Source organism: Bactrocera tryoni, unplaced genomic scaffold (assembly GCF_016617805.1).
Source record: "Bactrocera tryoni isolate S06 unplaced genomic scaffold, CSIRO_BtryS06_freeze2 scaffold_925, whole genome shotgun sequence".
Lineage (NCBI taxonomy): Eukaryota > Metazoa > Arthropoda > Insecta > Diptera > Tephritidae > Bactrocera > Bactrocera tryoni.
In genome coordinates this window covers 177,983-250,071 of record NW_024396572.1, presented here as the reverse complement: position 1 = coordinate 250,071, position 72,089 = coordinate 177,983, and the positions used below count along the sequence as shown (strand labels likewise).

The 72,089-nt window shown below is 38.0% G+C and overlaps 1 protein-coding gene, 1 non-coding gene and 1 pseudogene across 2 annotated transcripts; 1 reads left to right on the top strand and 2 right to left on the bottom strand.

The window, feature by feature from the left end:
- The first annotated feature begins 20,714 nt into the window (after positions 1-20,714).
- Positions 20,715-21,464, top strand: LOC120782062. Its single transcript, XM_040114219.1, has one exon. It carries the CDS (start codon positions 20,715-20,717, stop codon positions 21,462-21,464), a length of 750 nt encoding a protein of 249 aa, XP_039970153.1.
- Positions 21,465-47,106: 25,642 nt separating this feature from the next.
- LOC120782074 lies at positions 47,107-47,292 on the bottom strand (annotated as a pseudogene).
- Positions 47,293-63,358: 16,066 nt separating this feature from the next.
- Positions 63,359-63,562, bottom strand: LOC120782072. The gene has a single exon (XR_005706216.1). It is a non-coding gene; the product is annotated as a small nucleolar RNA U3 (small nucleolar RNA).
- Between the last annotated feature and the right edge of the window lie 8,527 nt (positions 63,563-72,089).

Sequence of the window (72,089 nt, the reverse complement as noted above, 5' to 3'; positions counted from 1 at the left end):
ATTCGTAGCCTATAGTCACAAACAGCTTGCATTTTAATAGCATATTGGCGTTTTCGTGAATGAAAAAGTTAATGTTTTTGGCTGGCGCTTCAGCCAACTTTAATTCGGATCCATCAATATATCCTATACAACCTGGCATCTCTTTCCGCTTTGCAGTAACAATTTCCAACCGTTCAGTTTCATTTGGCCAAAACAGAAACTTCTCTTTTAACCTCAATATTGCTTTAAATACGCGCTTAGTTATATTTGAATAGTGCCTCCATCACCCACGCTAAACAAAGAAGCAACCTTTCGTATAAATAATCCATCTCCGGAAGATCCCAACCTAAATAGCACTTTTTTTTTTAATTGTAAGTCTAAAGCAAGTTGTGCTGGAATTTGTGTTAAATACACTATCGTTCTTTATATAATCTAGTATGAGGCAAAATTCGTCAGGGCGAACATGAATCATTTCGTTGAAACGGCTGTTATCAAAGTTCCTAAGTACATTATCTCGCCATTGGGATGACTTTGGTATTCCGAGATGAACACTTCTACGAGTGTTTAATAAGCAAAGTAAACTCAATGAAAATTTTTGAAACATATCGTCATAATCTTCGTCGTCGACTGAAAAGTAATTTTTACGTAAATAAATATCAAGTTAGACTTGCTTATAATGGTAAAACTCACTTGAGTCAAGTATCATCAAGTTTAATGCCTGATTCTTGCACAGCGCATCCATTATTTTAAAATTCTCACTTCTCCTTGGCATTTTGAATGCGAAATACTTATTTCTGCAAATATTGTAATATATGTTTTTTCAATCAGCTGATTGATACTTTAAACTGCGCGCGTCGAAGGATTTGGAGAACTATTTTTTTTTTAGGTTGGTAGTACTGTCAGTCATATTTATGTCAAATTTCATGTCAAAATATTCATTAGTGTTTGAGATAAGTGTCGTTTTGTGAGCTGCTAAAAGTAGTTTTTCGTTTTTTGCGATGTCGAAATTCGTTGAGCAAAGAATTTGCATTAAATTTTGTTTACGGAATCAATTTTCTGCTGCGGATACGTTGAGGATGGTGCAAAAAGTCTTTGGTGATGAGCTTATGTCTAAAAAAAATGTTTACAAGTGGTATAGTGAGTTCCATGCCGGCCGTGAACGTGTCGAAGACGAAGAGCGTCCAGGGCGACCATCAACCTCAACCGACGAAGCTCACTTTCAACAAATCAAAGATTTGGTGTTGGAAAATCGTCGATTAACAATTAGAGACCTTGCTGATGAAGTTGGCATATCGAAAGGCTCAGCCAATACCATTTTGAAGGATGTTTCGGGCCTCAAGCGCGTCAAATCTCGACTGGTACCGAAAACATAGAATTTTCTGGAAAAAGGGCGTCGCGTGTGAAACGATGCTTTCCGACTACCAGGGTGTCATGAAACACATTAAAACTGGCGATGAGACTTGGATCTACCAAAAAAATCGCGCCAAAGTCGCTCAAAAACCAAGGTCATGTTGACTGTTTTCTTCGATTATCGTGGTGTCGTGCATTATGAATTCCTTCCAACCGGTCAAACAGTCAACAAGGAATATTATTTGAACGTTATGCGCCGTTTGCGTAACGCTATCCGCCTAATAAGGCCGGAGCTGTGGAAAGACAATTCTTGGTTTTTACACCATGATAATGCACCATCCCATACTGCCCTCGTAATTCGTGATCATTTCGCCAAAAACTCAACCCATATCGTTCCGCAACTACCGTATTCACCTGATCTGGCGCCGTGCGACTTCTGACTGTTCACCAAGCTCGAAAGACCGCTCGGGGACACCGTTTTTATACAATAGAGGAGATTCAAGCCATCCCGGAAAGTGACTACAACTAGTGTTGCGAAGATTGGAAAATCCGTTGGCATAAGTGCATTGCATCGGGAGGGGATTACTTTGAAGGAGATGAAATTAATTTGGAAGAATAAATTAAGAATTTTCAAAATAAATACAATGTCACCTTATTTTTTTAACATAGAGTAAGTTATTTACGACAACAAATTTATAACGACGCTAATTAAATAACAAAAGCTAATTAAATATCAAAATTAATCCAACTTTGTTTTTTCATTTGAGCTCTAGTGAAAGTGATGGGGATAAAAAAAATAGTGCGGAGATACCTAAGAGATCGTAACAATAGCGTAGGTATAAAAAAAAATTATGAATCCTCATTAACAAAATTTTCTTTGCAGATGTATCGTTGAACAAAGCATTAGAATCTTAAAAAGACGGTGGAGAATTTTAGGAAATTAGCAAGAGAGGAAGGTATCACCCCACAAAAGTGAAAGATTTGCTGACGTTTGTGAGGCTTTACATAACATCTGAATAAAATTTACTACAAGTTGCGACCCTCAAAATTGCGATTCTTATCACACACAAGAAATGGACACCGGGGTAGCGAACCGCTTCACCGCAATCGACCAAACGATAAAAGAACAATAAAGTGTTATTTAATAATTTTAATTCAAAAATGTATATGTCCTTAACCTTGTAAATAATTTTATTTTTATTGTCAACTAAAATACAAAAATTGTGTTCATATAAATAAATTTTTTTTTAATTTTTAATGAGATATTCCATTCATTGGTTTCTTGTTTATGTTCTTTATTGCTAAAAATTATAGAACACATTAAAAATTTAAAAAAAGTTTGCTCACATTTCCATAAATTTGTCTATTACGATTAGTAGTTCGCGTTCGAACGATGATTCGAAGGAACGGATACGTTTATATACTCGTTCACGTATGTCGTCGTGCCAGATTACGATAGAAGCGCTACGATCACGTATGTCATAATACGAAATTAAGGCTTTTACGTGACGAGTGATACGTTCACGGATGTAACGATTCGACCCCTGATTAGTCTGAATGAAGACGGCTGTGTTTAGTCTTTCCCAGGGTTATCTATCAAGATAATCTGCGACTTTTTCCATGAATTAGGACAGTATCCGAGATTAAGAATTGCATTGAAGAGCAAAGAGAGCACTTCTACGGCAAAATTTGGTAACTCAATTAGCATTCTTGGGGTAATATAATCATGTCCTGGTGATTTTTTTGGGTTAAGTTCTTTTATTATTGTAGTAACTTCAGAAGTAGAAGTCCTAATAGGAACAAGCGATTCGTTTGTGGTATTGGGCAAGGTTGGCAACTTAAAGTTGTTTTTTGGGCAATTGGGTTGAAATACCTTTTCTAAGTGATTTGCAAAGCAATTATCCTCATCACTACTTACCCAATTACCATTCAACTGTCTTAGAGGCATGTTGGAATCTATTGGTGGCTAGAAAGACTTTTGGGCATTCCAAAGGGAGTTTTGCTTGCTAGAATTTGGACACAGTTTCTTTATGTAATTTTCAATGTTGTGTTCTTCCTTGTGTTTAAGCGCTTTTTTTAACTTTCGTGCAGTACATTTCAGTTTAAGGGGAGCGATTTAACTCCCATTCACGCTTGGCTCGCCTTTTCTTATTTAGAAGTTTCTCTCTTTCATTATTGGTGATCTTTCTAAAACCAACTGGTTTGTTGTTTCTTTTTGGTGTTGCCAATACAGCTGCATTAGTTATTACGTCATTAAATTCTCTTATGTTGTCATCAATGTCTCTTCCTGTATTTATTTTGCAATCAATATTGATGTGGCAACTGATATATAGTACTTTCTATACTTCAACCAGTTAATTTTATGCGATGTTAGAGAAACTTTTGACTCAAATATCATGGGCTGTTCGTGTAACTTCATTAGTACAGGAGAATGATCAGATGATAAGTCTGTATATGTATCAGCTGTCATAAGCGATCTATCTATATTTTTGACTACAGCAAAATCGGCTTACCAGGAGATATTATATCCAGCTTATTATGCTTATTCATAATAGTGCAGTACAGCTGTCGTCATTTCGGATTAATAAGACGTGAGCCCCAGTACGTGTGTTTTGCGTTGTAATCTCCACCTGCTAGAAATCTTTGACCTAGTGTTCCAAAAAAGTCTTCAAATTCGCTTTCTGTAATTTTAAAACGAGGTGGACAGTGTATAGCCGTAAAGTTTTAGTCACAACCCTAATTTTTTAGTGACATTGTTGTAGCTTGTACCTGTGGAGTATTACAAGCTACAACAATGAGATTCTAGAACATAGTGGTTTAAACGATTTTTTATCAACACTGCCGAGCCACCATGCGCTTTTCCATCCGTGAGATTTGTGACAAAGAGTGTAAATCCCGGTATATTGAAATTATTTTTATTTGTTAAATGAGTTTCTGTTTTAAGCGTTACATCTATATTTTTTTCAGCCAGAAATCTAATGATCTCTAATTGAAGTTGGTTAACACCGTTAGCATTCCATATACAGATATTTAGTAAGCTCATTTTTACTTAATAAATTTTGCAGCATTTGAATTTGTGATCTTATTAAATCTTTCATCATGTTTTGCATGTTAGACATAAATTGTGTTATACCTGTGTAAGACTTATAATCATAGTTTCAAAACCTCCATTTGGAGGATTTTGCGGCAGTTGCATTTGCAGTGTTGCCTTTCACCACATTTGCATAGCTTCCGTGCATATTATTATTGATAGAAGTGATAGCAGTTGAACTTTTATCTGAAGTTGCTATAATTTCATTACGGGGTGTTTGTAACATTTGATTACGACGTGCTTGAATGCCCTGTGACAACTTCGATTTCAAATCTTTATATACAGGACAACCCCTGCAGTTAGCAGTGCGATTTCCTCCACAATTGCTGCATTTTTTATTTAATTCTTCTTTCTTAAGGGTGCATTTTGAAGTGGGACCACACAAACACTGCGTAGAGCGCAATATGATTTAGAACGCCCATATTCTTGGCAGTTAGTACATTGTACCAGACCGTTTCTTTTATGTGGTTCTTCAACAGTTACTCTACGATATAGCAAATATTTCAGATTATACATATATAGGATGGGTCTCATTTTTTTTAAGTTGATTCAATTCAATTTTAAACATTGGCTGTGGTACTTTGTTTCTATTAAATATAATTACAACAGTTTTAGTACCAAAACCGCATTCTTCCAATGCTTCTTCGACTTCACTATAGTCTATGGCGGACTCTATACCCTTAATTACAACCACTAGGCCCTTAGAGCTCTTCAGTCTGAACCATTGCTTAGTATGGAGAATCTGTTGCCATTTCAAACTTCCGTTTTATTTTTATTTGGTGTGCCGCTTTGAAACTTTTTAGGATTGACCGCTGACTTTGAAGGACTTAATTTCCTTTTTATATTAACGTAGCGGTCAATGCCAGTTTGTACAGACGGGCCTTTTTTTATTGGTATATTCTCACCTTGATCGTGATTTTCTTCGTTGCCTGCGCGCTTGCTGGTACCTGCAGACTGATTGTTGTTTTCTGCTGATTCTGCTGACTGCGTTCTTTGCTTCGTTTCCTTTTCAGCTGATCACCGCTATGACTCATCATCTCCGTTACACTTTTTATTGCCAGTAGTTGTTGGCTCGACAAAGCTGAAATAGGCATTTAAGGAATGCCCACGGCCTTGCTGGTGAGGCTGCGAAACACTCATTATTGTTTGTTTGATTTTTTGTTTACACTTGTTGATTCGTGTTATGTTTATTATTATAAATTTGTGTGCACTGTTCTTTATGTTTGTTTACAATTTATCAAATGTTTTTTTTTTTTACTTTTTGCTTGATTATTATTATTTATTTTGTTTTTTTGTAAAGATTGAATTCACGGTGCAAATTAAATAAACACGTCCGTACACTTTAAACTCTCTCTTTCCTTCTGTTCTGAACAATACATTAAATAAACACATATGTATATTTCTATGTTGTTTACTTGCAAGACCGTTATTTTGGGTAATTTTATATGCATCAATTTTCAAGAAATAGCTATGACACAACTACGCGTATTTGATCATTTGTTGCAATCATGTCAAAAAGAAAACACGCAGTGGAGTTATTTCTAAAAATTAAAATAAATAATAATAGGACATTATCTAAAAGGAAATTAGCAGAAAAATAAAAAGGCTTGTTTTAAAAATAATAAGTAAGAAAGGTTCGGGTGCAACGGAACATTTTATGCTTTTGCAATTTGCAAGAATCAACACCAGGAAATGACCTTAACATGTCGAACGTCAACCAGAGGATCGGCATCCAAAAAATTTTATATAAACATATACTAAATACAACTCATACACTGACCGACAAATTCGACATAAGATTTGTCAGAAAACTTATATAGTACATAGTATATGAGAGTTGGGGGTAGTATCGACCCAATTTTATCTAGTAATTGTTACCATGCCACATATGAAAAATCTTGATTTGAGTTTCATTAAGGTACCTCACATACCAATCACCAATCATAAAGAGCAAAGTCAGGCGGGTGTTTGAAAATCCGGCTAATGGTTATATGGGGGGTAGGTCAAGCTTCGAGCAATTGTATATATTTTGGGCATAATACACACAAAATATTATATTTCAATTTTTAATACAACATGGCAACACTATGTCAGCAAATTAGTTGCGCCTGGCTTACAAAGAACGCTGAAACGAAGAAGACACAAAACGGAAGAAGGAACACATAGTTAACAGTTAGGCAGGAGGACGCCCGCTGCTATTACTGTATAGGACTACACATCGTACGATCAATTCTAATCTCCTGTTGGCAGCCACCACGTGCGCAACGTACATTAACCACCACAACTGGTGACCCCGACAGGATCAATAGTTCTCCTGCGATTTGTTAATATAGTTTTAAAATTCGCTAACTATTTCAGCTACAGCGCACTTCGTTTTCTAATATAAATTACGCCAACACTTTTCGACTACAGTGCAATTTGTGTATTGGTTCTTGTGCACAACCGCGCACGTTGCAACTGAAGTATTTCCGCAGTGCTGATCATCACAGTTTTGAGAGCTGCATATAAAACTTTCCAAATGATTTTTTTTCGCTAAATCGCTATGCCAGATAGCACGAACGTGCAAGTGGCAGACAGTATAACGCCACTCCAACATGTTCCTATACGATGTATGTATTTCCGCAGTGCTGATCATCACAGTTTTGAGAGCTGCATATAAAACTTTCCAAATGATTTTTTTCGCTAAATCGCTATACCAGATAGCACGAACGTGCAAGTGGCAGACAGTATAACGCCACTCCAACATGTTCCTATACGATGTCCGAACGAGTCAACTATTATATAAATTTTACATGACGCTTCATTGTGGTGAACAAAACAAAACCTACTTGTATTATTGGCGCAGATTTTTTGGCTCATTTCGGCATCTTACTCGAACTCAAAAATAGCATCAAAAATTAAAGTACTGCCATCACACGGTGGATAGCAGTTCTTATAATATTTGCGTTCAGCAAATTTGTTTGTTATAGTTGTTTAGTAATTTAGGACATGTGTACGTTAAACTTATTAGAGGGCGAGACACGATCACTTTTTCAAAAGTTATTGCCCACATGCGCCCTTTGCTACTGCGATCCCCAGTATCAATTTACAGGTTTATATCTTAATTTTGTGCTTAGTTATTTTACTTTATAGGTTTTCGGTTAATGGCGATTTTAGAACTCGTAGTCTTATTTGTGGGAGGATGGAGTCATGTGTAGAAGTTCACGCAAGTGAGGAAAGTTCTCTGATCGCCATTCACTTGGGAGTGGCCAGAAACGATTCTTTTACACATGGCTCAAGCAGCTCACTACTTCCGGTCTTTGACCCCATCCTCTGGGTAGCCTAAGAACATCCGTTTGAAGGCGAGCTAAAGTGAGAAGGCGAAACATCATAGGGTTGTGCGCTGGGTTTGGGACCCGCCACGTAAAAAACATCCCCAGTGAATAAGTATAACCAGCCTCGAATGAGAGACCCCCCTTTTGATGACGACCATGGCAAACGAAATAAGGACTACGAATTGACGGCATGCACCTGGAATGTCCGGTCCCTTAATTGGGAAGGTGCCGCTGCCCAGCTGGTTGATGTCCTCGTAAAAACAAAGGCTGACATCACCGCCATCCAAGAGATGCGATGGACGGGACAAGGACAGAGACGAGTAGGTCCTTGTGACATTTACTACAGTGGCCATATAAAGGAGCGCAAGTTTGGTGTTGGATTCGGGGTGGGAGAGAGACTCCGTCGCCGAGTACTATGATTCCCTCCGGTGAATGAACGTCTAGCCACAATCCGCATCAAAGCGATGTTCTTCAACATATCGCTGATCTGCGCCCACGCCCCGACGGATGTGAAGGATGATGTGACCAAAGATGCCTTTTATGAGTGCTTGGCTGCCCCCGTCACGATGTCAAAATCGTGCTTGGCGACTTTAACGCCAGGGTGGGCAAAGAAGGTATCTTTGGCACTACGGTCGGTAAATTCAGCCTCCACGACGAAACATCCCCAAATGGGTTGAGGCTGATTGACTTCGCCGGAGGCCGAAATATGGTTATCTGTAGTACTAGATTCCAGCATAAAAAGATTCATCAAGCTACCTGGCTGTCTCCGGATCGAAAAACTACCAACCAGATCGATCATGTTGTGATAGACGGAAGACACGTCTCCAATGTTCTAGATATGCGTGCGCTCCGAGGTCCTAACATCGACTCGGATCACTACCTTGTTGCAGCTAAGATTCGCACCCGCCTCTGTGCAGCGAAAAACGCACGCCACCAAACACAACGAAGGTTCGACGTCGAGAAGCTGCAATCACAACAGATGGCCGAACGATTTTCTACTCGGCTTGCACTCCTGCTCTCTGAGAGCACACATCAACAACTCGGTATAAGGGAACTGTGGGACGGCATTTCAAACTGCTTACGTGCAGCTCCAACCGAAACCATTGGTTTTCGGAAAATGCAAAACAACAGCTTGTACGACGAGGAGTGCCGTGTCGCAGCGGAGAGAAAACAGACTGCCTATCTCGCAACGTTACGAGCGACCACTACACGTGCGGGATGGGATAGATACCGAGAGTTGAAGAGGGAAGCAAGACGCATTTGTAGACAGAAAAAGAAAGAGGCGGAAATGCGTGGGTACGAAGAGCTTGATAAGCTGGCCGACAGGGGTAATGCTCGAAAATTCTACGAAAAAATGCGGCGGCTTACAGAAGGTTTCAAGACCGGAGCATACTCTTGTAGAACCCCCAATGGTGATTTAGTCACTGATGCCCAGAGCATACTTAAATTATGGAGGGAACACTTCTCCAGCCTGCTGAATGACAGTGAACGCGCAACGCCAGGAGAAGGCGACCCGGTTCCCCAATCGATGACGATGGAGCCGACGTTCCATTGCTCGATCATGAAGAAGTTCGAATAGCAATTACCCGCCTGAAGAACAACAAAGCGGCGGGGGCCGACGGATTGCCGGCCGAGCTATTCAAACACGGCGGCGAAGAACTGATAAGGAGCATGTTTCAGCTTCTTTGCAAAATATGGTCGGACGAAAGCATGCCCAACGATTGGAATTTAAGTGTGCTATGCCTAATCCATAAAAAAGGAGACCCCACAATCTGCGCCAACTACCGTGCGATTAGCCTCCTCAACATCGCATATAAGGTTCTATCGAGCGTATTGTGTGAAAGATTAAAGCCCACCGTCAACAAACTGATTGGACCTTATCAGTGTGGCTTTAGACCTGGCAAATCAACAACCGACCAGATATTCACCATGCGCCAAATCTTGGAAAAGACACGTGAAAGGAGAATCGACACACACCACCTCTTCGTCGATTTCAAAGCTGCTTTCGTCAGCACGAAAAGGAGCTGCCTTTATGCCGCAAAACTAATACGGCTGTGTAAACTGACGTTGAGTATAGCGAAAAGCTCCGTCAGGATCGGGAAGGACCTCTCCGAGCCATTCGATACCAAACGAGGTTTCAGACAAGGCGATTCCCTATCGTGCGACTTTTTCAACCTGCTTCTGGAGAAAATAGTTCGAGCCGCAGAACTAAATAGAGAAGGTACCATCTTCTATAAGAGTGTACAGCTGCTGGCGTATGCCGATGATATTGATATCATCGGCCTCAACACCCGTGCCGTTAGTTCTGCTTTCTCCAGGCTGGACAAAGAAGCAAAAGAAATGGGTCTGGCAGTGAAGGAGGGCAAGACGAAATATCTCCTGTCATCAAACAAACAGTCGTCGCACTCGCGACTTGCCACTCACGTCGCTGTTGACAGTCATAACTTTGAAGTTGTAGATAATTTCGTCTATCTTGGAACCAGCGTAAACACCACCAACAACGTCAACCTAGAAATCCAACGCAGAATAACTCTTGCCAACAGGTGTTACTTCGGACTGAGTAGGCAATTGAGAAGCAAAGTCCTCTCTCGACAAACAAAATGCAAACTCTATAAGTCGCTCATGATTCCCGTCCTGCTGTATGGTGCAGAGTCTTGGACGATGTCAACAACGGATGAGTCGACGTTGCGAGTTTTCGAGAGAAAAGTTCTGCGAAAGATTTATGGTCCTTTGCGCGTTAACCACGGCGAATACTTCATTCGATGGAACGTTGAGCTGTATGAGATATACGACGACATCGACATAGTTCAGCGAATTAAAAGACAGCGGCTACGCTGGCTAGGTCATATTGTCCGGATGGACGAAAACACTCCAACTCTGAAAGTATTCGACGCAGTACCCGCCGGGGGAAGCAGAGGAAGAGGAAGACCTCCACTCCGTTGGAAGGACCAAGTGGAGAAGGACCTGGCTTCGCTTGGAATATCCAATTGGCGCCACGTTGCGAAAAGAAGAAACGACTGGCGCGCTGTTGTTAACTCGGCTATAATCGCGTAAGCGGTGTCTACGCCAATTAAGAAGAAGAAGAAATCTTTTTTGTACTAAGAAACCCAAATACCACGTTTCATCAAGATATCTTAATTTTAACTCAAGTTGCAGCTTGCACGGACGGACGGCCAGACAGCCAGTCACCCTGATTCCAACTTTTTTCGTCATCCTGATCATTTGTATGTATACTATATAAACCTATAATAGATATAGGGCTTAGTTGTAGGTGACACGTACAACCGTTAGGTGAACAAAACTATAATACTCTCTAGCAACAGGTTGCCAGAGTATAAAAACAATGGTTTAGTGTGGTTTGTGGGCTGGTGAAATCATCGGTCCATGGTTCTTCAAAAATGATGCAGGTGAGAATGTAACCGTGAATGGCGACCGTTATCGCGCCACTATTACCGACTATTTGATGCCTGAAATGGAAGCTCGTGATCTCGGCGACATTTGGTTTCGACAAGGCGGTGCCACTTCAAAACACATCGCGTCAATCAATGGATAATATATTGAGATAACACTTGGGTGAGCGGATAATTTCACGGCCGGTTGATTGGCCACCAAGATTGTGTGATATCCCACCGTTAGACTTTTTCTCGTGGGAATATGTCAAGTCTAAAGTCTGTGCGGACAATACCGCTGCAATTCGCCAGTTACCAGTCGAAATGCTCGAACGAGTCATCGAAAGTTAGACTCAAAGGACGGACTATCTGAGACGTTGCCACGGCCAACATTTGATAGATATTTATATCTTTATATTTTAAGTTTCTGTGTTGTTTGTTTAAAAAAGTAAGGAACCTCGAAATGGGTCACCCATTACAAACTCTGCTCTAAGAAATTATTGAAAATTTATACACAAAATATAGGTCAGAAATGATGGTTTCTCTGATAACACATACTGATGAATGCAACAATGCAAGTGAATTGTCGAAAAGAATTTCTGATTTGGATGTTATTTGATGTTTGGTTTCTTCCTAGGACAAATTAGACCCGTTTGTAATATGAAAATGATTTCAACACAAACACCGTGCAACTTATAAAGCCTGTAAGAAGACGGTGAACCATTACCTGTGTAGAAGAGTCTCGGTTAGAATTGTCAAACGAGCCTTAAGAAACTGATAGAAACTTTAACAGATATCTCTGAAAGCCCTTTTGCGTAATTAACCGATGGTAAGTGGGTTGCATGGATACTAGCCTCAAAAGCATATTTTTGTACTTGGGGTGGTAAGTACAAACAAATTTTAAAATAATCTACATGTTTGATTTGTAAGATCATACATTGAACTCAAAAAATAATCTTTGAATTCTTACCGCTGCTGCGGGAAAATTAAAGACCTTTCTTGAGCTGAGAATTTATTCATTGTAATTTTTACTTTGTATTTTCATTGCTCATATATTATTTTAGGAGTCTTATCTTATACGTGTGTGTTGTATTGCAGCATATTGTTTATGTGTTTTTGTTTAAGGTTATCTGATCTGCGTTTCTAAAGTACAAATTTGTGACTTGTGTTTACCCATTTAGTTTACAATTCCTATATGCATTTTCATTACCATTATTGTATGCGCATTGCATGTAAATGCATATTTCTATTTATGTACATATGTAAGTACATATGTATGGATACATCTATGTTCAATATATTTGAACATATGTACATATTTTTGTTTATTGGACTGTATGTGTTTTTAAATATTTATGTGTTTGATTTTGTACACATATTTATGTTTTATAGTATCTCGGCTTTGCTGACACTAAACAAATCGGTTTAGTTTAGTTCAGCGGTTTTCCAATATTTTAATAAGAATGAAGAACCATGGAAAAATAAAAATTCAAAGGAATTTCACAATACTCGTATATACTCATACACACACCTATAGACATTGGTCTGCTTACAGTGCATATAAACGCTTAAGACAATTTGCGGACAATTCAAAACATTGTAGCCACCTCTAAAACTAATTTTCGAACTAGAAAATACCATATTTAAAATGTATTTATTATGCATATAAAGAAAATGTTGACCTCAAATGAATGTTGACCAGATGAATCGTATTTAATTGGCTACGTGGACGACACGGCCGCAGTTATCATAGCTGAATCAGGTCATGATACGGACGCAAGCATGGCTCGACTCACACAACCTCCAGCTCGCTACGGAGAAAGCAGATATTCTACTGCTTACAAACAAGCACATACCCCTTGAGATAAGCATGCACACCACTAAAAATATTCTTAGAACACAAAGGAAGTAAACTACCAAGGAGTGAGATTGGACCCCAGACTAACCTTCTGTGTAAAAATCCAACACGCCGCAGAAAAGGCAGCGAATATCATCTCTCAACCTTGCACACTAATGGCCAACATAGCAGACCCCAGCCAAGAAAAAAGAAAGCTCCTAATTTCGACCACAATCATCGTCATATTATACGGAAGCGAAATGCCCCAATTGACCTTCTAGCGCAGTCTTTCCCAAAGTGGGCGATAACGCCCCCTTGTGGGCGCTGCAGGTGCGGTAAGAGACCGAGAAAGAAAATGGGGGCATTTTGTAGAGGCCTGGGGCGTGATTTGTAATTTTATTTAGCTAGGAGGCCTCTTAGACAACGACTGCATGAGCTCTCGACTCTCAACAACAACTTGTGAACATCAACTAATATGAATTAAAAGATTGCTCAAACTGGGTTCTATATATATATAATATATTTATATTATATAAGGTTGTTGTGGTATTCAAACTCAATGTTGTTTTGATAATTTGTTTGTAGCAAAACAATGTCGGAAATAAAAAAGATGAGACGGCAATACTGTGCGGAATATATTAAATTCGGATTCATTGAAAATCCCACAAACTCATCGTCGCCTTTGTGTCTTCTATGTCTAAAAACATTTTCGAATGAAGCAATGAACCCTTCAAGACTGTAAGATCATTTGAATAAAATGCATCCAGATAAGAAAGACAAGTATGTAACATATTTTCAAGACCTAGAGAAGAAGCATAATACTCAGCCAAGTGTAGCAAAACTATTTTCGGCAGCTGCTAAGCAAGCTTCGTACAATATCTCTTTGTTAACTGCTCAAAAAGGCAAACCGCATATCATCGAAGAAGAGTTAATATTGCCAGCAATAAATGAAGTAATAACTACCGTGCTTCATAAACCTGCCGCAGATATTATCCGAAAAATTCCTTTGAGTAATAATTCTGTGAAAAGACGAATTGATGAAATGGCTGAAAACATTGAAGAATCATTGTGCGATCACCTGAGGACAAGTCAATTCTCAATTCAGCTCGATGAGTCCACTCTACTAACTACTGAAGCATTGTTGTCTTACGTGAGTTTTATTAAAGATGAGAAAATATGTGAAGAACTATTATTTGCTAGAAATTTAGAGACCGATACAAAAGGCGAAACCATATTCAATATATTGGAAAAGTTTTGCGATGAGAAAGAAATTCCTTTGAAAAATATTATTTCAGTTGCTACGGATGTCCTTGGTGTACATTGCATTATTCATAGACAACATTTAGTTGCTAGAAACTTCAGTGAAAAACTATTTCAATCACTGCAATATGTCATCAAAGCAGTCAATAAAATCCGCAACAGCTCTTTGAATAATAGATTATTTCATCAGCTTTGTGTTACTAATGACGAGGATTTCAACCGTTTGTTGTTTTATATTGAAGTTCGTTGGCTATCAAGAGGCAATTGTCTGACTCGATTTTACAACCTGTTTGACTCTGTTATAGAGTTCTTGGAAACTAAAGATACAGAATTGCAAGACAAGCTCATAACATCAAATAATGATATAGCTTACATGACAGATCTGTATAAATTCTTCAATGACATGGATCTCCAACTGCAAGGCGATACACTAAATTTAATTAAAACAAAAAACGTCGTTGCTGCTTTCGCAGCCAAACTGCTTCTACACAAAAAAAATCTGGGCAGACGTGAGTCTCACAATTTTCCAAATTTATCAGTATCATGCAGTAACAACGAATTGATTGCCTACTGCCAACATTTGGAAAACCTCCACATTGACGTTACCGAACGATACCAGGACATTTTGAACATGGAAATACCAGACTGGGTGTTGGATCCGTTTTCAAATGTCAACACAGCAATGTCACCTTAGCTGAAAGAAGAACTTATAGAATTTACAACAAACGAGGAAATAAAAATCAAGATCAATAATGGTTACCATCGTCATATTTGTGTGAACGTAGATTTAGTGCTGTGACAACACTGCTTACTAAAACAAGTAAGGAAGGGCTAAGTTCGAACATTTTATACTCTGGCACGATAAAGTGATAATCGAGATTTCATTATCAGTCATTTACATATTTTTCAAATACCGTATTTGTGTAAAGTTTTATTCCGCTATCATCATTGGTTCCTAATGTATATACATTATTATACAGAGAAGGCATCAGATGGAATTCAAAATAGCGTTATATTGGAAGAAGGCGTGGTTGTAAACCGATTTCACCCATATTTTGTACATGTCATCAGGGTGTTAAGAAAATATTACATACCGAATTTCATTGAAATCGGTTTAGTAGTTCCCGAGATATGGTTTTTGGTCCATAAGTGGGCGACGCCACGCCCATTTTCAACTTGTAAAAAAAGCGTAGGTCCAGCTTCCTTTTGCCATTTCTTCCGTAAAATTTAGTGTTTGTGACGTTTTTTGTTAGTCGGTTAACGCACTTTTAGTGATTTTCAACATAACCTTTGTATGGGAGGTGGGCGAGGTTATTATCCGATTTCTTCCATTTTTGAACTGTATATGGAAATGCCTGAAGGAAATGACTCTATAGAATTTGGTTAACATAGCTATAATAGTTTTCGAGATATGTACAAAAAACTTAGTAGGGGGCCCCGCCCACTTTTCCAAAAAAATTACGTCCAAATATGTCCCTCCTTAATGCGATCCTTTGTGCCAAATTTCACTTTAATATCTTTATTTATGACTTAGTTATGAAACTTTATAGGTTTTCGGTTTTCCGGCCATTTTGTGGGCGTGGCAGTGGGCCGATTTTGCCCATCTTCGAACTTAACATTCTCATGGAGCCAGGAAATACGTGTACCAAGTTTCATCATGATATCTCAATTTTTACTCAAGTTACAGCTTGCACGGACAGACAGACGGACGGTCAGACGGACGGACGGACAGATAGACATCCGGATTTCAACTCTAATCGTCACCCTGATCACTTTGGTATATATAACCCCGTATCTGACTTTTTTAGTTTTAGGACTTACAAACAACCGTTATGTGAACAAAACTATGATACTCTCCTTAGCAACTTTGTTGCGAGAATATAAAGAGAAATCGTTTGCTTGTTACCGAACGTGGCGACTTGCGACTGTTCTTGAGTAAATTGGAACCTGATATTAACAAACTTATCATCATTACTTAGAGCATCAGATTCATCCTTCACATTAGTTTTTATATAAGGATCGATTATTTTAGTTTTATTTTTAATAAAAGATTCTCTGTTTTAACCCTGGTCGCGACCAACGGTCTGATACACTTAGTCGAGACCAATAGTGCTTGGCTAGGCCTAGGCTAGTTTACATACATTTGTATGGAAATACGTGTTGTATTTACGCTCATATATGTACAATATAGATACATTTTTGATATTTCTTACCTCTCTATTTGGTTGAAATCAAATTGACTGCCTTGTTCACGCTTGGCGTGGCAATAGCGTTCACAAAAAATATTATAATATTTTGAGAAAAATTACATTTTTCTTAACATTTTAAAACGCTCTAGAGGCTAAAGAATTTGACTTAGGTGGGTCAAATGAATTGCACCGGTTAGGTAATTTAAAGGGCTTTCAGGAAATGTATAATTCGGCCGGGGGCGTGGCATTAGCCGAAAATGGGTTTTCACATGTCTCCATTTTAGTTTCCCTACAGTTTGGAGGGACGGGGGGGGTATTTGAGGCCGGTGGAGATCTAAACCGTTTTGCAAGTTAGTTCACCCCTGGGACTTTCAGGAAAGCTCTCAACCTCCCCTCCATTTCTACCAGGGGCGTGGCAATAGCGTTCACAAAAAATGTAACATTTGAGAAAAATTACATTTTTCTTAATCTTTAAAACGCTCTAGAGGCTAAAGTATTTGACCTAGATAAACATACAAAACAATTTGGACATGTAGCGAACATGAAAACAGATAAATCAACCGTGCGAAGTGATAGAAACATACCAAAGTTCATATATTTTCATTCAAAATATATGGGGTCTAGCCAAGCCCCATTGGTGCACTGAGGTGTAATATTATAATATCCTTTTTTCGTCCTTTTCGATACGATATCCTTGAATTTTTTTCTGAATTCTATAGACAATAAAATTCCAGGAAGCTACCTGGAAGCGCAAGTCGTTTGCTACACTCTAAATATATTTAAATAACATTTAAAAACTAAATATGCCTGGCCAGACCCGAGGGTCTCGATAAGGGTTAATACTATAAAATTGCGTTTCAATAATCATTCTTATTGGCAGGTGGAGCCCGTAAGAGTTAACTTGAGACCTAAACGCCGTTGTATGTTACCTACTGCGCTCTGGTTTCAAGTTGCGGGTTATAGTAAAAGTTTCGTTTAGAATTCTCCGTTAATATACATATATAGGTCACAATAATTAATTAATTTAATTTGAAGTTATAGTGGTTTTTAAATAGGTGAAAAAATGGGGGCACTAAAAAAATATTTATTCTCAAAGTGGACAGTAGACAAAATAAGTTTGGGAACCACTGATATAGAGTAAAGTCAACCGGATGTTCGAAAATCCTGATATATAGGGGCTAGGCCAAGTTTTTTCTCAAATTTATCTATTTTAGGCACGAAGGTACACTGTTATGAGCAAAACATGCTCTCGTATTTTCATTGGGATAACTCACATATTGGCCGATATACATATGTCGTACAAAGGCACCCGGAAGTCCGAAAACTCTTATATTAGGTATATGGGGACTAAAGGAAGTATTTGTATGATTGAATCCATTTTTAACACACAGACATACCATTACAAGAGACGGATAATCCCTTTTTTTCAATTATATATCTCACACATTGACCGACATTTTCGATCAAAAGTCAGCTATAGGTACCGGTGTCCACCTATTCGGTAGCTAGGGGCTTGACCAGTTTTTGTTTGATTTAAACAATTTTCGGTCATACACTAAATTCATTATTCGTGCAAAGTTTTACCCCTTTATATTAATTCCTTATTGATTTGTGTACTGAAAACTGAACGAATTTAATTTAGTGGAATTTAAAATTGTGCTACGTGGGAAGTAAGGGTGGTTGTTGTCCGTTTTCACACTATGACATAAGAATGTAATAAGAATGTCACGTACTTAATTTTGTCGAAATCGATTGGTCGGGTCCTGAGATATGGAATTTCATCAAAAAGTGGGCGGAGCCACGCTCATCGTCCCATTTTCACACCAGCTCCCATAAAACTCTCCCGTACCATCTCTTGGTGGTAAAATTTAATGTCCCCGGCGTATTTAGTAGTTGATTTATCGCGCTTTTAGTAATTTTTAACAGTACCGTTATATGGGGAGTGAGCGAGATTATTCACCGATTTCACCCATTTCACCCATTTTCACACCGTGTTGAGAAGTTCTTATAAGATTTATACTCAGCAAATTTGGTTGTTGTAAGTAAGTGGCTTACGAGATATGTACATTAAAACTGTTATGGGCCGGGGCCACTCCCGCTTTTTAAAAAAATTTAGCCCACAAGTGCCTCTTGCTACTAGGATCCTCTTTACAGCTTTATATCTTAATTTAGTGCATAGTTATGGCACTTTATATGTTTTCGGTTAATGACGATTTGTGGGCGTAGCAGTGGTCCGATTACGCACATCTACGAACTCAAAATTTTTTTTTCTACTGAGGACCCTACATACCAAGCTTCATCTAGATATCTTAATTTTTACTCAAGTTATAGCTTACACGGACGGACGGACACACAGACAGTCAACCGGATTTCAACTTTTCTTGTCATCCTGATTATTTATATACAAATAACCCTATATCTATCTCGATTACTTTTAGGTGATACGTATAACAGTTAGGTGATCAAAACTACAATAGTATGTAGCAACTGGTTGCAAGAGTATAAAAATAATACTCACTGACCAATATATTCGGCACAAAACTTGTTGCAATAACGATTTTATTTATTTTAACCAATACTACAGACTAATAAAATGCTCAGAGACTTTCATCAAAGTTTCTCACATACAATCACCAATCATATGGGGTTAAATCAGAGTGATGTTCGAAAATCCTGATATTACTTATGTGGGAGCTAGGTAAAGTTTTCAATGAATTGTATACATTTTAGACACAAAGATATACTGTTATGAACAAAACATGCTGTTCTGATTTTGTTAAGATACCTGACATATTGGTCGATTTATGCGGTAAAGAGTCACCCCGTAGTTCAAAAATCTTTACATTAGGTACATGAGGGCTAAGGGAAGTATTTGTCCGATTCAACTCAATTTTGACATAAAGACAAACCATTATAAGAGAAGAATTATTCTTTAATTTCAGTTTTATATTTCAAACATTGACCAACAGTTTCGATCGAAAATCAACTATAGGTACCAGGGTCTAAATATTCGGTACCTAGGGGCTTGAACAGTTTTTATTTAATTTAAAAAATTTTTGGTCATAAAGTGGCATAAGCCAGAGACATTATTCGTGCAAAGTTTTATCCCGTTATATTAATTGTTTCTTCGTCGCCCCGGGCGTAACGTCTTGGGGGCGGCAAAACGATCCTCGCTGTTTTTTAGTATTCGAAAAATACTTCAACAATTTTTTTACAAAATTTTTTATAAAATATAAAGAGTTGTACAATTTCCTCAAAACCGTATTGTGAGACTTTGAACTTCAGAATTTGCGTGGCTTCGAGTTTCTAAATTTTATATACTTAATATCGAAGATATTTTGTAAAAATTCACTTTTGTTCGAACCACCTCATGAAACTTGAAAAGGTAGGTAGATGAAGGGGGTTGGCAGAACATCCATGGCCCCGGGCGCCCGAAATGGAAGCTACGCCACTGTTTAGGAGATATGAACATCAAACATATCAGAGGGCGGGGCCATGCCCACTTATTAAAAAATGTTTATCCTTAGTTGCCCCTTGCTACTGCGATCCTATATGCTAAATTACAGTTTTATATCTTAATTTAGTGCTTAGTTATGACACTTTATAGGTTTTCGGTTAATGGCAACTGGATTGCAACTTTTCTCGTCACTCTGATCATTTATATAAATATATATGTGGTGGCAACCACATTACCAAAATGCAGCCCTGACGAATTTCCTTCATTACTGACGTTTCCACTGTCCTTCGTGTCAGCGCCCGCTTTGTCTGTAATGCATACAGAAGATATCCTTCTTTTATCTTTTGCGCTTGCTAAGCACACACGTGTTTTAACGACTCGTGCAATTTAACCAATTCTTATATAACAAAGTTGAGAGACGAAATAAATAAAAGTTTTAAATTAACCACTCGCCATAAGAAGATTTATTTAAGTTTTGCAATTAAGTAATCGCTTCAATTGGTGTGCCCTGACGAATTTCCTTCATTACTGACGTTTCCACTGTCCTTCGTGTCAGCGCCCGCTTTGTCTGTAATGCATACAGAAGATATCCTTCTTCTATCTTTTGCGCTTGCTAAGCACACACGTGTTTTAACGACTCGTGCAATTTAACCAATTCCTATATAACAAAGTTGAGAAACGAAATAAATAAAAGTTTTAAATTAACCACTCGACATAAGAAGATTTATTTAAGTTTTGCAATTAAGTAATTGCTTCAATTGGTGACCCCGCACGTTAGGAACATTTCAAGCAGCCATAACCTAAATTAACGCTGCAATCGCACTTTCAACACCACATTTCAACGCAAAATGTCTCTGGACGACTCAATCAGCGCTCCGTCGCAATCAAACATTCAGATTTCTAGGGAAATCTCCATCAAAGCTCCACCATTTTACAGCGAAAAACCTACGTTGTGGTTTGCGCAACTCGAGTCGCAATTCAGAATGCGGAGCATTCTAACAGAAGTCGACAAATTCCACGTGGCCGTGCCTTTAATTGACACTAGATCAGCCTCCCCAGTCGAAGATATAATTTTGGCACCACCTATTACCACTCCATACAGAAAACTTAAAGAGGCACTTATTGCACGCTTCTCAAAATCTAAAGAAGCTAATCTTATACAATTATTGGACGGAGAGAGCCTAGGTGACAAAACTCCATCTCAACACCTGCGTCATCTCCGTAGTCTCGTCCCGGACATTGATGAGGAAGTTTTCAAGGCGCGATGGTTATCACACCTTCCTCCCCAAATGCGCGCATACCTCGTCATACAGGAACAGGCTGATCTCAATAAACTCGGGGCTGCAGCCGACAAGCTTCACGAGGTGATTAAACCGGCTGGCATAGCAGCTGTTTCAGACCTGGAGACGCAAGTAGCAGCCTTGGCAGAACACCTGGCAGAACTTTCAGCCATCGTAGCGCGCTCACGTAGCAAATTTAGCGTGCTACCAGCAACTTCATCCGGAGGGCTTTGCTGGTACCACGCCAAGTTTGGCGCCAACGCGCAAAAATGTACAACCGGATGCAAATACGAGGAAAACTTCAACAGGAGTCGTTAGTAGCGGCAGTCGACTCCCCTGTCCACAAACGTTCAATTTTTAATCGACACAGGCTCCGACCTCTCAGTTTTCCCGTACAATCAATCCACTCGTTTTCAGAAACCACTCAATTACCAACTCTATGCCGCCAACGGCACAATTATCAACACATACGGATGCGCCTTTAAAACCGCCGATTTTGGACTTCAAAAAGAATTAACCTGGCGTTTTGTCTTAGCTGATGTTCCACGACCTATCGTCGGAGCAGATTTTCTCAGCCATTTCGGTCTCATCGTTGATCTGAAACATAAACGCATAATAGACCAGAAAACTTAGTTATCTTCACGGGGCAACACCCCTTTTGTTAAGTCGTATTCAATCAAAACTTAAAAAATTGATCATTTAACACCATTTTGGAAATTACTTTCAGAATTCCCTGACGAAACCAAACCAGACGGCCTACCAAAATTCACCAAACACCAAACTCGACATTATATCAAAACTACGGAGGGACCTCCTGTCACAAGCAAAACACGAAGACTTGCACCTGATCGTCTTATCATCGCTAAGGCAGAATTTGAAAAAATTATTAAGATTGGCCTCGCCCGGCAATCCAACAGCCCATGGGCATAACCGCTACACCTGGTGCCAAAGAAATCAAGAGATTGGCGCCCTTGTGAGGATTACAGACGCCCCAATGATCGGACTATACCCGAAAGATACCCCGTCCGTTATTTAGAAGATTTCGCCGCCACTCTATACACAAAAAAATATTCTCTACTATTGACCTCGTCCGCGCCTTCAACCAAATCCCGGTCGCTCCGAAGGACATTCCCAAAACAGCGATTATAACCCCGTTCGGATTATTTGAATTTCCTTTCATGACCTTCGGGCTTTGGAATGCGGCACAGACGTTCCAACGTTTCATGGACGAGATCACCCGAGATATGACATTTGTCTACGCCTACATTGACGATATCCTCGTCGCTTCAGACAACGAAAATCAACACATGGAACACTTGCGAACCTTATTTCAACGCCTACAAGAAGTTGGGCTTACGATAAACGCCGCAAAGACCAAACTCGCACAAAGAGAGGTCGCATTCTTGGGCCACACAATTTCAGAAACAGGCATCAAACCACTGCCTGAACGAATATCGGCAATTTTGGACTTCCCCAGACCTTCAACAATTAAGAGCTTACGCTCCTTTTTAGGTACAATCAATTTCTACAGAAAATTTATTAAACATGCTGCAGAATTATTAGCGCCTTTTAACAAACTTTTGGAATTATCCACCACCAAAAGCTCTCAACCTGTCGCATGGATCCAAAAACTGGAGACCGCCTTCGGATGCTGCAAAAACGCTCTGGCCAAGGCCACACAGCTCGCTCACCCTAGCAGGGACGCAGATTGAGCTATTTTCATAGATGCGTCACAACACGCTGTCGGCGCTGTTTTGCAGCAGAAAATTGATAACTCATGGCAACCACTGGCGTTTTTTAGCAAGAAGCTGGACAAAAAATCGTCCGAGCGGTCGACATACGATCGCGAATTACAAGCCATATACGAGTCTATAAAACATTTCAGACACATCTTCGAGGGGCGGCACGTAGTAATTTTTACGGACCATAAACCACTGGTTCACGCTTTTAAACAGCGTTTAGATAAGGCATCCCCTTGGCAGTTCCGCAGACTTGACCTCATCGCGCAATTCTTCACTGAAATCAAACACGTTGCAGGCAACGAAAACATCGTGGCCGACACTCTGTCTCGGGTATACGCAATTTCAGCCGCCGTGACACTTACTGAGCTCGCTACACAACAAAAAACGACAACCCATATCAAACTTTGAACAACCAACCCAACGTTTCCAGCATGTTCACGTCGATTTAATAATTTTGTTTCCATCAAAGGGGCATTGATACTGCCTTACTGCCGTCGATCGATTTACCCGATTCCCAGAAGCCATACCGCTAGAAGACGCACGAGCCGACACTGTGGCACGTGCATTCATGCTGAACTGGATCGCCCGCTATGGCGTGCCAGCCAGAATCACTTCAGATCAAAGTATGCAGTTCCAATCAGATCTTTTTAATAAACTCAATAACCTCCTAGGTGCAAGACACATCGTAACCACGGCTTACCACTCACAAGCAAACGGCCTCGTTGAGAGACTTCATCGTCAGCTTAAAGCAGCATTACTCTGTCACAACGAGTCGTGGTACGACGCTCTACCAGCCGTCCTGCTGGGGCTTCGATCGGCCTGGAAGGAGGACATCGGGGCTACCTCGGCGGAATTAGTTTACGGCGAAACCATTCGCCTACCTGTAGAATTTCTCGCACCATCCTCACGAGACCTCAGCGCACCTGAACTCATAAAAGTTCTGCAAAATCACTTCCGTGGACTTACACCTGCAGAAATGTCACGCCACGCTAAGTATCGCGTTTTTAAATTCAGGGACTTGGATCACACTAGCCACGTTTTTGTCCGCCGCCCATACCATACCGAGTCGCGGCCCGATACGCCAAGTATTTCACCGTTCATATCAATGGAAAAGACATCCCAGTTTCTATCGATCGTTTGAAACCGGCGTACATCGTAGCGAATGATCAAGGAACACTCGACCACTCGGACGCAGCAGGCCAAAACGCTAGAACGAGGGAAAAACAAAAAAAACACGTTCATTTCGCAACCTAATTTATTTCACAAAGAAGGAGAGACATGTGGTGGCAACCACATTACCAAAATGCAGCCCTGACGAATTTCCTTCATTACTGACGTTTCCACTGTCCTTCGTGTCAGCGCCCGCTTTGTCTGTAATGCATACAGAAGATATCTTTCTTCTATCTTTTGCGCTTGCTAAGCACACACGTGTTTTAACGACTCGTGCAATTTAACCAATTCCTATATAACAAAGTTGAGAAACGAAATAAATAAAAGTTTTAAATTAACCACTCGACATAAGAAGATTTATTTAAGTTTTGCAATTAAGTAATCGCTTCATATATAACCCTATATCTATCTCGTTTAGTTTTATGTGATACGTACATCCGTTAGGTGAACAAAACTACTTGTATATTACTCTGTAGCAACTGGATGCAAGAGTATAAAAATATACTTTCATGTTCGAATTTCTTTCAATTAACTAATTTTTAGTGACCCCATATAAAAACGAGAAAGTATGTATGGGAGAGTGTGTACAAAATTACAACTTTTGAAATGATTGTTTAATATCCGTGTGAAGCCGGGGCGGGCTGCTAAATAGTGTGTTTATAATGTTCACATGCAATCCACGGTGGAGAGAAATTATTTTTAGCCAATCATGACCTACCTCGGCATAACCGCAAGGGTATTTAAAATAAAGTTAAAATCACCCAAGGATTTTATTGTTAAATAAAGTGCATATACATAACTCGACGAAGTTTTCCAAAATTTCCGAAAACGATCAAGTTCTATATTGTTACATGCGATTGTTCCATAAAAAACTAGTTCATGGACATTGTGGAATTTAAATCTTAATTCTCCCTGTATAGTGAATGGAAAATGTTCAGAACGTTCTCCAACACAATTATTAGCAGAAACTATGTATTTATTAGTGAGAATTATCGTCGATTCACTTATGACAACGGTAAGTCAGCAATATGCTCGTTTAAGTAAATCAGCACGACATTGAAGCTGATAAGGTTTGGGTTGTTCCGTTTTCCCCGTTACTCTCCAAAAAATTTAAAGCAAAGATAAGTGTTGAATACTGATAATTCGTAAAATCACTAAACTGTATATGACACTGTTCGAATCGAGTGGTATTGATAATGACAAAAAACTTGTTAAATATTACACTTACCATAATTTTTTTGTTACTTAACTGAAATAAACATAAAACCTATCAAGATTGTAGTTCTAGAAGTTCAGTCAGAATTACAAAAATCATGTAACATGAAATGAAAGAGGTATATTGTATGCAAAAACGTTGATGTCAACGAAATTAACTTTCAGATCCAAAACAAAATAGCAGACGCGTTATTGTACGCTTACGAATACCTGGCTTTACTTACGTAGCGAAGGTTATGAGCAAACGAACATACATACTCTCTTCTGCCCCCATGGCTCCAATATATGAGCTTGCTAATAAATTTAAAATTTAGAGCAGTCTGGATTTCCAGTCAAAATGCAAGAACCGCAGCGCAAAGGCAAGGGCAAAGCTTGAAGTCAAGGCTGGTTCCAGGAAAAGAACAGCACCAGCGGCAGCCAGTACCAAACCAAAGTTTGGCTACTAAGCAGTGGGAGGAGGGAGAGGCGCTACTGCCAACAGCGCGTATATCAGAGAATGTCCATGCTCTGAGATCAAAGACCAAGAAAAGGCAAGCTAGGCGGAGAGCGACCTGCTACCTGTTGATAAAAGTACAGTTGCAGCTGCTAAATTCGGATAAGTTAAAAGCAGAACTTCCAGGAGAAGCCGCCAAGTGATAGAGGTCAGCTGAAGAGGCTATATTTAGGACCCCTGGTCTCTCTTAGAGCACTCATCAGCAACTCGATATAAGATAACAGTCGGACGGCATTTCAAGGTCCTTACGTACGTAGCTGCTAACGAGACCATTGGTTTACGGAAAATGCCAAAAAAAATAGTTGGTAAGATGAGGAGTGCCGTGTTGCAGCTGAGAGAAAACAGAGTGCCTACCTCGCAACGTTACGATCGACCATGACACGTGCGGGATGGGATAGATAGAGCCGAAAAGGGAAGGGAGACGCATTTGCTGACAGGAAAAAAATGAGGCCGAAATGCGTGAGTATGAAGAGCTTGACAATCTGGCCGACAGGGCTATTGCTCGACAATTCTATGAAAAAATGCGACGACTAACAGAAGGTTTCAAGACTTGTAGAACCCCAGAGGTGATCTAGCAACCGATTCCGAGAGCATACTAAAATTATTGAGGGAATACTTCTCCAGCCTGCTGAATGGCAGTGAAAGTACAACGCCAGGAGAAAGCGAAACCTATTCCCCAATCGATGCCGATAGAGAAGACCTTCCATTGCCCGACTAAGAAGAGGTTCGAATAGCAATTACCCGTTTGAAAAACAGTAAAGGGGCGGGGACCGATGGATTACCAGCCGAGCTATTCAAACATGGCTGCGAAAAACTGATAAGGAGCATGCATCAGCTTCTTTTTAGAATATGGTTGAAGGGAAAGCATGCCTAAGGGTCTGCCCAATCCACAAAAAAGAACACCCCACAATCTGCGCCAACTACCGTGGGATAAGTCTCCTCAACATCGCGTATCAGGTTAAATAGAGTGTATTGTGTGAATGATTAAAGCCCACCGTCAACAAACTGATTGGATCTTATCACAGTGGCTTTAGCCCTGGAAAATCAACAACCGACCAGATATTCACCATGTGCTAAATCTTGAAAAAGACCCGTCAAAGCTGCTTTTGACAGCACGAGAAAGAGCTGCCTTTATGTCGCGATGTCTTAATCAGGAAGGACCTCTTCGAGCCGTTCGATACCAAACTAGGTTTCAGACAAGCCGACTCTTTTTCGTGTGACTTCTTCAACCTACTTCGGAAGAAAATAATTCGAGCTGCAGAACTAAACAGAGAAGGTACCATAAGAGTCTACTGCTGCTAACATGTGTTATGCTGATGATATTGGTATCATTGGCTTCAACATCCGCACCGTGAGTTCTGATTTCTCCAGACTGGATAAGGAAGCAAAGCCAATGGGTTTGCTAGTGAACAAGCGCAAGGCGAGAAATCTCCTGTCATCAGTTAATCACTCGTTGCACTCGCGACTTGGCTCCCTCGTCACTGTTCACTGTCATAACTACGAAGTTATAGATAATTTCGTCTATCTTGGAACTAGCATTAACAGCAACAACAATGTCATGTCGAAATTCAACGCAGAGTAACTCTTGGTAACAGGTGCTACTTCGGGCTGAGTAGGCAACTGAGATGTAAAGTCTTCTCAATAAAGTCAACTCTATAAGTCACTTATGTCCTGCTTTATGGTGCAGAAGCATGGACGATGACAGAGAAAGGTCCTGCGGAAAAATTGTGGTCCTTTGCACATTGGCAACGGCGAATATTGCATTCGATGGAACGATAAGCTATACGAGTTATACGACGACATTGACATATTGCAGTGAGAGACAGCGGCTGCGCTGACTAGGCCAAGTCGTCCGTATAGATAAAAAGACTCCAGCTCTGAAAGGTATTCCGAATAGGCGGCAAATTGCTAAAAAAAGAAACGATTGGAGCGCTGTTGTTAACTCGGCTATAACCATGTTAGCGGTGTCTATGCCATTAAAGTAAAACAAGAAGGACCAAAACAAAAATTGATTAAGAGCTCCCGATAGAATACTCCTCTTCAAACCTTCCCCTGGAGCTTTGATTTATCCTTGGAAAAGCACTCTGTGCCTATCCCCCAGTGAATCCGTCCTACCTGAATTCATCTTGGTAGTATGTTCGAGAAGAAGAACAGAAAGAAAGAAAGAACAGAAAAGAAGGAGTAGGTTCCGCGACGCAGTGGTCCGAGTTATAATGATGCACTCAAAGTGAAAGAATTTTTGAATGTTCCCTTAATGTGTTTTACTTCCCGGAGTCGCCACAAAACAGTAGTCGCTCGTAATTGCTCCTCTACAGCACTATATACTTCTGTTTATTCTTATACCTTATATTCCCCTTTGGTGAATACTTCCCCTTACATACCTAATTTATTAAATTTCGTGTTTGGGAGAAATTTAGTAAAATACCATTATGTAATTAGTTACATGGTTATTTGTACCTTCCCTTTATACTTAAACGATGAATATAGTTATTATGTCGATTGTAATACAGTTTTCAAAAACGGGTGTAATTTCGGTCTCTTATTGTCTAAATAAAAACAGCAGAACCGCAAAACAACTTTTAAATATGTGGATGACATACACAATGGACTTTCATGTGAAAAAAATTTACAGTGGAGGTAGAAACCCGTCATTTCATTGGAGCCCGAATAGCGCTAATAAATGAAAGCCGAGTTTTGAATATGTGCGGATATAAGCAGCGGACGTGCTCCAACGTCTCCCTCAAGTCGTCATTTCTCACTTTCTACATGCATCATAGTTAATAATCCCCATACGGTATGTATGTGAGGCCAGTAATTTGTGATCTGTGACTAGGCCAACAACCGTTCTGCAATCTTCTTGACACCATATGAGTGGAAAGCTTGCGTGTTTTCTTTTCGCTCCGCTCCAAATGAGCTTGGCGATCTTGCAAGACGCTAAAGCATTCCATCTCACCCTGATCCGTCTGTCAGCCTTCGAAAATTTCTTTGTGTATGGTTCTTAACGTCTTGCGTATTTCCTGAACTGGGGCGGTATTCAAGTAAATGGCATTCTTGGTAATCTCATCTACTATTTCGTTTCCGGGACTGCGATTGTGGCCTTGAACCCAGTATATATGCAGAATTTTCCGGCAGCCTGCTTCTAAAGAAATTCTCTGACTTAATGCGAAGTGAGGCTATTGTTTTATTTGCCGCTTGGCTATATGTACTGATATTCTTTACGTCATTTTCTGCTATCTCAGCAGACCTCCTGGCCGCAAACACAAGAAGATACTGCAGCGTTCCGGCTGCTTAAACGGTCGCCTAATACCTAGCATTTTTTATCCGTCTGTGTAGATGTTGAAAGTCTCTACGCCATCTACTCTCTTTTAGTGTGACTTTAAACATTCTCTTCCAGATAAAGCTTAAGGGTATGTGCCGAGCTTTCCACCGCAATGCCGTTTGGTGGCAGGTAGGTAAATGGCTTAAATGGTTCGAAACTGTTAAGTGACCAAAGTATTTTGTCCATGTTATGGTATTGGACATAATCTACGCTTTTGCCTCCAAGTTAGAGCTTAGTAAAGTCCGTATACCCATGAAAATGCGTGCTGAAAGGCTCTTCCAGTGATTTCTCACGGCACCCAATTCATACTCCACATTTTTTGGGTCTAAGGGTAATCAGTTGCTTCAATAGTAGTTTCCTCTGCTTAGCTACCTCGATTGTCTTTTCTAACTTACCGCAGAAGCTCTTCCACGACTGATCTTTGGCTCTTCAAATTTCTTTTTTTTTATTCAGTTCCAGTTTGAATAATTTTACTTCAAATCCTACACACCGATGGTCAGAAACTGAGCGTGCCCGAAGCAACTATCATTTTAATTTTTTAAATAAGAGTATGTATGTTAGAATGTGTTTTTCGAAAAGTTCGACGGATTTCACGGTTCCGTCTTCAAAAAGTGCATTGCATATTCTATATTTAATAACAAACTCAATAGAACAAAAATTTTTTCAAATTGTTTATTTTATGAAAACAAGCAAAACTCTAACTTTCAAATATTTTAACACCTGATTTTTTCGCGGGGAATTCTCAATTTACTTCTTACACCCAGACTTTTCCGCATTGAAAGATAACTATGTTGCCAAAATTTATTTGCTTTAAACGCTATTAGATTTTGCAATAGACTAGCTCACTGAAACTAATTATATAACAGTTATTCTTTAACAAACGAAAAAAACGGTGTACGCAAACTTTTTTGTCGAGTGTGTATACTTGTATGTACTTGTATATGTATTTGTTTTAGCCTAAATATGCAGTATGTATAGTTCATGGTTCAATATATTATTTACAAAGTAGCTTGCCATCATTAGGAAAGTTTAATTTGATTTTTTATGTGATCTTTTGAACTTACCTCGCCTGTATTTCCGGGAGTTCGCCTCCATAGCCAAACCATGTAAACAGGTATGTAAAGCATCGATGACAAGGCAGTAAACCATCCAAACGCATGAGCCCACCAAGGATAGTTATAGTCCAAATATTTGATTGGTTTCCATTGCACAATGTTGAAAAAGAATACTCCCTAAAAATACTTGATTAAAAACAATTGCAACATAGTACTTTTTGTTTTTATTTTACCAGACAAATGAGCGGAGTTGTAACACACCAACAAAATTTCCACCAGACCATGGGGTAATAGCCGATCATATCTTTTATGCCGTCATAAAAACGGTCGACGCCATAGCACCACGAGATTGACACACATTCGAAAAATATTAGCCATAACAGGCAGAAACCACTAACTGCATACGAGTCCAATATTTGAAATATGTACATGCCACCCTATATGATTTTATGAATGTAATTTAAAATTAATGACAAATATATTTTAATAAATTAATTTCTCTAAATGAAATTTGCATTAAAATTTAAAATTGTGAAACATTTCTCTACACAAAACTATATCCTCAATCAACTTATAATTCGGGAACGGTTGAATCGATTTGGATGAAAATTGGTAGGGTGGTATCTTAGAACCACGAGATGGACATAGAAAACCTTTTATCTCTTTATGTTAAAAGTCAATACAATTCATAAATACAGAAATTATATTTCAAATCATAAGCATGCGTTCAAGATTAATGTAAGAATTATTTTAATATTTTATTACATCACATAAAATAAAAATAAATACAAGTAAGGAAGGGCTAAGTTCGGGTGTCACCGAACATTTTATACTCTCGCATGATAAAGTGATAATCGAGATTTCATTATACGTCATTTACATATTTTTCAAATACCGTATTTTTGTAAAGTTTTATTCCGCTATCATCATTGGTTTCTAATGTATGCACTCGTATTATACAGAAAAGGCATCAGATGGAATTCAAAACAGCGTTATATTGGAAGAAGGCGTGGTTGTGAACCGATTTCACCCATATTTCGTAAATGTCGTCAGGGTGTTAAGAAAATATTATATACCGAATTTCATTGAAATCGGTTTAGTAGTTCCTGAGATATGGGTTTTGGTCCATAAGTGGGCGAGGCCACGCCCATTTTCAATTTTTAAAAAATGCCTGGGTGCAGCTTCCTTCTGCAATTTCTTCCGTAAAATTTAGTGTTCCTGACGTTTTTTGTTAGTAGGTTAACGCACTTTTAGTGGTTTTCAACATAACCTTTGTATGGGAGGTGGGCGTGGTTATTATCCGATTTCTTCCATTTTTGAACTGTATATGGAAATGCCTGAAGGAAACGACTCTATAGAATTTGGTTAACATAGCTATAGTAGTTTCCGAGATATGTACAAAAAACTTAGTAGGGGCGGAGCCACGCCCACTTTTCCAAAAAAATTACGTCAAAATATGCCCCTCCCCAATGCGATCCTTTGTGCCAAATTTCACTTTAATACCTTTATTTATGGTTTAGTTATGACACTTTATAGGTTTTCGGTTTCCGCCATTTTGTGGGCGTGGCAGTGGGCCGATTTTGCCCATCTTCGAACTTCTTATGGAGCCAAGGAATACGTGTACCAAGTTTCATCTTGATATCTCAATTTTTACTCAAGTTACAGCTTGCACGGGCGGACGGACGGACAGACGGACGGACGGACGGACAGACAGACATCCGGATTTCGACTCTACTCGTCACCCTGATCTTTGGTATATATAACCCTATATCTGACTCTTTTAGTTTTAGGACTTACAAACAACCGTTATGTGAACAAAACTATAATACTCTCCTTAGCAACATTGTTGCGAGAGTATAACAACACACAGCTACTGCAAGAGTACAATAATATTCGTATACAGATATGGTTTATACTGAACAAGACGGTTTTCTAGGATCATGTGGAAATGGGAAGGCATTCTTAACACAAAAGCAAAAATCGCATTGCCAGTTGAATCACACAAGCATAGTATACGTACATATATAGCTACTTTCTTAGATTATGTACGAAAGACGTACTGGCATTTATAACAAATCAAACGCAGCTATTAAGGGGGTAGTAAGGTATTTTTTTTTTTGCATTTTTATTTTTTTTATTTTATATTAATGTACAATATCTTAAGAATATTCTGTGAAAATTTGAGAGCAATTAAAGCAAAATTGACGGAGATATACACTTGTAAGTCTCCGCCCTCCGATTTGATTGTGAGCGGCTGTGCAACTTTAAACGTGTTTTTCTCACACTTCACTTTTTCGAAGCCGGTGAACTCTGTAGCTCAAAATCTACTGAACATGAATTTTAACTTATTTTTAAACAACAAAATTTCTGACTTTTTTTTTGGTGATAAATCAGTATTTTGAGTTCCGAGCGTTCCGAAAAATTTAAAAAGCATTAAAAAAAACTCGACAGCGTTACCTGAGGAAACTTATCAACTAATCAAATCAATTTTGTTTTTTAATTTCAAATGATCCAGTCATGAGTTATGCGGTTCACCGCGAATCAATTTTGTTTGGAAGGTCTGCGAAGATTCTCTGCCAACGGCTAATTAATATTTCTTTATGAAACTTTCACAAAATATTCTTTAAATATCATATAATTATGCTATAATTATACAAATAAATAAATATTAATGGTATCTTTAAAAAAAATTATTGAAAATATGTTTTTTTCGCTCGAATTAACCTTACTACCCCCTTGAAATGAAAGGGTGGAACAGCTGCAGTGTTGATAAAAAGTTCCGTTCTAATGTGAAATGAGTGCATAATGGCTCACAAATATTCTCAAAACATTGCACAAAACACTGCAATATTTAAACGGCAACGATGAAGCTTTCAGTGGTGCCGTCATACCACTGTCTGGTGATTGTCGAAAGCTCAACCAATCTTCGCTTTTCTTAATTGACCATAAATACTTATATGCGAACAATTGCAAACTGATCTCAAAAATAATACAAATGGGATATTGGGAATGGTAGAGTAGAACTGCAACCAAATTGTTTAATTAAGAGTATAGTATAATTCTGAATGTTCAAATTAATTGTTTGAATCGTAACTGACTCAATTATGAGGCCACACTACCGACCAAATAGTATGTAGATGTTGACGAAATTCCTGATGCAACAGTTGTTGCAGGCTATTAGTTATATTCTAAGCCTACCGTTGTTGACGAAAATTAAAAAGTAATTTAGCTAGATCCCAGATATAAAAGTAATTTATCTAGACACTAGATATACTCGAAATGACAGACTAAGTTAGGGAGTAATCGAACATTTTATACTCCCGCAAGTTAAGGGGATGTATGGAGTTTTCGTACATACTTTGGTTACATATCTGATCATACAGGCGTTGTCCTGCGTGAAATGAAAAGAAAGTTGAATTTACGTTGTGTTAAAAATCATTTATTTTCGATTTTTCTAAATTTTTTTCAATGTAACGCAGCTTGATAACCAACATTTTTTTGTTTCTGTTCCGGTGCGTAAATGTACATAGAAGATGATTTTCAAACTCGTGAACACTCCACGTATTACTGGCTTCTAGCGACTATCCTTGTTCCTGGTGACTGTCATCGCAAATGCAATTTTCACTAGAAACTGAATTCGTTCGATCTTTGGAACTCAAAGGAATTCGTAGAACCAAGCACTCTGTCCCTTTTATTTGATAGCTGCGGTATAATCAGAAGAGTTCCATTACAAAATTGCGGCGAATGAAGAAACATTATAATGACAGATCCAACTTTGAGACGCAAATAAAGCGGCGGCATACCAAGCTTCTCAAAATTTTTATTTAAAAATTTTAGAAATTCCACGGGGTAATTCACGGCTTCGTATTTTTGGCACCTAAAATTGCGCGTGCACTCAAGCAATCATAGTTACGATAATTTGGCCAATTTGGCATAAATATTCGTATTGAGTTCATATTTCTTTGAAGTAAATTGACAAAAGGCAGGTGGAATTGATATCAAGCCACTGGAAGTATCAACCGGAATTTGCCAATTTCCAATTCTTATCGAATACGATGTAAAATGTCTTCGGCAATATAATTTTTGTTCGTATCCCATAAAAGACGTGGATTTGAACATACGTTCTATGAGCGCTTGGAGCGCACCTATGAGAACTGCCCCCGTTACGACGTCAAAATCGTGCTTGGCGACTTTACCGCCAGGGTAAGCACAAATCAGCGCTCGATGGAAAACATGTCTCCAGTGTTTTAAACTGCGAACGCTCCGAGATCCTAACATCGGCTCGGACCATTACCTTGTTGCAGCCAAAACTCGCACACTTCTCTGTGCAGCAAAGAACGCACGTGCACAAACACCAGGAAGGTTCGACGTCGAGAACCTGCAATCACAACAGCCATCAGAACGATTTTCTACTCGACCTGCACTCCTGCTCTCTGAGAGCACTCGTAAAGAACTCGGTATAAGGGAACTGTGGGACGACATCTCAAACTCCTTACGTACAGCTGCAACCGAAACCATTAGTTTCTGGAAAACGCAAAAGAAAAGCTGGTACGACGAGGAGTTCCGTGCCGCAACGAAGAGAAACCAGACTGCCTACCTCGCAACATTACGATCGACCACAACACGTGCGGGATGGGATAGATACCGAGAGTTGAAGAGGGAAGCGAGACGCATTTGCAGACAGAAAAAGAAAGAGGCCGAAATGAGTGAGTATGACGAGCTTGATAAGCTGGCCGACAGGGGTAATGCATAACCAGACCGAAGCAGACCGAAGCATACTCTTGTAGAAACACCAATGGTGATCTAGTGACCGATGCCCAGATCATACTTAAATTATGGAGGGAACACTTCTCCAGCCTGCCGAATGGCAGTTAATGCATAACGCCAGGAGAAGGGGAACCCGAATCTGCAATCGCTGACGATGGAGCAAACGTACCATTGCCTGACCATGAAGAAGTTCGAATAGAAATTATTCGTCTAAAGAACAACAAAGCGGCGGGTGTGGCTTTACACCCGGCAAATCCACAACCGACCAGATATTCACCATACGCCAAATCTTGGAAAAGACCCGTGAAAGGAGAATCGACACACAGCACCTATTCGTCGATTTCAAAGCTGCTTTCGACTGCACGGAAAGGAGCTGCCTTTATGCAGCGTGTCTGAATTTGGTATCCTCGCAAAACTAATACGGCTGTGTAAACTGACGTTGAGCAACACCAAAAGCTCCGTCAGGATCGGGAAGGACCTCTCCGAGCCGTTCGATACCAAACGAGGTTTCAGACATAGCGACTTCCTATCGTGCGACTTCTTCAACCCGCTGCTGGAGAAAATAGTTCAAGCTGCAGAGCTTAATCGAACAGGTACCATCTTTTATAAGAGTGTACAACTCCTGGCGTATATCGATGATATTGATATCATCGGCCTCAACACCCGCGCCGTTAGTTCTGCTTTCTCCAAACTGGACAAGGAAGCAAAGCAAATGGGTCTGGTAGTGAACAAGGGCAAGACGAAATATCTCCTGGCATCAAAAAAATAGTCGTCGCACCAGCGACTTGGCTCTCACGTCACTGTTAACAGTCATAACTTCGAAGTTGTAGAGAGTTTTGGAAAGAAAAGTTCTGCGTGCGCGTTAGCCACGGCGAATATCGCATTCGATGGAACGATGAGCTGTATGAGATATATGACGAAATTGACATAGTTCAGCTAGTTCATGTTATCCGATTGGACGAAAACACTCCAGCTCTAAGAGTATTCGACGCCGTACCCGTCGGGGGAAGCAGAGGAAGAGTAAGGCTCCACTCCGTTGGAAAGACCAGGTGGAGGAGGACCTGGCTTCGCTTGGAATATCTAAATGGCGCCACGTAGCGAAAAGAAGAAACGACTGGCGCGCTGTTGTGTACTCAGCTATAAGCCAATAAAGAAGAAGAGGTGTTTCCACAGGCTGTAATGTACTCCCTGGGTTGAAATACACTTTGTGGCCACTCTCCAAAGGAACTGCGAGACGCACAACAGTCGTAAAGCGTTCATGAATTGTAAAAGTAAATATCCTACAAAGCGCAATATTGCAGTTCATGAATCGACCCATTTGATACTTGCTGATCTCATCTCGTTGAAGGCCAATAACCGCCATGTTGCTTTTCTTGGTGACGTATTTGCAAACGTATTTGATCAATTTCACCAAATTCCAATATTCAACATTGACATGAGTTTTGAATGTGAATTAGACAACAGTGGCGAATACGATATGATCCATGTGTTGTCAAGATATTCACTCCTCTAAATTGAATGCTGAATGTTCTGCCATTGTCGTCTGAGCGACGCCGATATAGTGGATATCCTTCATTTCCAGTTGGCGTTTCCGAAAGGAAAGCTCGTGAAGAGTGTTTCGTGCATTTATTATCAGACATACAAACCGAAGTGGGATGGTGGGGTACACAAGGTTCATGAACCATATTGGTTTTCATCACTTCGCATAATACTGGATCTTTTTCTGTATCAGGAATTTCCGCAGAAATGATTTCATCAATTTGATCTGATGTAACCACCATTCAAAGAAGAATGTGTGCATGCGGCAAACCCCTTTTTTGCTACTCAACAGAGTACATCCAGCATCTTACAGCACCACTTTTACGTTGCTTCAAAATAAAGTCAATCAAACATCGTAACTGTTGTTTGAAAAGTCGTGCTGTGACATCGTGACGATCGCTTGCTGATTGACCGTGATCCGTAATTCCACACGTACATCATCCGATTTTACTCTTTTTTGACAACAGGCCTTCAAAAAAACATTTTTTTTTCGAATTTCAACTCTAGAACTCACAGATGAACCGATATGTTCGGAAATCGGTCAAATGCGCTCCATTCAGATATTTGGTGTATGGGTCCTTGAAAACTTGCAGCCCAATTTGAAAATTTTTAGGCCTAACATTACTAACACTACTTTATGCAAAGTTCATCAAGTATATTCATTGGTGTTTGATTTGTATACTTAAAGAATCAATTTACATATAAAGTTGTGTTATATGGAAAGTATTCGCGGGCATTGTCTCATTTCGGCAAATTTCTCTGTGAATAATAATAATAGTTCGGTGACCTTACATACCACATTTGGTTTAAATTGCTCAAGCAGATTCGGAGATACAGGATTTCCCCTAAAAGTGGGCGGTGCAATGCTCTTTGTCTAATTTTCATACCGGATTACCTAACGCCCTTCCGCACTATATACGATGTGAAATTTAATGCTTCTGACATATTTAATTATTCAGTTATCGCACTTTATAATAATCACAAATTTCAACCGCAGCGAATCTTCTTCTTTACTGGCGTAGAAACCGCTTACGCGGTTATAGCCGAGTTAACAACAGCACGCCAGTCGTTTCTTCTTTTCGCAAGGTGACAACAAATGGAGATTCCAAGCGAAGCCAAGTCCTTCTCCACCTGGTTCTTCCAAAGGAGTGGAGGTCTTCTTTTTCCTCTGCTTCCCCCGACGGGTACTGCGTCGAATACTTTCAGTGCTGGAGGGTCTTCGCTGTCTTTTATGTTTTTGTTCGTCGAAGGAGGACTTCACCTTTCAGTTGCCTACTTAGTCCGAAGTAGCACCTGTTGGCAAGAGATGTCCTGCGTTGGATTTCGAAGCTGACGTTTTTGTTGGTGTTGATGCTGGTTCCAAGATAGACGAAGTTATCTTCAGCTTTGAAGTTATGACTGTCAACAGTGACGTGGGTGCCTAGTCACGACGACTATTTGTTTGATGACAAAAGATATTTCGTCTTGCCCTCGTTCACCACCAGACCCATTTGCTTTGCTACTTTCTCCATTCTGGAGAAAGCAGAATTAACGGCGCAGTTGTTAAAAGCAATGATATCAATATCATCAGCGTACTCCAGCAACTGTACACTATTCTAGAAGATTGTACCTTCTCGATTTAGTTCTACAGCTCGAATTATTTTCTCCAGCAGCAGATTGAAGAAGTCGCACGATAGGGAGTCGCTTTGTCTGAAACCTCGTTTCGTATTGAACAGCTCGGAGAGGTCTATCGCGATCCTGACGGAGCTTTTGGTGTTGCTCAACGTCACCTTACACAGCCGTATTAGTTTTGCAAAAATATCAAATTCAGACTCAGCGAATCATTGTTCCAAAATACAGTTTAGTATCACAATTTTCGGCTTAGTTATGGCGTTAACTGTAATTTGTGGGCGTGTTTGTGTTTCGATTATATCCACTACAGTGCCGATGTGCTTTTGCTGCCAAGGAAGAAATGGCGAAGTTGCAGTAACGTATCTCAATTTACGGCTTGCATGGATGGATTGACCATTTAGGAATGGTATATAGGGTCTAGCAAAAAGAACGATGGGATGTTAATATCATATTAAAAATAAAATTTGGTCAAAATGAATTCTGTTCCCAGAGAAAATAATTTAGAGGTCACATCGCATCAAATAATCTTGGCGACCATTTGACTGAGCCATTTGTCAAAATTAAAGAGCCGCCCTGTGTCTATTTGTATTCGTCTTGTTGAAAAGAGAGATTGCCTGCCCGAGATTGCCTGCCCGAGCACCAGCATCACTCCAATAGCGACAATTTTGTTTTTTGACGAAGCCATTAAGTCTCTGGCGCAATGTTCGGGCTATATGGTGGATGCGATAAAACCTCCCATCCAGGCTTTCGTAGTTTCTGACGAGTCATCAACGAAGTTTGTGGTTGGCGTTGTCCTGTTTGAACACTACACCCTTCCTGTTGGTCAATTCTGTACGCTTCTGGTCGATCGCTTGTTTCAAGCGGTACAGTTCTTCGCAGTAGGTGGGAGAGTTAAACGTCTTGTTGTATGGGAACAGCTCATAGTAGATGATTCAGTGCAAATACCACCAAAGACACAGCAAAAGCTTCCTGGCCGTCAATCCCGGCTTGACCACTGTTTCAGACGATTCACTGGCTTTCGACCACGACTGCTTTCGCTTGATATTGTTGTATGTGATCCATTTTTCGTCGCCAGTCACCATCCCCTTCAAAGATGAGTCGAGTTAGTTCCGTTTCAGCAGCATATCGCAGGCGTTGATTCGGTCCAGAAGGTTTTTTTGCGTCAAACCATGCGGCACCCAAACATCAAACTTTTTTGTGCATCCAGCCTTCTGAAGATGGTTTAAAATGGTTTAGTGACTAACTCCCATCTTCTGGGCGATGTCACAAGATGCCGCATGTCGGTCTAACTCGATGTTTTCCATGATTTGATCGGTATTCGTCGTCACAGGTCTTCGGCTGGCTTATCCATGGTGTCGTTTTCCCCCGCTCTGAATCGTCGAAACCATTCCCCCGCAGTTCAAAGTGATTTAGTACCATCCCCCAAAACACCATTAATCTCACGGAACGTTTCTCTAGCGGATTTGCCTTTAACGTAGGAAAACTTTAAAATAGCGCGAATTTCGGCATTCGTGAACTGTAGTCGTGCAAACATGGACGTCTATATCTGTTGAACGCAATATCCAAACTTATCATGCATAGCGTCGTTTTGTAGGCTAAGTCAAGACCTTTCAAAGATTTATAGTATTGCCAGATACCAGCTGTATAGCGCTTTATACATAGCCGCGAAATTCAAAAGATGAAAAGGCGGAAGGGAGATATTTGACAATCTTATATTTATAATTACCTCTATTTTTCTTATTCAGGGTATTTGTCGTGATAATGTCAGGTCCGCCAATATGCACATACCTTTCGTAAAAAAAAATATTAGAAGATGGAATTATAATGGAATACTTTTCGTATATGAAATTCCATTATAAAAGTATTCCATTAGAAATACATATACAAAAAATAAGTTGAAGTTTGATTTGGAAATACGTAAAGACTTTTTCGACTCCCCAATATATTCTTGATTCGGAGACCGTTCTTTAACCGTTTTATTCTTTCAAAATTGGAACTACATACAGTTTTAAACTTTCGCCCTTAGGCCCCCTGATCTATAATATCGATTTTTACATTATTCTGTTTCATTCAGAGATCCTAGCAGAAGCATACCCCGTGGTATAAATATTTCGTCAAAATTCTTTTTTTTTGTTAAAGTTATTGATGGTTGAAATTTAGAGCACGATAAAATTGTAAAATTATTTTCTCATAAACTACTGCAAATAAATCGATGAAATTTTGTGAAGTCAAAGAAAAATGTTCGTGCTATATTATAAATATATTTTCATGGTTCTTTCGTTTAAATTATAATATTTTACATAATTTTTTGTTAAACAATTGAAATCTTTAAGGTGTTCTTCTTCTTCTTCTTCTTAATTAGCGTAGACATCGCTTACGCGATTACAGCCGAGTCAACAACAGCGCGCCAGCCGTTTCTTCTTTTCGCTACGTGGCGCCAATTGGATATTCCAAGCGGAGCTAGGTCCTTCTCCACCTGCTCCTTCCAACGGAGTGGAGGTCTTCCTCTTCCTCTGCTTGCCCCGGCGGGTACTGCGTCGAATACTCTTAGAGCTGGAGTGTTTTCGTCCATCCGTACAACATGACCTAGCCAGCGTAGCTGCGGTCTTTTAATTCTCTGAACTATGTCAATGGCGTCGTATATCTCGTACAGCTCATCGTTCCATTGAATGCGATATTCGCCATGGCAAATGCGCAAAGGACCATAAATCAATTGCAGAACTTTCGAAAACTCTCAACGTCGACTCATCAGTTGATGTCATTGTCCAAGCCTCTGCACCATATAGCAGGACGGGAATCATGAGCGACTTATAGAGTTTGCATTTTGTTCGTCGAGAGAGGACTTTACTTTTCAATTGCCTACTCAGTGCGAAGTAGCACCTGTTGGCAAGAGTTATCCTGCGTTGGATTTCCAGGCTGACATTGTTGGTGGTGTTTATGCTGGTTCCCAAATATACGAAACTATCTACAACTTCAAAGTTATGACTGTCAACAGTGACGTGAGAGCCAAGTCGCAAGTGCGACGACTGTTTGTTTGATGACAGGAGATATTTCGTCTTGCCCTCGTTCAATACCAGATCCATTTGCTTTGCTTCCTTGTCCAGTGTGGAGAAAGCAGAACTAACGGGGCGGGTGAAGAAAGATTGTACCTGCTCGATTCAGTTCTGCAGCCAAATTCAGACATCGCGGCATAAAGGCAGCTCCTTTTCGTGCAGTCGAAAGCAGCTTTGAAGTCGGCGAAGAAGTGGTGTGTGTCGATTCTCCTTTCACGGGTCTTTTCGAAGATTTTGTGCATGGTGAATATCTGATCGGTTGTTTGCCAGGTCTAAAGCCACACTGATAAGGTCCAATCAGTTTGTTGACGGTGGGCTTTAATCTTTCACACACTACACTCTATATAACCTGATACGCGATGTTGAGGAGGCTTATCCCGCAGTAGTTAGCGCAGATTGTGGGGTCTCCCTTTTTATGGATTGGGCATAGCACACTTAAATTCCAAGCGTTGGGCATGCTTTCGTCCGACCATATTTTACAAAGAAGCTGATGCGTGCTCCTTATCAGTTCTTCGTCGCCGTGTTTGAATAGCTCGGCCGGCAATCCATCGGCCCCCGCCGCTTTGTTGTTCTTCAGGCGGGTAATTGCTATTCGAACTTCTTCCTGGTCGGGCAATGGAACGTTTGCTCCATCGTCATCGATTAGAGAATCGGGTTCGCCTTCTTCTGGCGTTGTACGTTCACTGCCATTCAGCAGGCTGGAGAAATGTTCCCTCCATAATTTAAGTATGCTCTGGGCATCGGTGACTAGATCACCATTGGGGTTTCTAGAAGACTATGCTCCGGTCTTGAAACCTTGTGTAAGCCGCCGCATTTTTTCGGAGCATTACCGCTGTCGGCCAGCTTATCAAGCTCTTCGTACTCACGCATTTTGGCCTCTTTTATTTTCCGTCTGCAAATGCGGCTCGCTTCCCTCTTCAACTCTCGGGATCAATCCCATCCCGCACGTGTAGTGGTCGATCGTAACGTTGTGAGGTAGGCAGCCTGTTTTCTCTCCGCTGCGACACGGCACTCCTCGTCGTACCAGCTGTTCTTTTGCACTTTCCGAAAACCAATGGTTTCGGTTGCAGCTGTACGTAAGGAGTTTGAAATACCGTCCCGCAGTTCCCTTATACCGAGTTGTTGACGAGTGCTCTCAGAGAGTAAGAGTGCAAGTCGAGTAGAAAATCGTTTGGCTGTCTGTTGTGATTGCAGCTTCTTTTGTTTGTTGACGTGCGCGTTTTGCTGCGCAGAGAGGCGGGTGCGAATCTTGGCTGCAAAAAGATAGTGGTCCGAGTCGATGTTAGGACCTCGGAGCGTATGCACGTCTAGAACACTGGGGACTTGTCTTCCGTCTATCACAACATGACCGATCTGGTTGTTGGCTTTTCGATCTGGAGAGAGCCAGGTAGTTTTATGTATTTTCTTGTTCTGGAATCTAGTACCACAGATAACCATATTTGGGGCCCCGGCGAAGTCAATCAGCCTCAACGCATTTGGGGATGTTTCGTCGTGGAGGCTGAATTTATCGACCGTAGTGCCAAAAATACCTTCTTTGCCCCTTCTGGTGTTAAAGACGCCAAACACGATTTTGACATCGTGGTGGGGGCAGCTCTCATAAGTGCGCTCCAAGCACTCATAGAAAGCATCTCACATCGTCCTTCTCTTCCGTCGGGGCGTGGGCGCTAATCAGCGTAATGTGTAAGAACCTCGCCTTGATGCCGATTGTGAATAGACGTTCATTTAAATCGGAGTGAATGATAGTACTCGGCGACGGAGTCTCTCCCACCACGAATCCCACACCAAACTTACGCTCCTTTATATGGCCACTGTAGTAAATGCCACAAGGTCCTACTCGAGTCAGCATTTATTTTCACGAGGACATCAACCAGCTGGGCAGCGTTTATTAAGCGGAATTAAGAGGCCGCACATTCCAGGTGCATGCCCTCAATTCGTAGTACTTATTTCCTTTGCCATGGTCGCTTTCAAACGGATGTTCTTAGGCTACCCAGAGGATACTTGTTCAAAGACCGGAAGTCGTGAGCTGCTTGAGTCATATGTAAAGAATCGTTTCTGGCCACTCCCAAGTGAATGGCGATCAGAGAACTTTCCACATTAACGTGTACTTCTACACATGACTCCATCCTCCCTCCATGTGTTCTTCACGCTAAAAAAATTGAAAACTATGTGACACAACGCGGAAAATATTCAGCTTTAATTATCTGCAAAAAAAAATGTGTTCATTTATACCATTCCAAAGATATTGAATTTTTTGGCCCCATACCTCTCCTAAAACGTATGTCATAGCGATCGTTTCGCTGTGGGCTGATAAGCCCTCGGCGTCTGTGCTGCAAGAAAAGCATAAGCGCATTACGGAACGATGGTTGTGCCATACGTTTTAAAAGTGTAACACACTTTTAAATTTTTTTTTAGCATGAAGAACGCATGAAAAATTTTAATTGCTTAACAAAAAATTGTGTAAAATATTATTATTTAATCAAGAAAACCAAGAAAAAATATTTATAATATAGCACGAACATTTTTCTCCAGTAGGTCATGAAAAAATAATTTTACAATTTTATCGTGCTCTAAATTTCAACCATCAATAACTTTAACAAAAAAAATATTTTGACGAAATATTCATACCACGGGGTATGCTTCTGGCCCCTCTTCTAATGAACTTTTCGAAATTTTCAGGACCACTTGACGTGGTTTGACCCAGTTAATAATTGTCAGGAATAAAAGAATGTCCAACTTATTCCAGTGTGAGAGCGCTTCAAAATTAGCGTTTTTTATAACATTTTCCATTATGGCCAGATTGAACAAAGTAATAATTTTTGGGCAGTTAAATTAAAACACCCAACATTTAGTACGAATAAAAATTACTAAATTGTGGTTATTTATTATATGGAGAAACTATTTAAATCGTTTTAAAGAATATTATAACAACTGACTTTTGTCCTTTCAATACCCAATAATAGGATTTAAGGTTGTTAGCTCTCAATCATTAAAAGTTTTTAATCATTTTCCATTGAAAATAATACTATGATGCTTCAAATTACAAAACATTTCATCAAACACCTTTAAATTTCACAAATTTATTTAATTTTCATTGTTTTACATTTTTTTTAAGTGGTCTTGAACGATGCAACAAATCCCTCCGTTTACATAATTTTTTGGTAAGATTTCAATCTGGCCATCGCTCGTTTCCAATTGCTAAACGTCAAAACCTCCTGAACGATTTAAGTCGCTAAACATCACTCAACTTTTTGATCATGCAAAGAAAATTGGACTTTGCATGAATAGCTTATCATGGGACATCAAGTAGCCAATTGCTCATCATCACAAAGGTGCAAGGTTTGTGCACGACAACACCATAGTTTACTTAACCGCGGTTCAACTCCAGGCCAACCAACAGCTGCTCAACTATTTACTACACAGGAGGCAGCCGTACAAAGGTACACACGTGAATAATTCATCGTTGGATAATGTAATTTATACAAGGCAAACTGCCTTTCAAGGATGATCCGACCTGTTTGGGCGAGTCATACACTACGGCATTGCGACGATTCAATGCACCAGAACGTTGATTAGCCAATTCACCACAACCGCGTTATTTTATACCACAAACCAATGCGAACTTTTTGTTCTTCTTCTTCGTTTCCGATTCAATAGGTTTGTACTCACTGCGAACATAGTCAAGATGTCAATTGGCGCAAAATTGTGAAGTCATCATTTTGCGTAGCCGACTTAATGTGTGATGCTGACAGATACAGATAAGGCAAGAGGTAGCACAACTGTTAAAATTAGGCAAGTTTAAATTAACAAAGTGGCATTCTAATCATCATCGATTCAGAGAAGACGACTCTTTAAAGGATCTAAGCGTAGATTAATCTATCACTAATGCACTTGGACTAAAATGGCACTAAAATGTTGCTTGTTTTATTGAAGTTAAACTTCTTATGCAAGTTCGGAAAAGGTTGCGTTAAATGTTTAACGCTTACATATTTACGCTAGCTTGTCGGCGAAGCTGTTCGAGCAGCAAGGGAAGCGGTGACAATCGGCGATCGTTTGCTAGTTTCTTTCGGCACAGCTCGGATTTTCTACCAGCAACACAATGTTGTGACGCTTTGTCGTCGTGTCAGTGCTTCGACACATTGACTCTTTGACAAAGCGTGAGTTTCGGCCATGCGAAAGATGCGTGCGACACTTGTTATTATGAATGTATGTACAGTACCCCATTAGAAACATGGTAAATAAATATAAAAATTTACGAATAACGTACTGGGGAAGCATGCTAGGCGAATAATTTGAATTTTTTCCACTGCCTAAGTATTAAGTAGCCTGTATACTACATATTACTCGGTGTCAATCATAAAAAAAATACAATTAGCGGAACTTTTTTTTTTGAAAAAGCAGCTACTGTTACTGGAGTATCGAAAATTGAGCACACATTCAAATATTGCACCGTTGGTCGCACAAGCATGCGGCAAAATTCTGCCAAAAATAGGAAAATGTCTGAGCGCATTCGACGTAAAGTAATGAGGTTCGCTCTATAATTGCGCTGCAAACCAGCTAGAAAAATTTAAAAGAAGCCAAATGCTGCCCATGAAAAAATATTGCAAAGAACAGTTGAACGCATCTTTTCAGAAAAAAACCTAAAAACCGCCGTACAGCAAAGAAATCAAAATTGATCAAGCGAATGAAAAATCAAGGAGTAGTAAGGGTCAAACTCGCTCAGAAATACACAAAGGAGGACAAGATAAACATAAAAAGTTATCAACGTCCCCCGAAAGGCCCCCATCAAAGTTACCCTGCTATTTAACATGATTTTTTCCTTAACAAAGATTAACTTTAGAGACGAATGCCGGCTAGAAGCTGTGACAGAAACCCTTCAATTTGTGTGACGTAGACCATGTGAACGTTATGTGGAGAATTGCATTAAAAAACGATAAAATGTACCCCAATGCAATGATTTAGAGCTGCATATCGGTGGAAGGTCCTGAACCAATTTAATTTGTTGAGGCAACGATGAATAGTGAGCAGTACACCAATGTACTTCAAGATGGTTTTGTACCATATTTGGCAACACTGAACCCTCCAGCAGCCCAATACACTTATATGCACACTGAGGTGCCTTGCCACACCTCCCGACGAACGACTGATGTCTTTCACATCTTGGATATCAATATATTACCTTAGGCGGGCAATTCACCCTATCTAAACTCCACCGAAAACTGTTGCACGTTCCTTAAATCGAAGGTATATTCCCGAAGAAGTCCCACAATAGCCCCACTCAAAGATAACATAAAGGATGTGTGCCTAAATGATCCAGATTTAAAAATAATGATAATATTTGTTTGAATAGTATGCCTCAAATAGTGAAGGCTGTTAATAAAAATAAAGGCTTGTCAACCAAATACTAAAAAAAAGGTGCGTGGAGTCCCTACGCGCGGATGAAGTTATACTTCTTTAATCTTCACAAGTCAATATGGCAGCCAAATTGGCGAAGAACAAGTGTAGTAAATTTTACAACAAAAACGATTTTATTCATGAACGCAGACGCAAATTCCACAAGCGATCTCACTTCATTCATAAAAATAGAGGCCGTAACGTCTCCCCGTGCATGCCTTTGCCAACAAGTCGTCTTTTCGCGACGATGGCAAAAGCTAAAAATCATAAATTGCACAACTTTCTGGTACTTCTCGCAAAAATCTGCGTCGATATGTATTCACGATCATACGTATACATACATACATATTTACGCATGTTTGTATTCGAAGCTGCTACAGCGGCAAGGGGTGACAATCGGCGGCCATTACTTTACTTATGCCATAGAAATTCTATTGCTACGAATATGGAAATGACAACGAAATAATGCAAATAGGCATATTTCTAAGGGTCATTAATTTCTTTGAAGAAATGAAAGGAATGAATGATCCTGAGAAGTGATAGTCTTAACTTTTCAACGGCCAACGCAGAGCATTTCAACCAAAAGGAATTTATTCATTAAAATCACCACTCAGAAGTCGTTTTATCCGTTGTAAACGAACGATTTTGAAGAAACATCATTTCTAATATGCCACAAGACAAAATTAGAAATGAACTTCGTAAACCTCACGCTGTCAGATAAAGCGAAAATACTTCGTCATCGCGGGTCGATTTCAAAAAAATTTAAATGAATTTTTCAAGGACCAACCCAGGGTATTTCAACAAAAGCTCACATAAAATAGTTGAGAATTGCAGAAAAGAAAGACAAACGAAATAAAAAGAAGTATAACTTCAATAATGCACAAGCATACAAACATACATATGCGCACACCTGGTTTGCAAAGAAAGTAAATAAAGACTGACCAGAGAACTTAAAAGTATAGAGAAGGTGCAGGTTCGACTGCGAACATTTGATAGATTCAAATTAGGGAATTCACCGCATTTGTTAACATTGTAGGTCGGAGTCCGCCTCGCAATTTTTTTTTCATTTTTTACAATTCTCTCACATATTCTAACCGAGAATATGAAGAGACAGAAATATATGTATTTATAAAATGATTTCTTTGATTTTCCATAGGATGGAAATATGTATGTAGAACTCTTTTATTTTTGATTTATTATTTTTCAAATTATTTAATGCTAATTTGATCTTATTTTATAATAACTCATTTTAAATATATGAAAGATTCACCTAAACATTATGATGATATTTTCATGATTCATACGCAATGTACGAATGTAAGCAATTTCGTTTTGCCTTCGGCATTTCAATTTCTCATGCTTCAATTTTTGCTTTCAACCAAGAAATCGCTTGTATGTATGTATGTGCAAAATATGCCCTTGCGTTTTGCCGTCGGCATTTCCATATTGACATGCAAAAGTAATTATGTATTTCATTGTTTCGTTTTGGCCCAATTTTGCATATTGAGACAAGTGTCAATAATTGCGCCAAAATCAAATATATTATATAAGTTGAATTGGTTATTTTGCACCAGTTGCGTTTTTATGTTTGCTTATTCAAAATATACATTTGAAATAAAATGAAACTGGATGGTTTGGCAAGCTAAAGACCAATCTGACTTTATTCAGAATATAATTTTATGGTTTAACCCAAGAATGATAAAATATAAGATTACGACGACCGCACATTACGAAACGTCATAGTTCCGCGTTGAGAAGAACAAGAGTGAAAACTGTTAAATGGCTTGCAAATTGTAAACAGAATAGTAAACACTTTGTAAATTCGCAAAATATTTTTAATTCTTTCTGATTTTAATGAAAAGTTTTAGTGAAGCGATTGAATATTGTTGAGTGAAAAGGCATTTTTGATTCTATTGCTACTCTATTTATTGTGGATGTGCCAAAAACTACTTATATCTTTTCTCGCAACAATATTCTAAACATTCTCACTGTAATTTTCCCCGCAAAGACGAATAAATTAATATTATTTTGGGAATTTCCAAAAGTGTTTACTTTGCTGTTTACAATTTGAAGGCATTTCTATGCTTGTTCCTTCCTCAACGCAAAACTGTTACGTCAATGAACATTGTTGCACAATGTATTTGTTTCTACAAGAATTGTCACGAGCTTAAACTGAAAAAAACTAACAGTAAACTAGTGTCGTAATCTTATATTCTATCATTCTTGGCATGAACTTAAAAATTCGAAACTAACATCTACCTATGTGTTAGTTCATATACCTTATTCTAATTTTATGAATTACAGAAACTGACACTGCAAAATATTCACATGTTGTGGTCAGCAATAAAAGATCTTTTGTTTGTTTAGTTTATTGGCAGCTAGCATCTGATTGCGAGCGCTGCCAACTGGTGTGGGAGCATAATGACTTCAAGGTTGAAGGGAATCATCCAAAACTACTGATGTCGCATGTTAGGAAGTCATGACGTGGGAGTCATGTGTTAACTCCTCCCTCTCTTAAGTATAATCGTCCGCGATTATTCGCTGTTATTTGTATCATTTGCATTGACCTGCCTCAATATTTCTTCAATGACTAGGTCATTACTTTGTTGAGTTTGCCTCCTCATTTTAAGGTTAATCGTTGTACGTTTACAAAATTTTGCAATTAGTATGATGAATAGAATCATTGTGGCAACGCATAAAATTATCTTCATGCTACTGTAGTTTGTTTCTATTTTTGGTTTATGATTGATATTCTTTTAATGTTTTTAATATCAATTTGGTCAATGTTTTCCAAGGTTAGTTCTTCCAACTCTTTTACTATGTTTAATTTCTGTAACCCGGGGTGACCTATGTTGTCATAAGCTCTGTGTTGCTTGTTTTCGAAAATTGTTTTGTTGATTGTTACTTTTATCCTCAAATATTACTAAATGTGTTCCATTTATAGTTATTTTTTCATTAAATCCATCTTGTATTATAAATTTATCATTATTTAATATTATTATGCCCTCTCTTACATTGTCGATTTTTTATAGTTTTTAGCATAACTAATGTTACAATGCGCTGTGTTTTTGTTGAGCAGATCTAATAAACAATTCGGTTTATCTTCTATTTGACAAAAATTAATGACTGTTTTATTATTAAAATTTTTTAATAATTTAAAGTGTCCTCCTCTCTTTCCAACGGTTCTGTAATCTATTTGTAGTATCTTGTCTTTTCGAATTACAGGTTCAATAAGAAATTTCTGATAAAAATAATTTACTATGGGATACTGTATTATGAAGTATATCGTTTCGTTATTCTGCATTACCTTAAGTTTAGAATTACTTAGTATATTTGTTATGCTAATTTTATCTTTTAAGCTTGCATTTATATCTATTAGTTCATTGTCTATTAATAAACTACATCAAATAATATTTTCTAATTCTAATATGATAATATTATTTCTTTGTGAAATAAGTTCAAAAATGTCATCCTCTTTTGTTATTCCATTATCATTTTTTAGTTCATTTATTCTTTCCGTTATCTGATTGATTTTGCATTTATTATGTGATTTCTGCATTTATTATTAACTGATCGTTATTGGATTCTATTAGTGCCTCAGTTTTTATTTTTACTTCATTGAAATCATAAAAATCTGGTGTACCGGCGACAAACTTAAGTGCCAATCATAGTACTGCGTGAATACCTATGATGTAAAGTCAACATATTTATCTACTAGTCTTATTACTTGTTGCGACTCTATTTCTATTGTTTTCAGTAGTTCTGGATATGAGAAACGTTCTGCTATGTGGAAAATTTCATAGGCCATTTTTACTAAATTATTTAGCTCCGTTTTGTGTATGAGAAATTTTGTGTCATTATAAGTTGCGACTTCTCCATCCTTTATAGGTATATAAAACTACCTAGAGTAGTCTATTATCTTTGCCGAAGCGATTGTAAGCCAGATCCTGAAATTAACGAATATTGTCTTTATGAACTTTTTTCCGCTTATTTTAACAGTTGTACCTAAATCCTCCTGAACTACTTTCTCTACGTAAATATTTGATAACTTATTTCCTAGCCGTTTATTTACTTTAACGTAGACAATATCTCCGTTTTTATATGTTTTATATTTAGTTTTTTTATTATGAAATATTAAATCATTTGCCTGTTTTTTTCTAAGTTTTTCCTTATATCACTTATGTGATATTTCTTTCCCATAAATTATATCTATTGGCTTATAGTCTGTGACCGAATGAATTGAATTGTTATATTTAATGGTTGCTAATAAATTATTTTCACGACATCACTTGAGTTCTCTTCGTTTTTTATGCATCTGCCAAATTCTGTGAGTGTACTATGGAATCGCTCCACTTGACCATTTGACTTGCTATGGAAAGGTGGGACCTCATACTGCTGTATATTATGGTTATTTTTAATGTAATTTTTAATCGTTTCTGACTTAAGTGCTGGCTCGTTGTCATACACTATATTCTTCGTGTTAGGAAATATGTTGAATATTTCCATAATGCCTACTTTTATATCAATAATTGTGCGTGTTTCTAATTTTTTTACTACTGCGAATTTGGAAAATTTAGCGACACATGTCAAGAATGAATTAACTTTGCCATCGAGTAAATATCGGTTTGGGGTCAAAATTCTGCTTTTTTGAAGTCAGCATTCATAATTCCGGAAGTCCGAACACCGGGAATCAAAGTTATGGAAGTCAATATTCTGGAATTCAAAATTCTGGATAACGAAATTCTAAACTGCAAAATTCTGAATGGCAAAATTCTGAATGCAAAATTCTGTAATTAGTGATTAAAAATGCGTGTTGATAACAAAAAAGTGCGCACTTTTTTTGTTATCAGCACGCATTTTTAATCGTTAATTACAGAACTTTTGCCATTCTGTAATCATATGTTTATTGCCTACTAAGTAGTTTTTTACAATTGCATGATTGTATTTGTTATTGTTATTTCTTTGTTTGTTGTTGTTCATTTACTTTTTTTCTACTACTATGCTTGTATTTGTTGTTGTTATTGCTTTGTTTGACTAAGCAATGTGTTACTACAATTTCTTTATTAAAAACGTGCTTTAATAATTTTTGTGAAATGATGGAAAATATAACTGTGGTGAAGTCCAATAAAGGAAAAGACATGGTTAACGTCGACGGCTACTTCTTCTATGTATTTGGAACGAAAAAATAAGAAAACATTTAACTCGACTTGTTCTGAACGAATTACAAACAAATGTACCGTGCGTATTGTCACACAATTCGATGGCTGTGAACATGTTACACGAAAAAAAAGAAATGAACATTCTCATGATCCATTAATGTAGTATCTATTTGATCTTTATTTGTTAATAATGTTGTTTTTTGTCTTTCCGATAAACATGTTTGAATTTTGGAATGATTTTGGAGGTTATGTTTTGCTTATGTTATATTATTATGTATGTATAAGCAAATTTATAGAAGATACACGATTTGGCTCAAATTTTGGGGAAAAAATTTCCAGAATTAATTCTGGAAAACGTAAATTCCGGAATTATGAAAAACCAGAATTTTGAAATGCAGCCAAAAAAAGCGAAGGAATTGCGGATCTCCGATTTCCAGAATTTTGTCTGACCCAGAATTTTGATTCCGGAATTTTGACTTCAGAATTTTAATTTTAGAGTTTTGACCGTTCGCCAGAAATTTCGGAATGGGAACAGGACTCAGTTAGGTGATTTAACTGTTGCCTTGACAGAGCGTCTGCTACAATATTTAAGTTGCTTAGGATTATAAAAATCCATCTTTTTATTTTTGTATTTGGATTTATGTCCTGACATTGAAAATGTGAGAGGTTGGTGATCAGTAAAAATATTGAGTCCTTTGCATCCATATAAGTAATTTCTTAAATTTTTATAGCCCACACTATAGCCAGTAATTCCTTTTCATTTACTGCATAGTTGACTTCTGTTTTAGACAGTGTTCTTGAAATGAATGTGATTGGGCATTTATTTTTGTGATAAAAGATCGCACCAATAGCCTGAGATGACGCATCAGTCGTCAGATCAAAGGGCTTATTGAAATCTGGGTAGAGAAGTATTACTTCTTCGGACGTAAGAACTCTTTTAGTTTCTCAAATGCCTTTCGTCTTTCTATATCTTATTCATCGGGTATTTCCTACGTCAGCGTACCCCTTAATGAATCTTCTATAATATCCTGTCAGACCCAAAAACACTTCGCGGAGACTTCGAACAGTTTTCGGTTCTTTGTACTGAAGGATAGCTTTCACCTTATAGGGTGAAGTTTTAAGCCCATCCTTTGATACAACAAATCCTAAAAATTCCGTTTCTTCTCTAAAAAACTTCGATTTTTCTAAATTTACCTTCATGTTTGCATTATTTAGTAAAGTTAAAATTTCTTGCAAATGTTTTAGGTGTTCGTTTTCATTTTCCGAATATATTATTATATCGTCGACATAGACATAACATGTTTTCCCTATTTTGGATCTTAACACATCATCTATGGTTCGTTGGAAAATACTTGGCGCATTTTTGAGGCCGAATCGTGCAGTAGAATTTGGTGGAAACCCGCTTTGAGGTCTAGCGTAGTGAAAAACTTGGCCTTGCCTAAATTCGATAAGATAACTGAGGTATCCGGTATGAGATATTTGTCATTGGCTGTTATGTTATTTTTTTTTTTATTTTATTTTTTTTTTTTTATTTTATAAAAGCTTACATAATAATACAATTATTATACAAACTTAAGAAAATACGCAGCACCAGCATCATGGGCTATCGGCCGACTGGTTATGTTATATGCGTCGAAGAAGGTCGCTGTCTTTCAAAAAGTTGTAGATTTTCGAAATGTTGTTGCTTGAGGGATCCATCAATAAAATTATTGGATCAGTATTATTGAAGTTTGACAGTCTATGAGTTTGAAGTGCTGGACAATGTTGCAGAAGATGCAATAGATTTAAATCTGAATCACAAAATGGGCATTGGTTGATCTGAGTGCCATTTAGTATGTGAGCGTGTGTGATAATGGAGTGGCCAATGCGAAGTCTGATATATGGAATGATATAATTAGATGAAAGCGATGACGGAAAGGATGGTTTGATACGATTTGAATTTATTCTAGAGTAGTGGTGTCTGTAATTCATCCAATCAAGCGCCAATTTAGTGGATCTTTGTTGAATAATAAGCCGTTTTATATCACTCTTAACAAACAAGGCAGATGTAGTTGTTGGAGTGATGCACACTTCCTTAGCCACCGAATCCGCAAAAGTATTTCCAATGATTCCAGAGTGACCGGGTATCCACATTATTTTTAGTCTATGTGCTAACAAAAACAACAGCGATCTAATGCCAATAATGACGTCATTGTAGTTACTGCGGTTTTTTAAAGCTTGAAAACACGATAGACTATCTGTACAGATGATGAATTTACCAAGGTTTTGTTGGGCATACTGGACAGCTTTGAGAATACCCGTAGCTTCAGCGGTAAAATTGAACAAATGGAAATAATAAACCATACGATATTCTTTGTTGGTTATCATCAACTACAGCAAAAGATGTATGCGACGATTTGGAGCCATCAGTATATATAAACTGCCAACCAAAAGATTTGAAGTGCGCAGATAATTCCAAAAATCGAGATTTATACACAGTGCTTGGAGTGATGGATTTGCGAAGAAAAGTAAGATCACTAATGAAAGAAGATTCATTTACTTTCCACGGTGGAATATATTTACTGCAAGGCAGCAATATTTTAAGCGGCAACTCATTGGTTTTAGCAAACAAAGCACTTTTAAAAATAGAAGACGGTATTTTAGGAGACCTCTTTCTGCAAAGTGATGATTGAAAGTCCTTTTTTATAGTAAAGTTCGTGCTGAGTATGAGTTTTGAATAAAGCTTATTTAAGCTATCTTCCACTGCATCTTTTAGAGAAGGTGAGGCCCAGCTTCCGTCAGTATGTTTTTAATTGGCGATGTTGGAAACACTCGAAGAGAACAACGAACTGAAGAATGATAGGGCGCAGCAAGCATCTTTAGATGATTCTTAGAATGATGTCCATAAATTTCCAAGCCATAATTAATTACAGATGAGATGAGGGCTTTAGTGACGTTGACCAGTAAAGCCGAGCCGATGAGTGAGCGCTTACATGAGAGGTATTTAATAATATTTAAATTAACAAAAAGTCTTTTTCTTATATACTGACAATGTTTCTTAAATGTATACTTAGAGTCTAATACAATACCAAGGAACTTAATACTATCTGTACACAAAATGTTTGTATTATCAAATGTGAGCGTTGGGATAGTACATTGATGTTTTTTACAAATATGAAAAAGTTTCGATTTAGGAAAAGATATTGATGTGCCTGAAGTAGAGGACCAACGAGAAAGACGCAATAAAATTTCAGAGAAAGTAATTGTTACTGAAGTCAAATTTGAAGTTTTTGAGAATAAAATTAAATCATCAGCATAAATCTGATGCCGGATAGTAACAAAATCTGATAGAATGGTACTGATTTCATCAAATGCAATAGTAAATAGGATCACCGAGAGCGGTGACCCTTGTGAGGGTACCATTATCTAATGGTAGAACAGAGGATGAAACATTGGATATGATAACACTTAATTTACGGTTGGATAGGAAAGATTGTGACAAAGTTAAAAATACGAGAACCCACTCTCCACCTACTAAGCTGTCTTAACACTACATGAATCCCAATCCTGTCAAATGCTTTTAGGAAATCTAAAGAAAGAATAGAAACATGATTTTTGTGGGACAGAGTATCAGAGATAAAGTGATCAAGGTGCAGGAGAGCATCCAACGTACCCTGCCCCCTCTTAGACACGCAACTTGGTTGTGCGAAATGAGATTATTAGATTGAGCATACCAGGCGAGTCTAGTAGCAATAATCTTTTTTCAATCAATTTTACCAAGGCAAGGAAGAAGGCAAATGGGACGATAACTGCTGACCACACCAGGAGGTTTACCAGGTTTTAAAAATAGGAATAATCGCGCTAGTCTTCCAGAGGACAGGGTAGTTGCCACTGAGAAAAATACTATTGTAAAGTTTGACTAGACGGGATATAAGGAATGGAGGAAGGTGCTTGATGATAAGGTAAGAGGATTTTATCAATGCCAGGAGTTTTGCCCTTGACTGACGAGAGGGCTAAATTAAAATCAAGTTCAGATATATCGGCATCTAAATATTCAGCTGATTGAGATAAGGTGGAAGGAGGAAGGTAAGGAGAGCAAAGAGAAGAAAGTTTACTAGAGGAAAAATCAGAAGAGAAATTGGAGTCCAAAGAAATATTGGAAAAGTGGGTGGCAAACTCTAAGGCTATATCTTTGGGATATAGTAGAGTGCCCCGAGGAGTATTTAAATAAGTGATAGGAGAAGAAGGTGATAAACCAGCCAGTCTTTTCATATCAGTCCAGATTTTTCTAGAATCCGAAGAAGAAGTGATATTATTCGTAAATTCTTGGAAACAATGAACCTTAGCTGCCTTAGCTTTATGGCGAAAAAGTGCATTGGATTTTTTGTAAGCTATTAAGTTTGCACTAGAACGTAAACGTTTAAATTGATGCCATGCGATCTGTTTCAGATTTCTTAGTGCAGAAAGCTCATTATTCCACCAAAGAGGAGCAAGCTTGACTGGTTTAGAAGAAGAAAGGGGAAAAGAATAGTTGAGAAGCAGAACGTATAATTTTTTGGATTCTAGAAGCCTCTTGATTTATATTGGAAGAAAAGGGGAAATAACGTGAATGCGAAAAACAGGCTTCTTCAAACCTATCCCAATCAGCCGAATCAGTTTTAAACCGAATCCTGGGCTTAAAAAATGAATGAGGGCGAGAAGTAGATATTTTGGAAAGGATGGGAAAATGATCACTGCCATGGAGATCATCAATACAACACCAGGATATTTTTGAGGAGAGGGAGGCAGAACATATGGAAAGATCAATATTAGTGAAGGTAGAGTGAGTGGAAAAATGGGTGGGGGAACCATCATTTAAAACAATGCAGTTGGATCTTAGTAAGGCATCCTCAATGCTACGTCCCTTGGAGTTAGCCGAAGCAGAGCCCCAAAGGGGACTCCAAGCATTGAAGTCACCACACAAGATAAAAGGATTTGAACCGGAAGGAATAAGATTTAAAAATTCAGTAGTAGAAAATGATTGATCAGGAGGGGAATAAGCACAGATGATTGAAATTTTATAGGGGGCGAGGATCTCAATAGCTACAGAAGAAAAAATTGAAAGGGGTATGGGAAGTAATGTAATACGTGAGGTAGATTTCTTTTAACTAGGATGGCAACTCCCTGCTTGTTGGTGGTGTTATGTGGGAGATTAATAAAATATCCCACATAAGCCCTAGGGGTAAAAGCTGAGGCATTATAAGATAGGTGAGTTTCATTCAACAGGATAATAGATGGATTGTACGATCCCATAAGTAACTCTAAGTTAATATAATTATTAACATAACCGTTAATGTTCCATTGAAGAAGTGTAATCATATCATATGTAAACTTATAAAAGAAAAAAGTTAAGCTACGAATATTTTATTTAAACTAAATGTCTTCATTGTAAGAAGGAAAATTGGGTAATGCAAGAGGATCTTGCGAGCAGGAGAGGGTGGGGGAGGGTGTGATAGGACAGGAGGAAAGGATATTGAGAGGAGAGTCAGAGATGGATAAAGGGGAAAAGAGAGGGGAAGGAGAAGTGACAGAAGAGGAGGTAGGATGGGTTGGAAGGGATTGTTTAGATGAATTGATGTCTGTAGTTGTTGTTAGATTAGTTTTGGTAGGATTGTTGGATTTGTTATTAGGTGTTGTTTCATTATTGATTTGATTAGTATTGTTAGAAATTTTAGCTATAGAGGCAAAAGAGTTTGCATTAGAAGTTGTATGAGAAAATTGAATTTTATACTTGGTAACAGCTTCACGCATACTACATTTATAAATAGTTTTAATTTTTAATATTTCTTTGGATTGTTGATATTTAGGGCAAGTATTAGATGATGCCGGGTGGTCGCCCGAGCAATTTGCACACATTATTCTCTTACATTCAGTAGGTGAGGTATGATCGGAAGGAGGTTGCATGAGACACAAGAAGGTGAATTACGGCAGTATTTTGCTGTGTGGCCAATTAATTGACATTGCTTACAACGCATAGGATTAGGGTAATACGGACGGACAGTGAGGTTCCTCCAGGCAACATCAATTCTTTCAGGAAGTTTGTATTTATCAAAAGTTAATAAAACTACACCCGTAGGATTACGGGAGCCGTCAGCAATTCGTGAAAACTTATGTACAGCAGAAACACCCTGCTCCTTTAGACCATCAACAATATCTTCTTCTGATAAGTTATTCAGGAATGGGGCGTATATGGTGCCTTTAACCGTATTCAAAGTATTATGAAGCTTGACATTGATATGACCTCCGCCAGGTAAAATTTTTGCAGAAAGAAATTTGCTAGCTGTTTTGTTGTTATTTACAAAGAGCAGTAGGCTACCATCACGTAGCTCAGTAACTTTACTTTACTTCCTTACTGATTGCTTGAATACCTTTATACGTAGCGAAGCATGATGACGAATTAAGTGGCTTGTTGTCGTCCAGCGATGACATGACCAAACATTTTGGATCATCCGTGTTTGAGACTGGTAATTCTGGAAATTGGTCTAACGGGATCGGATTTGGTTTTTTTCTTTTCTTTTTCATTATTGGAGATAATAGGGAAAACCTATTATCCCTAATTTGGTGGCCCCAGGGGCCATAGTAAACGCGAATTTTAGTTTAACAAATTAAGAAATTAAGTGATTGAAAAGATATAAAACGATAAAAAATTAATTCACAAACAAAGCACGAGCGTAATATAAACGCAGAACAAACCGTTATACCGTTTTAACAAACTCAATAAGCACAGAGCGAAAAGCAACCGGTTATGATGACAGTTCGACGGTGAATGGTTATGTTATTTAATTTCCTAAAATCTATGACCAGTCTTTTCTTTTTTTGGCCGTTGTCGTCTATACCCTTCTTGTCCACTACCCATACAGGGTTGCTATATGGCGACTTGGAAGGTTGGATGATTCCGTTTCTTAATAATTCATTAATCTCTTTATTAATAAATTCACTTACTGCCATTGGGTAAGGATAGCTTTTACTATAAACGGGTTCGTTCATCGATGTGCTTATAGTAGCTATTACATTTGTATTGTATATTAATTTGAGGTTTGGGTCCGCAAAAACTTTCTTATTTTTACTTAATATTTCGTAAAACCTAGCCTTTACATATGAAGGCAATCTCCAATTGATTCATCTCCGCGAGACTTCTAAACTTTAACGGTTCTATGCAGTTGTTAAAGGTAAGTCTCTCGTTTTTTGTATCAATAATTCCACCTATTTGTTTAAGAAAATCGAATCCTATAATACCATCGAACGATTGAAGTTCGGTTAAAATATAAAAGTACGAGTACTTGTGGAACACGTTTATTAGACATTTTTGATCTATGATCAATTTAATGTTTACTGTCTTTAAGATAAACGGTTTCCCAAGCTTTTTAATCCCTTTTAAAAATGTTACCTTCTTAATATAAATCTTGGCACTATCTGTGTCCAAGAGAAATCTAAGCAGCTTGTCATTTAAGCGCTTTTCAATATATGGCAGCCGCGATTCTAATCTAAAAAAATTGCATTCGTCTGTTTCGACGTGGTTAATCCTCTGCATTTTGTTGGGTACTTGCTGTGTACCATCGGCAGGCCTGTTTTTAACCAGTGTTGTGCTTTCCCCTAAACCGTTAAAAACATTTGATCTGCTTCTATTGTAGTTATTTACTGCCTTGCTGTTTTGGAAAGAAGTATTACCCGGTGTTCTCCTTACAAAACGGGAAGTGCTTGGGTCAACCTCCATTGGCACAGGGGTTTGATTTTTATTATTTCCCTGATTCGTTGTATTAGATGCACTTTGGTAGTACGGAGAGTAATTGTATCTTTGTATCTTGTGTTGGGAGTTTTCGAAAGCGTTTGCGAAATCATATCGGGCATTATTTGACACAAGTTCTTGGGCTAATGCACTAGGCAGGTTACTTGGTTTTGAAGAAAAGAAGATATTACATAATGGTTTATTCAACCCAGATATAAAAATACGAAGCGCGTCACTACGGTATTTGTCGTTAAGTGATGTAAGTAGTTCGAAATTTTTTATAATAAGAATTAATTTTTTCTCTACCTCCTCATAAAATTTGGTGACACTGGAGGGGCCTTGTCTTAAAGTCGATAACTCCTGTTCTATTAGGTAAATTGGTCGCTTATCTGCGAACGCGAAGTCAAGTCTGGCAATTATAGCTTCAAAATTTAATACCGTGTTAAAGGAGGCCAACGTGGCATCAGCACGACCTACAACTTTGTTTCATACAATTGCAACGGCTTGATAATATTTAGAGCTACCTCTATGGGGCGCAAATAGTTTGTGTGCGGCAAATGCCGCTTGCCTCCACGAAACATAACGTGTCTCGTCCTCGTTAAATTCAGGTAATGTTTTGACAATGTCTAAAGGCTCTTCGCAAGTCACACCACTAACTACGGAAATTGATTCGTATTCTTTTACTTGATTTGGTATTTCTAACTTGCTCACTCTTTCCGTTATCTCATTTATGTTTGCTTGTACCGATTGCGTAACTTTACTTGCAAAGGCATCAAATAGTTCCCTAATTTGTGCTTCGTTCATTTTGAACTTATTTCACCTCTTTTTTATGATAAAACGTTTAATAATAACTATTCACTTTTGTTAACAAGCTTTTTGAACAAGTTTTTCACTGTTTTACTAATTATAATTCTTACACTAAAAGTTTCAGCATGGTGTCCTTTTTCCAGAATTCCATGTCCTTTTGTAGGTGGGGTGGTGTCCTTTTTTCCAGGATTCTATGTCCTTTTGTCCTTTTGTACTTTTTGCACCAGTTGCGTTTTTATATTTGCTTATTCAAAATATACATTCGAGATAAAATGAAACTTGATGGTTTGGCTGCTAAAGACTAACTGACTTTATTCAGAATATATTTTTATGGCTTAACCTAAACTTGAACTAACATCTACCTACCTAGTTCATATACCTGATTCTATGTACTTAATTCTATGAATTACAGAAACTGGAACCACAGCTGTTCATACGGCTTGGTCAGCAATAAAATTCTTTGTTTGTTTAGTCTGTTGGCAGCTAGCATCTGATTGCGAGCGCTGCCTACTGGCGTGGGAGCATAATGACTTCAAGGTTGATGGGCAAAACTGCTGATGTCGCATGTTCCCTAGCGTAGTGATGTGATGTTTAGAGTGGAAGTCATGGCGTGGGAGTCATGTGTTAACTTATATTCATATGTAAACATGTTTTAAACTTTACATAAAATTGAAATGTCAATAATTGCGCCAATTTTCATAAAGTTGGAAATTTTGCGCAAATAAGACGTGTGCGGGTTAAGTCGTGAATTTTACTTATATTAATTAATTTGAAAGTGCCGAAAAATGCGAAACGAAATTTCAATAAATGTTAATAAATTTAAGTAAATTTACTTGTATTTTCATTTATATTTAATTGTCAATAAATTTTTTAAAAATTATTTGCCCTAGTTGTCCATTTTTTATTTTCTCACACATTTCAGCCGATTTTTGTATAGAAATTTGACCGGCGTAGAAGCAAAATGCGAAACAATAATAGATACATATATTATGTCGTTTGCACATTTGTCTGTATGTTTGCGAAAGCAAATGTTCTACAAAAGCATATTTCTATACTTAAACAAAATTATTAGAACCATCGTATGTTTCTTATGTACATGCATAACCAAACCATACTTAAGTCAGCGCAACCTAAGTGTCAATGGTGGTCTTGGTGGTAAGCGCTTGGAAAGTCAAAATGCTATCACAGGTTCGAGTCTCGACAGAATAAATTTTTAATTTTTTGCTTTTAACATCGTATACTATACAAATAAATATTTTTCTTACTAATAGAAATTAAATTTATCACAGCAATATACATAATATACATATACATAATATTGCTGTGATAAATTTAATTTCTATTAGTAAGAAAAATATTTATTTGTATAGTATACGATGTTAAAAGGCATACATCTTCTATCCTATCTTGTGAATCTGCACATGCTCATATGAGTGTATGTATACTAGGGTGATTCAAAATTTTTTTTTTTTTTCAATTGGTACTCGCAAAAATAGGTTCCTAGACACCTCTAAGAAAGCCTCTCCAAATATGAGTTTTTAATTGTAACGGGAAAGTCCTCCGCCTAACGGTTTTCTAATTTTTCTTATTATCAGATAGAAAAATTTATATCTCGCTTCCAACTACTTGAAAAAATATCTTGTTAATTAGGTTTTGTAGAAAATTGAATGCTCTAAAATATGGTCTCTTATGATTTTTTTCGTAAACCCAACCTTTTAAAAGATATTAACGGTTGAAATTTGACTATTTTTGGAAAAATTCTTTATTTCTTATTAATTTTATAACTCAATGAAAAAAATTATTATGAATGATGAAACACATAGTTTTGTAGAAAATTTACTGCTCTATAAAAATGGTCTACGATGATATTTCGATTAAGTTAAGCGTTTACGAGATATTCATCGTCAAACATCAATGCATATTAGGGTGGATCAAAAAAAAAAAATTTTTTTTTCGTTTAGTACTCTGAAAAATAGGTTCCTAGACACCTCTAAGAAAGCCTCTCCAAAAATCTATTCATAATAATTTTTTTTTCATTGAGTTATAAAATTGTTAAGAAATACAAAATTTTTCCAAAAATAGTCAAATTTCAACCGTTAATATCTTTTAAACGGTTGGGTTTATGGAAAAATCATAGGGAACCATATTTTAGAGCATTCAATTTCCTACAAAACCTAATTAACAAGATATTTTTTCAAGTAGTTGGAAGCGAGATATAAATTTTTCTATCTGATAATAAGAAAAAATAGAAAACCGTTAGGCGGAGGACCTTACCGTTACAATTAAAAACTCATATTTGGAGAGGCTTTCTTAGAGGTGTCTAGGAACCTATTTTTGCGAGTACCAATTGAAAAAAAAAATATATATATTTTTGAATCACCCTAATGTATACCCATGTGCGCGTTCAGAAATTGAAATCATATTTTCATCACTTATCAATATACTTATTACATGTGCGCGCATTGACTTGCATGTTCATACATTCATATATGTATACTTACATATATGTACATATATTTGCATACATTGCCAAACAAATAATGCACAAGCATACAAACATACATATGCGTACACATATGTATGAATATGTCACCAACAAAAAATTGATCTTCACAAGACAATATGGCAGCCAAATTGGCGAAGAACAAGTGTAGTAAATTTTACAACAAAAACGATTTCATTCATAAACGCAGGCGCAAATTCCACAAGCGATCTCGCTTCATTCATAAAAACAGAGGCCGTAACATCTCCCCGAGCATGCCTTTGCCAACAAGTCGTCTTTTCGCGACGATGGCAAAAGCCAAAAATCATAAATTGCACAACTTTCTGGTGGTTCTCGCAAAAATCTGCGTCGATATGTATTCACGATCAGACGTATACATACATACATATTTACGCATGTTTGTATTCGAAGCTGCTACAGCGGCAAGGGGTGACAATCGGCGGCCATTACTTTACTTATGCCATAGAAATTCTATTGCTACGAATATTGAAATGACAACGAAATAATGCAAATATGCATATTTCTAAAGGTCATTAATTTCTTTGAAGAAATGAAAGGAATGAATGATCCTGAGAAGTATAGTCTTAACTTTTCAACGGCTAACGCAGAGCATTTCAACCAAAAGGAATTTATTCATTAAAATTACCACTCAGAAGTCGTTTTATCCGTTGTAAACGAACGATTTTCGAAGAAACATCATTTCTAATATGCCACAAGACAAAATTAGAAATGAACTTCTTAAGCCTCACGCTGTCAGATGAAACGAAAATACCTCGTCATCGCGGGTCGATTTCCAAAAAATGTAAATGAAAACTGACTACAGAAATGATCCTGTAAAGTATAGCCTTAATTTTTCAACGGCCAACGCAGAGTATTTCAATCAAAAGATACGCAAAAGAGTTGAGAATTCGCAGAAATGAAAGACAAACGAAAGAAAAAAAAGTATAACTTCAATAATGCACAAGCATACAAACATACATATGCGCACACATGTGAATATGTCACCAACCAAAAATTGAAACATTGTTCTACAAAAACAACAACAGCATTAGGATGGCAACATTGTGTTGTTGGTAGAAAAGCCGAGCTGTACCGAAAGAAACGAACAAACGATCGCCGATTGTTACCGCTTCGCTTGCTGCTCGAACATCTTCGCAGACAAGGTTGCGTTAGATACATATTGAGCAAGGTTGCGCAACCTGAATCTATCGCAACCTTTTCCGAACTCGTATAAGAACTATAACTTCAAAAATTTAAGTTTTTTCTCAATTTTATGAAAAGATGATATTTCAAATAAATATTATACAAAAAATTGCGTTCACACATCGTAATATTTTTTGGTTTATTTGACTCTGAACGCAAAACTACATATATGAATAATTGTCCGTGTTTCTAATAGGTTGGCGGGGTGCTGTACATATGTATGTATGTGGCTCGCATTTGCTTTCGCAAACATACAGGCAAATGTGCCAATTCTATTGGTATACATAATACAACATATTTGGAAATGATAACGAATATGCATATTTCATGAAGGTCATCAATTTTCTTTGAAGAAATGAAGTTCATTTGGCACATCTTCACTTTGTTATAGTCGAAATAAATATAAATAATATTTGAAATATTAATTTATTTAAAAATTAAAAACTAAAATTAAAGAGAAATAAAATTAAAATTATTGAAGTGAAACTTCTTAGGCGACTTCGGAAAAGGTTACGTTAAACGGTTAACGCTTCAGTGGAGGGGGAATAGCGTTGAACGATTAACTTAACTCGGAAGGAGAAGAGCAACAGAGAAAGATAGAGTGCGACGTCTTTTCGCGGCGATGGCAAAAGCTAAAAATCATAAATTGAACAACTTCTAAAATATTATTTTAAGTTCTCTGCTTAAAGCATAGAGAAGGTGCAAATTGAATTCTGTATTATGTTGTATGTGAATTTAAGAAAGTGTTGGTCACTCCACCATATTTTTATCCTTTCTCTCTCGCTAGTTTTCTTTCATACAAAATGATATGCATTTCTTGGAATTCACTTTTTCCGCGCGTAGGGACTCTACGTACCAATTTTTTTTTCATTTAGAGACAAACTGGGACATACTGGTCATCTTACAAAATATTCCTTCCGCTCTGTTGCATCATCACTTTACGCCGCACTCGGTATTTTGGTTCCTGTTGTTATAACTTCAAAAATTTTGTAGCAAGAAATATGGCTACTAAAGTTGGATTGGGATGAATCAGTGCCAGAGAACATTGAATGGTCTTGGAAAAACTTTGTGACCACCTTATCGGATCTTTCATCAATTAAGGTGCTAGGTCTTGTTTTTCGAGAGATATGGAATCTCTTCAGAGACTGATGCATCTTTTGTGACGCATTGATTCGGGTATATGGCTGCGCAATATATACTCGTGTTATCAACAAATGTGGCATTACTACTATTCGCTTACTCACTGCTAAGTCCAGAGTTGCATCAAAAAACAATCGTTACCAAAATTAAAACTTTGTAGCCCTCTTCTCCTTGCTCGTTTATTAGTAAAAATCTAACCAACAATTTCTCATAAATCGTTTCATATTTTTCATTGGACAGACCCACAAATAGTCTTACATTGGCTGATGATGCATTTTGCAACACTCTCGACTATTGGAAATTCAGGACTTAACCAAAGGTTGGAGACATGTACCAACTCATTATAACCCGGCGGATTATCGTCTAGAGGATGCACCGTAAAGGAACTTGTTGATTGAATATGGTACAACGGACCGGGGTTTTTTACGAAAACTCAATTTATGGCCAAAGGACAACTGCAATAACATCGACATGGAAGTTGTCGAAACGGACAACATCAATCATATTCAATTCAATCATTAGCACCAATTAAATTTTGGAAATCGTGAATGTTACTTCGTTCACATTACACTAGCAGCCTTCGATTAATAGCTTGGATGTTCCTCTTTATCAATATTTGTCGACATAGTGCAAAACTTGATGAATCATCAACACTCTCACCACAAGAGTTGCATCATGCCTTACTTTGCATAATTTGGAACATTCGACACATACATTTCGCTAACGACATTCATTACAAAAAGATCTCATGGCAAATGGCCCATTGCGATATTTAAATATTTTTAGAGTATGTCGAAAGGTTTCATATATTCAAAGTTAGAGGTCGATTAGAATCAGCAGACAACTCAGAAGAAATGAAACACTCAATGCTGTTGCCAAGCGAATTCGTTGTGCATTAAGCTTGTCACCTACATCTGAAAAACTACTACGCAGGACCAAAGGCATTCGTAGCACTAATAAGACTTCAGTTTTGGATAGTCCATGTACGCGATTTAGCAAGACGTATCGTCAGATCGTGCACACATTGTATACGTTACAAGCCAAAGCTGATGAACCAAGTAATGGGACAGTTATCTATCGAGCGATTGACTCCATCTCTCCGATTTGCACTTTGCGGTATTGACTACTGCGGACCGGTCAACGTATATTTGCGTATTCGAAGTAAAACACCTTAGAAATCGTACATAGCGATCGTTGTTGTCTATTATATTATATCGACTGAGTTCGGTGGGTGAATCGGACTACAACCACGCCTACTCCTAAAGTATCACAATTTTAATTTCTATGTGATTCATACAATTTCGAGAATAAAAATCAAGCACCAATTTATATGTTGGGACAAAACTTTGCATATATGACATCTTGGTATATAAATTGTCCAAGTCAAACCAGAGGTTTCCAGCTTCCAGTTACCGAATATGGGCAATCTGTGAGATATATTATTGTAATTTTTATATAGTAGACCTTCTGATAATAGTGTGTGTGTGACAAAAGGGGGTTGAATCTGGTCAATTCTTCCTTTAGCATCAATACATGCATTTATGAACTTCCATTTTACCTTATACAATACATGTGCATATATAAATCTGTGTTATATTAATAAAATTCATAGAGCGTGATTTTCTAATAACGGTGCATTTGTGCTTAAAATTAGTAAAATAGGGCGAAAACTTGACGAAGCTCCCATATAACCAACATAAAGCATCCGGGTGATCTTATTCCCTATACTTGTATATACTGGTGATACACTCGTGGCCACGCAAAGCTTATCACTCCAAATTTTCAAGTGTTGTGCATTTTTAACAACTTTTTATAACGGTACTTTTTGCGGTATAGAAATGTTTCCTTTATCCATAGTTTATTTTGACTATCTATGGTTTATCCCTGAATAAACTTACCGACAATATTTATAAAATTGCAGAATTTCATTTAATAAAGGTAAATAATGATATGCAATAGTTTAATTTGGATAACAGCCTTGCAAGTCACGGCTACGGAAACCAATAAATTGGAGGAATAAACGCGAAAAGTAACACATAAAACCGTTCAACTCAAAATGTGGATGACGTATACGTATACAAAAGTTTCGGTTAGACTTGTCAAATGGGGGCCTTTAGAAACTTATTGAAACTTGATCGAAAATCTCTGTTAGCGCTATTGGATAATTGACCGGTGATTTCACAGATAGGTGGCTTGCAGTGATAGAAACCTCAGAATCATCTAATCTTGCTTTTTACAATTTTTAAAATGATGGATGAGTTATTACATTGAACTCTCTTTTACATTTTAATTAGAAGTTGGAGGCGTTATAAGGAATGTTGTGGACATATTTACAATTCAGTAAGAATTTTGTAACGTTCTGAAATGCTAGCTGCACATAACCTCAATTATTTATACATGCAGCCGCAATTTAGAACGATAACGCCCCCTTGTGGGCGCTGCAGGTGTCAAGGGGGGCAGTAAGAGACCCAGAAAGAAAATGGGAGCGTTGTGTAGAGGCCTGGGGGTTGATTTGTAATTTTATTTAGCTAGGAGGCCTCTTAGACAACGCCTGCATGAGCTCTCGACTCTGAACAACAACTTGTGAACATCAACTAATATGAATTAAAAGATTGCTCAAACTCGGTTCTATATTTCTCTCCGCGTAGTTCATATATCTGTCCTATTTAATTGAATATAGAAAAAATGAAAATCATGTCAATCGGTCGCTCCGTTTCATAATGAAAGTAGACACAAACAAACAAATAAAAAGGCAACAGACACACTTTCGCATTTTAATAGTTATTAGTACTCGTAGATATCTATCAGGTTTTAACAAGCTTTTGTTAAATAACACAAATTGTGCATTCCTGTATCAATCGGCTGGTTCATTGAATACTTGTTCGGACTTGTTGTGTACGATTGAGTGAATGAGATGAACGAGTTTATGCATGTTTGTTTTATGCCTGTCGGTGCGTGCTGCTTAAGCATTCCTATATAAACAATGTAATATTTATTTTATTTTCATTTGTGGTTTTGCGCGCAATAGATGAGCAGTACTTACGCCTCCTTTAGACTACTCGCGAAGTTGAACGTATGTATTTCTCAAAGCAAAACAATGTCGGAAGTAAAAACAAAGAGGCGGCAATACTGTGCGGAATATATTAAATTCGGATTCATTGAAAATCCCACAAACCCATCGTCGCCTTTGTGTCTTCTATGTCTAAAAACATTTTCAAATGAAGCAATGAAGCCTTCAAGACTGCAAGATCGTTTGAATAAAATGCATCCAGATAAGAAAGACAAGAATGTCGCATATTTTCAAGACCTAGAGAAGAAGCATAATACTCAGCCGAATGTAGCAAAACTATTTTCGGCGGCTGCTAAGCAAGACAACGACGGACTTCGAGCTTCGTACAATATCTTTTTGTTAATTGCTCAAAAAGGGCAAACTACATAACATCGAAGAAGAGTTAATATTGCCAGCAATAAATGAAGTAACAACTACCGTGCTTCATAAACCGGCCGCAGATATTATCCGAAAAATTCCTTTGAGTAATAATTCTGTGAAAAGACGAATTGATGAAATGGCTGAATACATTGAAGAATCATTGTGCGATCACCTGAGGACTTGTTAATTCTCAATTCTGCTCGATGAGTCCACTTTACCAACTAATGAAGCATTGTTGTTGTCTTACGTGAGGTTTATTAAAGATGAGAAAATATGTGAAGAACTATTATTTGCTAGAAATTTACAGACCGATTCAAAAGGTGAAACCATATTCAATATGTTGGAAAAGTTTTGCGATGAGAAAGAAATTCCTTTGAAAAATATTATTTCAGTTCCTACGGATGTCGCTCCGGCTATGACAGAGTGCCATAAAGGCTTCATAACGTACTTAAAAAATAAAATTCCAGATGTCCTTGGTGTACAATGCGTTATTCATAGACAACATTTAGTTGCTAGAAACTTAAGTGAAAAACTATTTCAATCACTGCAATATGCCATCAAAGCAGCCAATAAAATTCGCAACAGCTCTTTGAATGATAGATTATTTAATCAGCTTTGTATTACTAATGACGCGGATTTCAACCGTTTTGTTGTTTCATACTGAAGTTCGTTGGCTATCAAGAGGCAATTGTCTGACTTGATTTTACAACCTGTTTGACTCTGTTATAGAGTTCTTGGAAACTAAAGATACAGAAGTGCAAGACAAGCTCATAACCTGAAAGAACGATATAGCTTACATGACAGACCTGTATAAATTGTTCAACGACATAAATCTCCATCTGCAAGGCGATATACTAAATTTGATATAAACAAAAAACGTCGAAGCGAAACTGCTTCTACACAAAAAGAATCTGAGCAGACGTGAGTTTCACAATTTTCCGAATTTATCAGTATCATGCAGTAACGACGAATTGTTTGCCTACTGCCAACATTTGGAAAACCTCCACGTTGAGTTCACCGAACGATACCAGGACATTTTGAACTTGGAAATACCAGACTGGTGTTGGGTCCGTTTTCAAATATCAACACAGCAATGTCACCTCAGCTGGAAGAAGAACTTATAGAATTGACAACAAACGAGGAAATAAAAATCAAGTTCAAAAACGGTTACCAAGAATTTTGGCTACAAAACCGGTCCCGCAATTGTACCCTGGATTGTGGTCAATCGTTCAACGATTCTTGATACCATTCCCATCGTCATATTTGTGTGAACGTGGTCTTAGTGCTGTGACAACACTGCTTACTAAAACGAGAAATCGTTTGCTTGTTACCGAACGTGGCGACTTCCGACTGTTCTTAAGGAAATTGTGACCTGATATTAACAAACTTATTAAACAGCATCAGATTCATCCTTCACATTAGTTTTTATATAAGGATCGATTATTTCAGTTTTATTTTTAATAAAAGATTCTCTGTTTTAATACTATAAAGTTGCGTTTCAATAATTATTCTTATTGGCAGGTGGAGAAGAGTAAGAGTTAACTTGAGACCTAAGCGCCGTTGTATGTTACCTACTGCGCTTAGGTTTCAAGTTGCGGGTTATAGTAAAAGTTTCGTTTAGAATTATCCGTTAGTATACATATATAGGTCACAATAATTAATTTAGTTTGAAGTTACAGTGGTTTTTAAATAGGTGAAAAAATGGGGGCGTTAAAAAAATATTTATTCTCAAAGTGGGCAAAATAAGTATGGGAACCACTGATATAAACGAATGTCAAGTTAATTAACGTAATTTTACAGAGTCGAAGAGAAGGTTAGCCAGGTCGGATTGCTAATATCTGATGAAAGAACAGTACTAAAGGCTAAAAACTCAACAAGCTAATATTTTTAAACAAAAACAAGTGGAACCGAAACTTATTTGAAGTATACATTTTCGTGATGTATAAAAAATTTACAGTTTTAAAATTAGTAAACTCTCAGAGCAAGACGAAATATCTCGTGTCATCAAACAAACACTCGTCGCACTCGTGATTTGGCTCTCACGTCACTGTGGACAGTCTTAACTTTGAAGTTGTGGATAGTTTCGAATATTTGGGAACCAGCATAAACACCACCAACAATGTCAGTCTTGAAATCCAACGCAGGATAACTCTTGCCAACAGCTGTCTACGCCAGTAAGATGAAGAAGACACTCTCAGAGAAGTTTAATTTTAACTTTAATAGTTATTTGTGTATTGCCTGAGAAAAGAATAAATAAATCCGGAAATTATTTCAAAGAAGTGCAGTGTACAAAGCGAGAACCTCTTAATTTAAACCAGCGACAAGTAAATGGATTTCAAGGGGAACGCTATCGATATTATGTTTTTAAACTATCTAGTATTCCGACTATCGACAGTTTCGCAGCTTTATTTCATAGTGATACCAGCTGTCCCCGCAGGCGTTATCCTGCGTGAAATTATTGGGGTACTAAAAATGTGTCATAAAGCATCGTAAAATCATGACATCATAAATTTTTATACTAGTTTAAAAAATTTGTTGTTGGATTGCATACTAAAATAAGTATGCGCAAATACATTTCTGAACGCGATGTTTTCCGATCGTTATAACTTATAACTTTATGAGACTATGTGAAACTCCTTTATGTGTTTTGAAATGAAAAGAAAGTTGAATTTATATTGTGTTGAAAATCATTTATTTACGATTTTTCTACATGAAGATTGCGAAACATAATTCCGACAGACCATCTTTGAGTCGCAAATGATGCGGCGGCATACTAACCCTCTCCACAGATTCTAGAAATTCTACTGTATAATTCACGGCTTCGCCTTCATTATCAAGACAATCGATCGATTTGTATGAGCGCGAATCTTCCGGAATTTGACCTTGAATCTTCCAGTTTAAATCATTAACATCGTTAAAATTGCGCGTTTACTCAAGCAATCGTAGTTACGATAATTTGGCCAATGTTTGAATAAACATTCGTTATGAGTTCATCTTTCATTGAAGTGAATTGACAAAAGATAAGTGGAATTGATATCAACCCACTGGAAGTATCAACCGAAATTTGCCCATTTCCAATTCCTAGCGAATACGATTACATTTTTGCTCGTACTCCATAATTGACGCGGATTGGAAGGCTGATATGTCGAAATGATCCTCGCGAAAAGTGTGCGAACTTCAATGACATGCGAAATAACTATCGCATTGTCCATCGTTTGATTCCAGTGATTATTATGTTCCAGCAATTGTAATTGCCGGCATGCTTTTCAAAAAGTTGCATACACCGTACCATTCAGAATACGCAATGACTCAAATAAAGTTGAACCGCGTACATTAATCAGTAACAACCGAAGGTAGAAGCAATCGTTGTTTTTCGAGTGGATTGTATCGGGTGATTTTTTAAGAGCTTGATAACTTTTTTTTAAAAAAAAACGCATAAAATTTGCAAAATCTCATCGGTTCTTTATTTGAAACGTTGGATTGGTTCATGACATTTACTTTTTGAAGATAATTTCATTTAAATGTTGACCGCGGCTGCGTCTTAGGTGGTCCATTCGGAAAGTCCAATTTTGGGCAACTTTTTCGAGCATTTCGGCCGGAAT

Excerpts from the sequence above, each read along its gene's own strand:
- LOC120782062 (XM_040114219.1), top strand. The coding sequence starts at position 20,715 with ATGTCTCTGGACGACTCAATCAGCGCTCCGTCGCAATCAAACATTCAG.